General features: G+C 29.7%; 3 protein-coding genes across 3 annotated transcripts; 1 reads left to right on the forward strand and 2 right to left on the reverse strand.

The window, feature by feature from the left end:
• Positions 1–29,605: 29,605 nt before the first annotated feature.
• Positions 29,606–30,490, reverse strand: LOC132286794 (uncharacterized). The gene is made up of 3 exons (XM_059789184.1): positions 30,288–30,490; positions 30,057–30,191; positions 29,606–29,958 (listed from the first exon to the last, which is right to left on the reverse strand). The coding sequence occupies exons 1-3, from the start codon at positions 30,397–30,399 to the stop codon at positions 29,858–29,860; spliced, it is 348 nt and encodes a 115-aa protein (XP_059645167.1). The 5' UTR covers positions 30,400–30,490; the 3' UTR covers positions 29,606–29,857.
• Positions 30,491–33,219: 2,729 nt separating this feature from the next.
• On the forward strand, positions 33,220–36,659 carry LOC132294779 (MDIS1-interacting receptor like kinase 2-like). Its single transcript, XM_059792760.1, has 2 exons — positions 33,220–36,053; positions 36,144–36,659. Exons 1-2 carry the CDS (start codon positions 33,254–33,256, stop codon positions 36,449–36,451), a joined length of 3,108 nt encoding a protein of 1,035 aa, XP_059648743.1. The 5' UTR covers positions 33,220–33,253; the 3' UTR covers positions 36,452–36,659.
• A 1,991-nt stretch (positions 36,660–38,650) lies between these two features.
• LOC132294781 (protein SPIRAL1-like 1) lies at positions 38,651–44,977 on the reverse strand. Its single transcript, XM_059792762.1, has 3 exons — positions 44,859–44,977; positions 42,689–42,956; positions 38,651–38,986 (listed from the first exon to the last, which is right to left on the reverse strand). Exons 2-3 carry the CDS (start codon positions 42,920–42,922, stop codon positions 38,906–38,908), a joined length of 315 nt encoding a protein of 104 aa, XP_059648745.1. The 5' UTR covers positions 42,923–42,956; positions 44,859–44,977; the 3' UTR covers positions 38,651–38,905.
• Positions 44,978–68,379: the final 23,402 nt, after the last annotated feature.

A 68,379-nucleotide genomic window follows, 5' to 3' on the forward strand; every position in this document is an offset into this window, starting at 1 on the left:
CTTCTTGATTATAAAACAGAACTTTAGCATTAACTGCAAGTCTCAAACTGGTTAGATATATTAGAGAATGGTTTAGGTGTTGGCAATGGGTCACATGTTTTATCCAAAGAGGATCTTACAGTCATATTTGTTAGCTAAGATCATGCTTTTGCACATCCATAGGATTTCTATTAAATGATTATTTGAATTTTATTATTAATAAAACATCTATTTTTTTTATCCCTATTTAATTTCCCTAGATACTTTTATAAATTAGTATTATTGTTCCATATTACATACATGAAGTGGTATTTTTCATTAGGGAAATTATTTCTTATCCGCTGGAATTGAAATATTTCGTTGGATACAGACTGAACCATCGAGATATCCTCACACGAATGAGTTCCTTCTTAATGGAACAGAGAGCCAAAACTTATCAATGAAGTGATTTTATTCACAGTGATCTTATATTCACTGTTGAATTTATTTATTTTTTAATCTTTTCCAGAGAAATTTCTGGACCCTATATGTTTCCATCCTATATTAAACACTAACAACTTTGATTTTTTGATGTTGTTATTTATTTTTTATTTTAATTTTTGTTGGCAAAACATTATCCAATTTTTGTAACTCTGGATCTCTCTCTCTCTAAAATTGCATTTTTGTGCCATGTTTCTTCTTACCCGTACTCTGTGCTTTGCTTTTCTTTACAATATTGTTACCTGTACTTTTTGGAGCATTGTGATTAATATTCACCCATTTCCTACTAACATTAAAGTTAGTCTTGCTTAGCTGTTTTTGGCTAACAAAAGTGATCAAATAAATTCGTTAGAGCATATTAGCAGTGTGTTAAAAAAAAATAATAATAAAATAACCTTAGACCTACTTTCCATAGTGACCATCTTCGTTTTTCTTGTGTTGACCGCTTCTTCCTCCTCCAACTGTATGTAGCCTTGCGCCCTTGAATTAAGTGCCTCCATATTCGTTGATGACTTCTTTACCAAGGATATATGAAACTTAGTCCCTCTGATCATTGCCTGCTTGAATGTTTGGACAGCTGAAGCTGGGTGACAATCAACCACCATGCTTATCTTTAGGTTAAACCTTGTGAGGAAATTCTAGAGTTGTTCACCTTATTGTTGTCTCATCGTAAATAAACAGGATATATCCTTCTCGATCCGCCGATTGCCATGTATTGGCCTATAAGCAAGTTGAAGAGCTTTTGGAAGCTTTCCACCAATCCTTTCAGAAGGTACTTGAACCAATTGAGTGCTAGCTAGTAAGGCTCGCTAGGAAGACCTTACACATTAAGGCATTGTCCTCGGTGTCGAGAGCCATTTTGAGCTGGACATGCTACACATGCTCGGTCGAATCTTTAGTTTTGTCGAACGGCCAGCGTGAACGTCGGCACGTTGAACTTCTTTGGTTTCGGGGACCGGAGGATCTCCTCTGTAAAGGGGTATTCAACCATTCAAGCTGATGCCCGAGCGGCTTCGTGACTCATTGAAGGATCGACTTGTTTCCCAGTGGCCTTCTGAGTGTGAGTGCTTAGATCTAACTAGTACATTTCATCGAACATCTAGTTTGTAGTTGATTCCTTTAGTGCTGGAGAGCAAACCTCGACATGTTCCACCTTGTCCTCCGACCTACCCTTCTGCACCGCGTATCTACATGGACAGACCCTATTTGGTCCTTCTACTGGTTAATATTCTCTACCTCCACCCTCTCAACCTCCACTGGCGGACGAGGGAGTGGAGGCGCATCCCTCGTCCCAGTGTCTCAACGACTTGCATCAGCTCAGTGTTCTCTCATCGCAGGGTCTCGACGACTTGCATCAGCTCTTCGTACCTGGTTAGCTCATTCTCGTTCAGTTGATGCGAGCTTCCTTCTCTAATCAAGGTTCCCGATTAAAGATGTGTCATGGTTTCAATGTTGAAATCGATGGATTTACTCTTTCGTTTCCCGCAGGCGGCAACAGATGTAGATGCACGAAAATTACTTTCCTATTGACGAAAAGTTTTCTCTTACACCAAACACTGTACCTCTTTATCTTTCCTTCTCTTCTATTTATAGTACATTACATATTCCCTTAATTCTCTTTCTTGGCTTCCAAGTTAGAGATTAATGGGCTTAGTTTTCTTCTTGGGCCATCCTGTTTGGGGATCTGTTTTTACTTGGATATAATTGGACCTCGAGATTTTTGAATAATGTTTCCGAATAAGTGGGCTAATATTTTCTCTACCTTTCAATATGCTTCCAAGCAAATCAAGATTTTGAATAAATTTTCCCTTACGAGTTAGGTCGTTTGTTTGTGAGAAGTGTGTGTAAAGCTCTACCCTTTTAGATCTATATGATGCTAAAGGGTTTTTATTAGATCCCAAATCTAACCTCCGTGATGGGTTTCTAACGACGTTATATAAGAGGTTTTAACCAACCATGCAATTAGATTAACCGACTTCCCAAAAATATGGATAAGAGGTTTGTTCGCGGCACATAAAATTAATGGATTCTGTTATAACTTTTATGGTAAAAGGATTTGTGGATGGATGTAGTATGTTCTTGTCTGCTTTCTAAACTGAATCTAGCCTCCATGATGTCGCCTCTCTATGCATTCGAGGGCTGTGAGATTCTCGAACTTGGGTTTTGCTTATTTCCAACGACATGCATAATCATTATATATGTATGTATGTATGTACGTATGTATGTATGGCTTGTCCACAAATCCCACAATTTTATAGGATTGAGTGGACTGAAAAATCCACATCGCCTATCCAAGTTAGCCTTGACATAATAATTTTATGGGAACCAGATATGCAAGCCAAATTTGGGTGCAAACACTGAATTAGGAACCAAAAAAAAAAAAAAAAAGAGCTAATTTAGTCTAATGCCAATATAATTATGTAACAACAAATATCTATATAATCACCAATGAATTCAATCCATCCAGATGGTATAAACTATCCCTTTTAGAAAGTTTGAGTGTTAGAGCCTGGTTGAGGCCATTTACAGTGAGTTTGCTTCAAATTTTGAATATATATATATATAGGGTGAACTGCATTCAACCCCTTTTCAATTTGTGTTTAGCACTAAATTTCTTATTTTATTTTATTTTTTCAAAAAAATTCCCCTCAACTATTTGAGGGGTCTGACTTAGATAGACATTAGCTGAAATAGAGATGTTTATATATTGAGTTTTCTCATATATTTTTTAGACAAAAATATTCATGCACCTTTTTTACATATACTCCACGTAGATATCTATTATATTATATATAATCCATCATTGCAGCAGCACGTACTCTTCATCTTACTTAACTTTTTCTTTTACTCAGAATATGTACATATATATATATATATATATATATATACTAGGAAAAGGCACGTGCGATGCACGTGTTGAATATGTTTGTAAATAATGTGATAGAAATTTATAAAAAATAAAACAGCCAATTTCTGGTAGATTTTATAAAAATTATTTTATTTTTTTAATTTTATTTTCTTTTATTAAAAAAACTCATAATAAATAAATAAATAGGTAATATGTGTTAAAATTTTATAAAAACTCTTTTAAAAACTCTTTTTATATCAATTAATAAATATTTTTTTATATTAATAATTCTTGTCTAATTAGATTTCAATAAATAAATAAATAGGTAATTTGTGTTAGAGTTTTATAGAAACTCTTTTAAAACCTCTTTTTATATCAATTAATGAATAATTTTTTATATTAACAATAGTTACCTCATTAGATTTCCTTTTATTAAAAAACTCAAAATAAATAAATAAATATGTAATTTGTGGTAAAGCTTTTCTAGTCTAATTTGATTTTCTTTTATTAAAAAATTTATAATAAATAAATAAATAGGTAATTTGTGTTAGAGTTTAATAGAAACTCTTTTAAAAATTATTTTTATATCAATTAATAAATATTTTTATATTAATAATTCTTGTCTAATTAGATTTCTTTTTATTAAAAAAAACTCATAATAAATAGGTAAATATGTAATTTGTGTTAGAGTTTTACAGAAACTCTTTTAACACCCCTTTTTAGATCAATTAATAAATAATTTTTTATATTAATAATACTTGTCTAATTAGATTTCCTTTTATTAAAAACTCTTAATAAATATATAAATAGGTAATTTGTGTTAGAATTCTATAGAAACTCTTTAAATATTATATCTTTGTATAGTATGATAGAGTTTTATTGAAAATAAAATATGTAATTTGTGATAGAGTTTTATAGAAATTACTTTATTTTCTTTAAATATATCATTGTCTAATTAGATTTAATTTTATTAAGAAAATCATAATAAAAGTTAATTTGTGGTAGAGTTTTAGAAAAATTATTTTATTTTATATATCAATTAATAAATATTTTTTATATTAATAATTATTGTCTAATTAGATTTTTTATTATTAAAAAATTCATAATAATAAATAGATAAATAGGTTAATTTAACTTTTATTAGATAGATTTTAGAGTTTGATAGAGTTTTTTTTATATTTTATTTTATAAAAAATCTTTTCATATCTATTAATAAATATTTTTCGATATATAAATAGATACTTAAATACCGAAACTCTTTGCACATTTAATAATAATATTGATAAAAAATCTTTTTATATCAATTAATAAATATTTTTTATATAAATAAATAAATACTGAAACACTTTAGATTTTCTTTTATTATTATGAATTTTTTTAATAATAAACACTTTGGCAGAGCTTTTGTATTTTACTCTAAAAATTAGATTTTATTTTATTAAAAAATTTATAATAATAAATAGATAAATAGATTAATTTGAAATTTATTAGGTAGATTTTAGAGTTTTATAGAGTTTTTTTTTTATGAAAACTCTTTTCATATCATTTAATAAATATTTTTTATATCAATAAATAAATACGAAAACTTTAGATTTTCTTTTATTAAAAAATTCATAATAATAAATAGATAAATAGGTTAATTTTAATTTTATTAGGTAAATTTTAGAGTTTTACAGAGTTTTTTTTTTTTTTTTTATAAAAACTCTTTTCATATCATTTAATAACTATTTTTTATGTAAATAAATAAATAAATACTGAAATACTGAAACTCCTTACATGTTTAATAAAATTTGTTTATATAAATAAATAAATAAATGTTGAAACTATTTGACAGAGCTTCTATATTCTATATTTTATATAAATAAATAAATAGTGAAACTCTTTGGCAGAGCTTCTGTAATTCTGGGTCTATGCCCTTCTGAATTTCTCTCTTTATATCAATTAATAAATATTTTATAATAAATAAAAAAATAGGTAATTTGTGTTACAGTTTAATATAAACTCTTTTTATTTTAATAAATATTTTTCAGTTAATAAATATTTTTTTTTATTTTAATAATTCTAGTCTAATTAGATTTCTTTTTTTATTAAAAAAACTCATACTAAATAGATAAATAGGTAATTCCTGTTAGAGTTTTATAAAAACTCTTTGAAAACCTCTTTTTATATTAATTAATAAATAATTTTCTATATTCATAATATTTGCCTAATTAGATTTCATTTTATGAAAAACTCATAATAAAAGCTAATTTGTGATAGAGTTTTAAAAAAAAAATAGGTAATTTGTTATAAAGTTTTATAGAAATTTTTTTATTTTCTTTAAATATATCCGTGTCTAATTTTATTTTATTTTATTAAGAAAATCATAATAAATGCTAATTTGTGGTAGAGTTTTAGAAAAATTAATTTATTTGATATATCAATTAATAAATATTTTTTATATAAAGAATTATTGTCTAATTAGATTTTCTTTTATTAAAAAATTCATAATAATAAATGGATAAATAGATTAATTTGAATTTTATTTGGTAAATTTTAGAGTTAGATAATTTGTGATAGATTTTATAGAAAATTTTTATTTCCTTTAAATATATTATTGTTTAATTATATTTTTTATATAAAAAACTCATAATAAATAGATAAATAGGTAATGCGTGTTAGAGTTTTATAAAAAATATTTGTAAAACTCTATTTATATGAATTAATAAATATTTTTATATTTTAATAATTTTGTCAAATTAGATTATCTTTTATTAAAAAAAAACTACTAATAAAAGTAATTTTTGATAGAGTTTTAGGAAAATTATTTTATTTTTTATATCAATTCAAAAATATATTTATATTAATAATTCTTGCCTAATTATATTTTCTTTTATTAAAAAACTTATAATAAATAAATAAATAAGTCATTTGTGCTAGAGTTTAATATAAGCTCTTTTAAAAATTCTTTTTCTATCAATTAATAAATATTTTTTATTTTACTAATTCTTTTCTAATTAGATTTACCTTTATTAAAAGAACTCATAATAAATAGATAAATAGGTAATTTGTGTTAGAGTTTTATAGAAACTCTTTTGAACCTCTTTTTATATCAATTAATAAATAATTTTTTACATTAATAATACTTGTCTAATTAGATTTATTTTTATTAAAAAAACTCATAATAAATAGATAAATAGGTAATTTGTGTTGAATTTTTATAGAAACTCTTTAATATATCTATGTCTATTGTGATAGAGTTTATTGAAAATAAAATAAGTAATTTGTGATAGAATTTTATAGAAATTATTTTATTTTCTTTAAATATATCATTATCTAATTAGATTTAATTTTATTAAGAAACTCATAATAAAAGCTAATTTGTGGTAGAGTTTTAGAAAAATTATTTTATTTTACATATCAATTAATAAATATTATATTAGAAAAATTAATTATTATATTTTTTGAATTTTAGTATAATTTGAATTTTAATTAAACTCTTTATTGTGAATTAAACTCTTTTTATGAATAGGTTTTTATTAATGAGTGTAGTATAGTATGATTTGAATTATGAATTAAACTTTTTTTATATTTTGTGAATTAGAATTTTATTAAGTAATTACTATTATTATAATTTAGTAATTTATTACCGTCGAAGCATGTGGTAAGTTTCAGAGCTCTGGGGGTTCTCAAATTAGGAGAGGTTGTGTTGCATTTTGCTTTTCCTGCTTAGTTGGTTATTGCATAGTGGTTGGTCTCTGTCATTTGATGTATTAATTTTGCTTTCCAAGATACCATTTTTAGTGTGACTTATAGTAATAAACTCACGACTCATTTACATCAAGGATTTTATTAAATAAAAAATATGAAAATTGACAAATAATTTAATATATGGACCATTTGGTCAAGCACAATTGATTATAGATTGAATTTTCAACTAAAGCTATTCCGAAATGTTCAGATCAAATATGTTACTTAATTTAAATATGTTTGTTCTCAAGTGTGAAAGAATTATTTGGTCCATTTGGGTTTGGTTTAGGTTTTGAATCCCTTCCTGCTACAATCCTTTTAATTTGAATTTATTATATTTTGTGTGAATAGTAGTATACTACAAAATTTAGAACAATACTTGATCTTAGCCAAAAGGCCGAGAAGGTATGATTATTATTTCTTTAGGTCTATAGTTTTATAAAAAGTTTTCATGTAATTTTTTTTACTTAAAACCAATGTGGGACTTTGTAATTTGAATTAAACACTTTTTATATTTTGTTAATTTTAATTTTATTAGGTAATTTTGAGTTTTATAAAAATTTTATCGTATAATAATTAGTGAGAGCTTTTATTGTGAATTAAATTCTTTTATATTAATTTTGAGTTTTATAAAATTTTTATCAATTAATAAATAAATATTGAAACTCTTTGCACAAAGACCGAGAAAGTAGTACTACACTTGATCTTAGCCAAAAGACCAAGAAAGGTTAGCCAAAAGGCTGACCCAAAAAAATTTAATATTACACTTGATGTTAGCCAAAAGGCCGAGAATGTGTGATTATTATTTCTTTAACTCTATAGTTTTATAAGAGACTTTCATGTAATCCTTTTTACTTAAAACCAATGTGGGACTTTGTAATTTGAATTAAACTCTTTTTATATTTTGTTAATTTGAATTAATTTTAATTTTATTAGGTAATTTTGAGTTTTATAGAATTTATAACAATTAATAAATAAATACTTATTTTGTTAATTTGAATTAAATTTAATTTTATTAGGTAATTTTGAGTTTTATGGAATGTATATCGTGGGATATAATAATTAATAAGAGCTCTTTTTGTGAATTAAACTCTTTTATATTTTGTTAATTTGAATTAATTTGAATTTTATTAAGTCATTTTGAGTTTTATAGAATTTATATCAATTAATAAATAAATACTGAAACTCTTTGCACAAAAGCTGAGAAAGTAATACTACACTTGATCTTAGCCAAAAGACCAAAAAAGGTTAGTCAAAAGGTCGACCCAATAAAATTTAGTACTGCACTTGATCTTAGCCAAAAGGCCGAGAAGGTGTGATTATTATTTCCTTAACTCTATAATTTTCTAAGAGGTTTTCATGTAATCCTTTTTACTTAAAACTAATGTGGGACTTTGTAATTTGAATTAAACTTTTTTTATATTTTGTTAATTAGAATTAGTTTTAATTTTATTAAGTAATTTTGAGTTTTATAGAATTTTTATCGTGGGATATAATAATTAATGAGAGCTCTTTATTGTGAATTAAACTCTTTTATATTAATTTTGAGTTTTATAGAATTTATATCAATTAATAAATAAATACTGAAACTCTTTACACAAAGGCCGAGAAAATAGTACTACACTTGATCTTAGCCAAAAGACCAAGAAAGGTTAGCCAAAAGGCCAACCTAAAAAAATTTAGTACTACACTTGATCTTAGCCAAAAGGCTTATAATGTGTGATTATTATTTCTTTAACTCTATAGTTTTATAAGAGGCTTTCATGTAATCTTTCTTACTTCAAATCAATGTGGGACTTTGTAATTTGAATTAAACTCTTTTTATATTTTGTTAATTTGAATTAATTTTAATTTTATTAAGTAATTTTGAATTTTATAGAATTTATATCAATTAATAAATAAATACTGAAATACTGAAACTTTTATAAGAGGCTTTCATGTAATCTTTTTTACTTAAAACCAATGTGGGACTTTGTAATTTGAATTAAACCCTTTTTATATTTTGTTAATTTTAATTAATTTTAATTTTATAAGGTAATTTTGATTTTTATTGAATTTATATCAATTAATAAATAAATACTTATTTTATTAATTTTAATTTTATTATGTAATTTTGAGTTTTATAGAATTTATAACGTGGGATATAATAATTAATGAGAACTCTTTATTGTGAATTAAACTCTTTTATATTTTGTTAATTTGAATTAATTTGAATTTTATTAGGTAATTTTGTGTTTTATAGAATTTATATCAATTAATAAATAAATATTGAAACTGTGACGACCTTGAATTTTTTAACCTAGTGTATCCTGTGATGACCCGAAACGGATCCAAAATGCGGAAGCAAAAGAAGAAAGGGGACCTCTAGAGATGTACGTCATCCCTAAGGCACCAAAATGACTCCACATGAAGCCATGGAACTCAAATGAGCCAAGCAATAAAGCAAGAATGCTAAACCCGAAAAGAAATTAACCAAGGGCAAAATGATCATTTCACACTAAAATGTATGCCACCGTGCACACCATTGGAAATACAACAAAAAATCAACAGGGATAGACTCAAGAATCACTTGATTCGGAGTCCGAATGACAATGATATGAAGATAGAACAAAGCGGCGTCCTGAGACTAAGCGACACCGGGAACCTATCTCACTAAAACCATCATCACTCTCACTACAGTTGAAGTTTCAAGGTGTGGTTGGTACCATTGAAAAGCTGATTTCAAGCTCTTGAATTTAGGCTAAAAAATGACCTAATTTAGACCTCGGATGAGCAAGTTATGACCATTTGAAAACAGGTCATCGCTGCAGCCAAACTTAGTCGGCTGAATTGGGAACTTAGTCGGCTGAATTAGGCCGAGAGCACCAAAACTGACCAGAATGAGGTGCGAATCAATTCAGTCGGCTCTTTTAAGAACTAAGCCGGCTGAGTTGATGAAAGATTCGGCTCTTTTGGAACTTAGCCGGCTCTTTTGGACTGAGGGCATGCTGCAACAGCTTTTTGGAAGGAAAAAAAAAATAACAGAAACAGAAAAATGAAAGGAGATTTGGGATTTTCAAGGCCGAGACGACATCTTCTGGAAAAATGCCGTGAAGAAACTACCCCTAAAATCACATTTTCAATGTGATCGTCAAGACCGGAATTTATTCCCCAAAGAAAAACCCCAAAATGCCCTTAAACCCTAATATGCAAGAAAAATGTGAAATGAATCCAAAGAAGGCTCATTTCACCAAAGAAGGGACTTTTCTCGAAAACGATCATGCACGCAGACGTAACTTATCTATTAGGCCGTGCTACAATGATCTACTGCTTAAAAATACCGCCGATGCGAAAAATGACCTATCAAACCTCAAATGCTCGAAAAATGTCCTTTAAAGGTAAATGATGTGAGAATCGAACCTAAATGCAATCAAAAGGCCGTTTGGCCTTTGGCCACACTCCATGCATACCAAATAGGTCCTAGTGGATGTGCCGGAACACACTTTGCATCACCTGATTTGAAAATGAACCTTTAAAAGCTCGGATTTCACTATTTCAGCCCAAAACACAAAATATGAAATTAAAATGCAAAAATGAAAACTAAATGGTGTTTGGCCCTTGGCCACACCTTATACATGGTAAATGAATGACAAATAATGAATTTCATACATAATTCACACTCCGGTGCAAAATTGTATACTAAAACGCATGGTTTTCATAATATTCTCATTAAAGGCAATAATCCACATTTGTGAATATACATGAATTTCGAATGAAGTTCGGCCCTTGGCCTCATGTCATATACACGAAATAAGCATCAAAAAGTGTGCTTAGGCACACATTACAAGTTTGGAATCAAAGAATACAAGTTTTGATATATAAGGTTACAAAATGATATTTCATACTAACATTTGCATGAAATGAAAACTTGAAAACTACAAATCATCCATGAAGCAACAAGCATCACGAACCAAGTCTTCGTACCTGAAAAATGCCTCCACTACGTGGGTGAGTAACATAAAGCTACTCGTAGGAGATGAGCATATATCGACCTAGCATTTTACAATTATATCATGTTAAGGTGAAATATGTTAACGGGGCTCATGCCACCTAACGTCTATGTCAAAGTGAGACTCAGGGATCATCCTAAACTACTCATGCAATTGAAATGAACTACGGCATACAAGTATACATGCTCAAGTACACTAAACCGTATTAAAACATGATACACGACATTCAAGTACACATGCTCACAAGTATACTAAATCATGTTAAACAAAAAAAGCAATATCCAACATACATACACAAGTATTCGATATACATATAGAGTACTCATAAATCAAGAATACAAACACGAGTATACTAATCTAAAAAAATATGCACAAGACAAGTATACATGGTACAAGTATACTAGGTCAAACAAATACGCACAAGACAAGTATACATGGCACAAGTACACTAAAATGAAACATGGAGCAAATATATAGGTTCAAGTACACTAAATAAGATTCAAATACCCAAAATAAGCATCAATTCTCAAGCTACAAGTAATCCATGATTAACAACTCGAAATTAAATACAAAATCAAATAGTGGAAAGACTAGGATCCTTAGCTGCAGACTAAAGTTATTCCGGATTACTAGCCCGCAAGGTACTACCTAGTGCGTACGTGTATAAGTTATTCCGAGTAATTACGACCCATAAGGTACTACCTACTGCGCACTTCATATGACTTAGGAACTCACGAATCCGTACTAGGGCCAAACCCTAGCCATCACATGAACATGATCCTTACAAGCCTCCAAAAACAATAAGTTCAAAACTTATGCAAAATCAATAAGTTAAACCAAACTTACACATCTCAAATAATGTCTAGGAATCAATATACATGCACAAGTAAGGTTGAATCCACACAAGCCATGTATTAGAGTTCAAGTCTACAATGACATTCACAATGTCGAATCTTCAGTGTGTGATCCATTACACGCTATAACAATTTCATTTCAAAATTAAAATGTAATCTCATCCAAACGATCCCTAATTCAAATATGTTAAACAACATGATATGGTCACTACACAAACCAACTCAAAAACTAATTTGGATCGTTGAGACAACAAAATAGATTTTAACTGAAACATGTTAATTAAATCTCTAGATTTTCTAAAACAACCCCAAATTGCCCCAAATGGATATATACAAGTGAACAAGCCCAAGTCACTACCATTATCAAGTTAAAACTCAATCAAACTAGTGGAACCATTAATTAGATTTTTAATTAATTCATTTAATTCAAAATCTCTAGATTTCTAAACTTATCCAAATGCTCTCAATTTAACATAAGTTAGAGAACATGCCAATACCTATTTTAATCTCACATTACAAGTTGATTTCATGCTTATTTCAACTATGTGAATTAAACTTTCATAAAAGATAAATATTAAATAAGTTTTGCAATTCTTATTCAAATACTACATACTTAATATATGTTACTCAATATATCAAGGCTTAATTTCCTATCATGCCACAATTCAATTCTAAGCCACATACATCTATTAGAATTAAATCATATACAAGAAAATAATTAAATTAAATTCTAGGATTTATACAAAGCATGCATACAAGTTGTATAACTTCATAAAGCAATCAATACAACACATATATAATCCTAATACATCCCCTACCTCAATTTGAGATGAAAATCTCAAAGGCCACCAAAATGGAACCGCTCCGAATCCAACGAAACTCCTAAGTTTTGTCGGGGACAAGACGATCTACATGAACCTCCAAGAAGCCCCATCAAAATCACAACTTGACTTCAAATCCGAACTCAAAAAATAGCCAAAATGAAATTCCAATCGGTTGGAATTGAAGGCCTCACCAAGGGGAACAATAAACACTAAGGCTTCACCACTTTTCATTCAAGGGAGGAGGTTCAAAAGAGGTTTTCATATAATCTTTTTTACTTAAAACAAATGTGGGACTTTGTAATTTGAATTAAACTCTTTTTATATTTTGTTAATTTGAATTAATTTTAATTTTGTTAGGTAATTTTGAGTTTTATAGAATTTATATCAATTAATAAAGAAATACTGAAATACTTTGCACATTTAATAATAATATATATCGTGGAATATTATAATTAATGAGAGCTCTTTATTGTGAATTAAACTCTTTTATATTTTGTTAATTTGAATTTTATTCGATAATTTTGAGTTTTATAGAATTTATATCAATTAATAAATAAATACTGAAACTCTTTGCACAAAGGCCAAAAAAGTAGTACTACACTTAATCTTAGCCAAAAGACCAAGAAATGTTAGCCAAAAAGCCGACCCAAAAAAATTTAGTACTACACTTGATCTTAACCAAAAGGCCGAGAAGGTGTGATTATTATTTCTTTAGCTCTATAGTTTTATAAGAGGCTTTCATGTAATCATTTTTACTTAAAACCAATGTGGGACTTTGTAATTTGAATTTAATTTTTTTATATATTTTGTTAATTTTAATTTTATTAGGTAATTTTGAATCTTATAGAATTTATATCAATTAATAAATAAATACTGAAATACTGAAACACTAAAACACTTTGCACATTTAATAATAGTATAAATATATAATATCATTATATATTATATATACAATACCATTAAATATTATTTATACTATATTTGCATTTCTAGACAACCTTTAAACCCACATGAATTTGAATTTTTCCTAAAAATTTTCTTGCTAATTGTTTTTATTTGGGAATTATATTGTGCATTAATTGCTTTAATTTTTTTTTTTTTTTTATTGATTTTCATTTTATACAAAATTTTTAAATGGAGTCATGTCACTACAACAAATGAGTGCATTTGTGATGGAAATAAAATCACTAATATTGGATATTTTGTCACTAAAAAATTTATTTACAAAAATATTAGGTCACGGCACCGTCACCTTATACTGCATCGCGGGTTATATATTGTGACAATAAATTAGCAACCGTCACTAATACTTTTAATTGTGACGGAAATTTTATTGTCACAAAAGAAAAAAATTATTTTAGTGACATCTCTTTATTCCGTCACAATTGAAATATCCGTTTATGACAATTCTCTTTATGTGTCATAAATACTTTTATTTGTGAGAGTAAATTTTCTTTACTTATAATGTACTACTTGCGACACTATTCTACCATCACAATTGAAGTATTCATTTATAACATTTCTTTTTAAGTATCATAAATATGTTTATTTGTGATTTCTTTTTAAGTATCATAAATATGTTTATTTGTGACAGCAAAATTTTGTTACCTATATGGTTCAATTACCCACTGTCTTTTTTTTTTTATATCAAATAATGTAATTTTCTAATTGTTATTTCTTTTATGGATCTCAACCGTACTATATCATCATCATTCCACACCCACGTATATTTATTTCTAATTAATAGCTGAGGGGGCAAACAGTTCTATTTAATGAAAAAAAATAAAAAAAATTTGTTGTTTCAAGTTCTGAATTGTATTATTAATTCTGACATTTTATTCAACTGCTATCTTCTGAAATTTCAGAATAAACAAGCACTAAGATTGAAACTTGAAAAAGGAATCCAATTCATAGGGAGAAAGATTTTTCCATAGCCTTCGGAAAAGAAATCCAATTCGATAAATACTTGATACATCAAAGTAGTTTGCCCTAGTTATACGCAATTCATACAGTTTCGCATGCATATACATGTGTGTGTGTATATATATATATAGAGAAAGAAGACAACCTAAACAATTCAAGCAAAGGACTAGCCCGACAACGAATCAAATTCTCAAATTCAACCTCAAAGGTGAGTGACAACGAATCGGTTGGTCATCGGAGAGTGAGAAATTCATGATGTAAAATTGCGAAATAATTGCGAGGAATTGTGGAATGCTCTTTTATAGAAATCGATCGGCGAGTAGTTTGAGAGAGGCGGTGGAAAATGTGGAAGAGATTAATTGACTGACTGTGGTGGTATTCTGTACCGTCCGGCGATGGCGAGGAGAGAGAGGGCGTCCGTCCGACGATGCCGAGGAATGCAAAATTGGGTATTCTGAAGTAGTGAATGGTATGAGACTGAGTAGACCCAGTGAGCCGGTAGGAGAGTTAGTGAGCGAGTGAATTGTGACGAAATTCATTCCGTCAGCACTAAATAATTTTGTGTCGGAAATTAACTGTCACAATTTTATTTTTTTATTTTTATAAATAAAATTCTATTGTTATATCCAATTGTGCAAGAGGGAAAAAATATCCATGTATGAAACTAGATTAGAAAAATAAAATTTTATTAAAAAATTAAGCCATTCGTGACAGATAACTTGAAACTGTCACAAATAACTAATTATTGGTCACAATTAAATAGAAACTGTTACAAATAATTAGTTATATGTGGCATTTTTTTTTTTTAAGTTACAAATATTTTTTTTTTTTTCTGTCACAAATACCTTCATTTTGTAACAATTTTTTTTTCCGACACAAATATTTCTTCTTTGTGATAGTTTTTATCTTCTGTCATAAATATATATATACATTTTTTGGTGATAGAGTCAAAAAAAATCTGTCACAAATACTTATATTTGTTCATTTGTTGTAGTGCGAGTTATACCATTCCTCTAATTAATGCCTACATGTTTTTCCTTCTTTTTATTTCAAAATAGTGTTTTTCTTTCCTACGTGACTAATGTGTACCCGACGAAGGACGAGCATCGTGACATTTTAACTGATGCTTTTACATACATAACAGATTCTATTTTCTATTAAATAAAAAATTACTATCAAATTTTTTTTATTTTTTTATTCTTTTTATCTACTCATAAAACAGTCTAACAACTGTTAAAATATTACGTTAAAACACAATAGAATTGTCAATTTCTATCAACAACGTCATTTAGGTTATTTAATTAAAAAAGAAAAAGAAAAAGAAAAAGAAAATCAAGGCCATCCATAAACAGATTTCCAAACAGGCCTAGGGGTATTTTAATCAATTTCTAATTTTCTACTGCAGTTTCCTTTTAGCTAACGTTGAATTTGTTAAGTCACTCTCCTTGAATATTTAGGGGGGTTGGCAAAAATAAAGAACAACTGAGTCTACTGCAAAACCCAAATAGTAAAAGAAGATTTAATACAGTTCACCCATATATGTATACAATGCTTTAATTTTAAGTGAAGATGAAAAAGTAAATGTCCTATATAAAAAATATTCAATGTGAAAATGATACTTTTAATATTTCAAAAAGAGATGAGAATTATAATTGCATTTGGGGCCACTTCTTACAAAATTAGAATCTGGAAAAGAAAATTTAATTTGGAATAGATGAAGCTAACACATAAGCCTGTCACTTTTTTAAGATCTGAAATACCGAGTATTACAAAGATCGATCCACTAATATGCCACCACAAACATGTGAACCAGTTGCTTTGTTTGTCTCATAAATTTCTGCAATTCTCATCCAGCTCATAGGTTGTTGTAGCTTTTGGTACTGCTGGTCTCGATGGCATAGCAGATCCTCCGTTAATATAAACGTTTCTATACCGACTCCATAATACAATGTCCGTCAGCAAAACTCATACCAAAAAAAAAAACATGAATGAATATATATGAGAGAGACTACTTACGGTTGCAGGGTGTGGTTGGTACTTTGGGGCCCGATGGCAGCAGATTTGGCTTTACCAGGATTATTTTTACATGCACGTCGTGCTGCAAAATTCATAAAACAAAATGAATGACTCTATATATATGATCGAGATGTTGAGGGAGAGGAGAGAGAGAGATACTTACGTGGTGGCGGTAGAGATGAAACCATAACAATCCAAATCATGAACAAACAACATATGGTAGAAGAAGAGGTCGGAAAAGCTTTGCTTATCATTTTAATGTGTTTTTTCTAGTTATGTAGCTCCAACGAAGAACTGAACAGAGGGAATTAATTGTGGTATACTTCGTTTCAGAATGACATACATATATATATATATATATATATTTATATGAATGAACAATATTAGGGTATTGCCCTTTTTCTGCAAGTGAGCTAGCCTATCACAATAGAAAGACTTCGACTTAAAAAGTGGGTTTTACTTCATGACAAATGTTTTGTCCCACCACCAAGGTTCCTTACATTTTGGGGTGAGAGGTTGGAGCCTCCAAGTGCGTGAGTGAATTGCTTGACAACTGAAAAAATGAAAAGACAAAATTAAAAAAAGCAATTTGGACACGGCGAGGACACCAATTGGACACAAGTCTCATTAGAGACGCCTGGACAAAGCAAACACACTTTCAAAACACATGTTTTTTATTTTTAAATTATTTTTTATAGAAGAATGGGATGCAATTTAAAACATATTAGGGCTAATTAAAAAAAATAATATAAAATTTTAGAAAACAAATTACAAACATTTAACACTAAACACCAAATTACTGATATCATTCATAATTATGTGGATAAAATAAGTTTAAATTATTTAATTATATAACAATATATTATGTTATTAAATTATAACGTTTCCTACTGTATCTATGTCATATAGATATATTTTTCTGAATTCTTATTTTTTTCATATCGGTAGCGTATTGTATCTGTGTCTGAGATCTTAATAATATTAATTAACAATTCATTAATATTAATTATCACTAACTCTATGCATAAAAAGTTGAAAAGGAAATTTCCCAAGTACAGATTTTTATTGGATGAATATATAAAACAAAACCATGCACAATACACTGACACATCATTTATTAATAAATGGATCTTAGAGTTTTTTATGCAAATCACTTAAGATTACCGTCTCTTTTGCCTTGCACCGCCAATAGGCCCAATACCCAGACCAGTCCCTTTTGTTAGTTTTGCCGTTTTGGTACTATTGGTAGTGTAGCAGATCCCCGTGAGGAAAAGAGTTTGGACCTGCTCCAATATTTACTATTTTTGTCAGCAAAACTCATCCAACAAAATGAATACTATGTGAGAGTAAAGGTGGAGCCAAAAATTCATTTCGGATGGGACAACCAATTGCAATAATATAATAATAAATTGTGAACCAAAATAATAAATGGCAAAGCAGGGCCGTTTTGGAGTTTGATTTGTAAAAAATTTGTTGTACCATTAGAGGATAAATAAATGGGTTTTAAAAAAAATAAAAAAATTGGAGAAACTTTTTGTCTAGTGACCTAGAAAATGAAGGATCATTAATTTTAAATTTTTTTAAGGACTTTATGTGAATTTTTAAGGAGCTTAGGGGGCATAACTAATATTAATAAATTTTTTTACACCCCCGGATGGGGGGCAAAGACGGTCATCTTACCCATAGTCCTACCCATATAACAACTTTTAATACCATAACACATCAAAATTATTTATAAAAAATAAAAAAATAAAAAAAACACTTTTTTATTTCCAAGGCAAGACGAAGACCAAGACCGTGGCAATATGTACTCTTTTTTCTCTCCCAAGTGGGTGAGTGGAATAATAATGGACCACCACTTTTTTATTTCCAAGGCAAGACGAAGACCAAGACCGTGGCAATATGTACTCTTTTTTCTCTCCCAAGTGGGTGAGTGGAATAATAATGGACCACCACGTTCACTTCAAGTCAATGGTATTTATAGTTATAGCCAAAATATATATATATATATATATAGGCTCTAATCACACATCACTGACTTTAACATGCTACAATAATTTCCAAATCTGAACGAACGAACGAAAAAAAAAAAAAAAAAAAAAAAAAAAAAAAAAAGGGTGGGGCGGGGGGGGGGAAGAAACAATGTAGATAAGGATTGAATAAGGTGGAATTCATATCAGGTCTCAGGTTTGATTCATTTTAGGTATAAATAATTTTTTAAGAACTGTTTTTATTAGTCTAAGTTTTATCCGATCGGTATGGAGAGCGTCTTTTAGGTATGAATAATTTTTTAAGGAATACTTTTATAGGTATTCTAAGCTTTATCCGATTTGTGTGGAAACAACCTTATACATGTCCGTGCATTAGTCAAGATAAAACCCGGACATCCTGTTATCAAAATATATATATATATATATATATATATATATATATATATGTGGTGGGTTCATAGTTGTAAGCATTACCAAGACTAACCAATGCATATATAGAAAACAATGAAAGACCAATGCCACTGTATGGTGTGACTTGTGAGACACGAAGTGATTTGTATGCAACAGTGAGTGAATTTTTTGTGAAAGACAATTGAGGGACAATTGTGTGAAAATTGTGAATACCTTAATTGTTAAAGAGAATTTGTGCCTACACAAGAGAGAGATATAGAGGGGGAGGGAGCAAGTTGAGAGTTTCAGAGGGATTCTCCATTGTAATCCTTCATAGTTTCATAGAGGAATTTGTTCCGTGAACGTACGCCTAAGTTCTAGGTGAACTACGTATATTTGGTGTACTTGTGATTTTTTTCTTCTTTTGATTGTTAGCTTGTGATTATTCATCCGAAATCGTTATTTTTGGAATTATGTCACAGCGCAACTGGTATCAAAGCATCTGGTTGTTTGTTGTTTCCACAGCAATGCTTAGGGTAGATATTATAATGGCGGTGTGTTAAAGCGATAAATGGCATATATTGTGGTTAGGATAGAAATTACAATGGTGGGGGTAGAGGGGTGGTCCATCTAAGGTGAGCTATCAAATGGTAAAATGGGTGTGTAAAGGTATTTTCGTCAAAATAATTTGTTACTTGCATTGCACCTGACTATTTTAACTCGAGTAGAGTGATTTACAATTTTTGGTAAATTGAACATTACGCTAAAAAAACTAATAAAGGAGGTAATTTGCAACTTTTTGATAGTAAGGGAGGTTTTAGTGCAATTTGGCCTTACAACTGTTATCGATAAATTCCAAGTAATACTTGAATTCATGTTAATTATCCAAATCATTGTATTGTTCTTTTATCATTGTATAGATATTAATTATGTACTTTATTAAGTAAGTATATCATGTTGTAAATTTAATCTCTTATTGTTATTTTATTAAATATATAACGCTTTATAGATTGTTTGATAAATTGAGAATAACATAATATATATATATATATATCACCTTCTTTTGTGCCTAGCTTTTCAGTTTTTATATAAGACGGTTGACCCACTAAAAATTGGTACTAGCGGATTAGAAAATAATTGTAACGGGCATACCAGAATCTTTTATTAGGTTCTAAGAAATATAAAAGTCGTCGAACTTAGAATAAAATAAGTCATTGAAAGAAGAAAGACTGTTAACTTCTTAATGGATGCGAAAAAAGAATTTTCTAAAGAAAAGAATTGCAATGTAAATGAAATCATTTGAAAAATGAAATTGTTAATGAAACGAAATTAAAAACTGAAATTGCTTGGAAAGCAAGTACTTAGATGAATCTAAATAAATAAGAGAATGTAATTAACAAGAAACTAAAATAGCAATGTAAATTTTAAAACGCAGAAAAGGGAATTGCATGAATTAAAAAGACATTGTATTGAATGGAAAGTTGAATAATAACATTTGCTTATTTCTGAGCGTCTGAACACCTTGCTAATTCCTAGAATAATGCAAACAGATTACAAAGTTTTTCTCGAACTTAACCCAAAATGATAAAGTAATGCTTAAATAAAATCACGTGCCATGCTCCTGTGAATCTTATACCGACTTTAGACGTCATTCATTCTTTATAGAACTCTTTGGCATTGCCCGCGAGAAGATCGTCCAGGGCCTCCAATTTGAAAGAGTCAAATTTAGGATCATGGAGCAAATATAGAAGTATATGTCTTGTCGTTCAGTTATAATTTTTATAATTAAAAGATAATACATAATTTTTTTTTTCTTAATTGTTATTCACACATGTACATATTTTACTGAGATTCAAACCCTTACCTCTTTTTGAAAAGTAAAGGTTTGGTACCTCTAGCCATTGACATGTTAGTAAAGACAATACATACCTATATATCATGTAAAATTATGTCAGTAAATAAGTTTTTAAAAAAATAAATAAATAAATAAAATTTACGACAATAAATACACCGACTTATAAATTATAATATCAATTTATATATGTTATACAATAATTTGTTTCTATCTCCTTTTTTCAAAAAAAAAAAAAAAATTATATTTAAACTAATAAACTAATTTGTTTTATTATTATATCATTTTTGGGCTCATGTGCATGCTTGGTAGGCTCCATTTAGCCCACCAAATTATTTTTAGAATTATAAGTCATAAGGGAAACTTTACCAAGAAAAACAAAAAACAATTCAAGTATAATTTTATCAAAATATTAAGTTATTATTTTTCAAATGTTTGGATTGTAAATAGAGTATTATTGACTATCATAATTACGGAGAAACTTGATTGAAGAACTTTAATCGATAATTTTGCAGCTAAAAATGTGAGACGATCACATTTACTTTAATATGAAGTTGAACTTTATAAAGCACCAAGACCAGATTTTGTTGAGATTTTTTTTTTGTTGTGTTTTCAACATTAATATCCCATTTTAATGGGCGTCTCAAAATTTTAGGAACCTTATAAAGGGCCTCTCATTTAACAGTTCACCTAGGGCATCTCAAAATTTTAGGAATCTCAAGGCCTACCCTGCTCTACTCTTTGGAGATCAAATGTAACGAATGGGCGCTTATCCATTTACCTAAAAACATATTGGGTAGTGCTACAAACTCACCCATTTATACTCATTTATTTTTCCATCCAAGTCCGATGTGGGATAAGGTTTCCCTTATACTCTCCCACTTGAACTCATAACACCCTCGTTGCGGTCAGGTCACCTTACCTACCCAGGGTGACTCATCCGGACACCTTTTGAGTCGGGTGCTTAGCATGGTACCGGATCAAGGATTGGGTCTGACTCTAATAACAACGGTAACGGGTGGGCGTTTACCCATTAACCCAAAAGCTTAAATTATTGGATAGTACTACATACCTACCCATTTTTACCCATTAATTTTTCTATCTGGATCCGATGGTCCCCTTGCAACACCAAGCTACAGCATTTTTACCCCATGATTCTAATAAAGCCATATCACGTAAATAAATGCTTATCCTATCAATAAACATCGTCTAACCATGTTAGGCTTATTTGGGTTTGTGGTTTTGGAATTAGTTTCCTTTTTAGTTTGGGAGTTGTAATTGATATGACAATTCCTTATAATAACTTGTGTAATTCTTGTCCAAAAAAGATGGAAAAAAATTTCTCCAGTTACTCTCTCATTGGATTTTGGATTGGTCCACCGAGGGATAAAAAAGTTGACTTAAAGGTTGAGTCATATTTACCAAGCTTCCAATTTATACATACAACTTCCGTATATAATATATATATATATATATTGTATTATTTAAAGAATTTAACTTTACCTTTATGAATCCCAAAAAGAAATAAGAAACTCTTCTACCAAAAAATCAGCTTTCCATTGAAATGAAATGAAAACTTCCTCTCATCAAAATTAAGTCTGAAAGAACCAAAAAAGGGACCAAACATAAATCATGTAAAATATTGTGATGTGCTTGAATGTGTATGATTATTATTTCAATACATGTTTGTGTGATGATGTGATGACGATACTTGTGCTATATGTTTAACTCTCCACAACAATAACAAACAGACTTTTGAATGAGTTAGAGAGAGTTAATATCCTAACAAACCAATCACCATCCTAAACATATTCATGCTTAGACTTCAGAAAAAACTGAAAAATTCTCTCTTTTCTCCACTGCCCAGTTGCCTCCCACTTTGTCTTCTCTTTTCTCCCTACTCCCTTCTATGGGAGTGGGGAGGTGATGTTTCTCGCCTCCCACAGGCTAAATAAGCTCGGCATGTAATCGTAAGTACGATCTGTGGGTGGTTTTTATGCCGTTTTCATTTTTGTTTTGCTAGATCTGTTTCAGTTTGGCTTGTTTTTGGCCCGATTGAGTGGATCTGTGTTTCTTTCTTAGGCTAGATCTCAAGTCTCTGTTGGTTTTTTGTTGTCCCTTTGTTGTCCCGACTAGATCTCAGATCTATGTCGATTATTGTGGTTCCCCTTTGTGCGGGGTTGGGTGGTTTTTCCACCAGTCGAAGGCACCTTGTGAATAGAGCTTAGGAGCAGTTGTCTTGCTGATGGCTTGACCTTTGAGCTTTGGTACTTGTCTCATGTGGTGGCTTCCGTTGTTCTTCTCAGTAAATCTGGAGCCTGGTCTTGATTTTTCTTCTTTATGTTTCAGGTTTTGTTTGCCTTGCCTTTGGTGCATCTGTACTGTCCTTTGTGGATGTGTTATGTAGATGCCATATGGCTGTTCTCTTCTTGCCCCCAAAAAAAAAAAAAAAAAAAAAAAAAAAAAAAAAAAGAACATATATTCATGCTTTAAAGTTTTTCTTTTTTATTTACAATAATTATTTGTTGCTCTTTCCCCAAAAGCATAATGAACTTCTCTCATTTAGTTTGGCCTAAAATTTCTTTTGCCTTTATTCATAGTTTAATTTGTCATTTTTAGCCGTAAGTCGTTTACATCATCATTCCAATCCTATTAATTTAATTTTTGTTCTTTCAAAATTACACTTTACGGATGTGAGAATGCGGTGTGATAACGTAGTGGTAAGGCATGTGTTGCTTGTGGCCAAAGGTCCAAATTCGAAATCCATCACTTCATCAATAAATAAAACAAAAACAAAAACAATAATAACAACAACAACAACAACAACGTGGCACTTTACTATTTCCATTTAATGCTTTTATAACTTTTTTTTTTTCTTTTTTATAATTAAACCCTTTAATTAATATGTTTAAAACTTGTATGCGATGTTGGTTTATTATAGTGGTCCTAATAAAACAATAATAATGAAAAGGATTTGAAGCAAAATCATCCAAGCTGCTGGTTAAATATAACAATTCAAATTCCAATGGTCTGGCATAAATGAATTATTATATGAAATTTTTACTAAATAATGCTTATAAATAGTCTTTCACCATTCATGAAAACTCGCTAATATTGATCTATTTGGCATGCACTTTATTTTAAGCGTTTTGTTTTTAGTTAAAATAGAAATAGTGTTTTTGCTATAGGAGTGTTATGAAAATAATTGGAAACACGTTTGGGAATGATGTTTTGTTGTGAAAATGTCGGAAATAGAAACATGCAAAATATGATTTTGGGCCATGAACAATTGTCAAAATAAGAAAAAATATTCAGAAAGTGTTTTAACACTATATATAATAAAATAAGACCGCACTAAATATGTTTTTTTTTTTTTTTTTTTTTATCAAAATTGACACTGTAGCAGTCCAAAAATAAAAACACTCATACCAAACAGGGCTGATTAGAGATGGAATCAGCATGGGACACATAGATAGGCATGGCTTCTACATAAATTCCACATTTTTTGAGATTGAATGGACAACATCCACGTCCCCATGATATATTAATATTGGGTTCAAAGAATTTAATTGGTTCTAAAAATCTATTAAAATTCTTAATTTCTATCCTTATCTTACCTTTCTTTTTTTCATCCTTGTTGTCTTTCCTTTATCTTTATCACAATCGTATTTATTATTGAAAATATATTGAATATAAATTTAACTAATATAGATATGGCGGTGTTGCCGGGGTAGTAAAAGGCCCTAAAGTGTCCCACTGATCCTAAATAACTAACTCCATCAAAACTCACTATTATTCTCTTAACATATTTTATTATAGCATTTTATTCATTTTTCAATTAAAAAGCAAGAAGAATGATTTTTAGATAAACATTATTAATTATTATTTGATATTAATATATTAGAGTAGACTTATATATTTTTTACCTCAAATTATATTGAGCCCCCTCTGTTTGGAAGAGACATATATATGAAAAAATATAACTTTTCTACACTAGTCTTGGAACTTACAATGTAAATATTTTTATTCTGGAGGTGAAGTATCGAAATTAAAAAAAAAAAAAAAGAGAGATGAAATTGTTGCATTTTCCCTTCTTACAAAATTAGAATCCTGGAATCGAAAAATTAATTTGGGACGGATGAAGCAAAACAGAAGTGGTTACCTAATTCTTTTTTTAAAAAAAAATAAAATTAAATATTTCAAAAAATGATTTTTTCAGTAGAAGTTTTTATTTTATTTTATTTTAATATTTTTTTCCCCTGAAATATGTTACAAGAATGTTATTTACAAATATGAAATTTTACTCAATAGTGTGATCGGGTCATGAAAAGCCAGGTTCACAAACTCTCAAAGTAGAAAATATTCAAAAAAATCTAATAGACATTTATTCAAATGGTATAATCTCTCCACCCAACAATGAGGTTGAGAATATAAACAAATGTATGGCTTATTTCTGCAAGTGGGTGATCATTGTTCAAAGACTTTGTCCTAAAACCACTTTAAATCCACTTTAATTTAAAGGCTTTAATTTAAATCCACTTTAAAGGTGAAATCTCGTCCTTATTACACGGAGCACTGGGTACATATCGTGATGCACACGCATAAACACATATAGCTTACGAGGAGCACGGTGCACCCGACACATTGTATATTCTCTCTTATTCATGTGACTGACTTCAACATCCTACGAGAATTTTCAGTATTGAATGGAAAAAAAGGAGATGGGAAGTTTTAAAAAAGGGTGGAATAACAGAATATGGTTGGGTTCCTAGTTAGTTGTAAGCATCAACAGGACTGCCCAATGCATATTTAGCCAAAAATGAAAGTCCAATGCATACCAAACAAACAATGAAAGACTATTGCATATTAAGCCAAAAATGAAAGACCACACATATTAGCCAAAAATGAAAGACCAATGCATATTAGCCAAAAATGGAAGACCAACGCATACCAAGCCAAAAATGAAAGACCAACGCATATTAGCCAAAAATGAAAGACCAATGCCCATATCTACACGCCATAATGTTAAAGACCCGCGAGCCCCAAGTACATGCACCTTTCTAACTGCCTCAGTAAAACCCTGGGTTTACAGTGACAAAAACATTTACAATATATATGCTGTTTTGCTAAAGTTACTTTCAAGTCCTATGCTGTGGTCGGTTCAGAAATGAAGTTTAATAATTGTTAAAGGGTAAATTATACTCACACCCCCTAAAGTTTGTCCCATTGACAAACATATACAAGTTGATTCATTTTTTAATAGTGACACCCCTCCGGCAAAAGATAACAAAGATATCTCCAATTGTCTTCTCAACTTTGAATTGATATTATTCTCCTCTTACTTGTTAGTTTACTATTTGAACCATGAATTATCTTTTTTAACATTTACAAGTTATTTTATTGGATCAAACTAAGCTTTTGTACTCTTTGCTTCATTCTTTATCAACCAAACTATACATACATATATAGACTATACATACAAGATACATATATATAAATTCAGCGATTACACGTACCATTCTTAACAACTATATCTATATATACACACACACACATATATATTAGGATAAAATCTTTAAAGAAGTGAATAAACCCATTTAGTTTAATCTTCATCTCTCTCTATAATAGTAAAATTTGTTAGTCATTTTCAACCTCATTAGCATTTTATGGGATTCCAATCTCATTAGCATTTTATCGTCAAATAATATGATTTATTGTTCAAATTGGTAGCATGAAAAACACAATGACATGATTCGAAAGGAGAAATAACTTAATATATGGCAAAAGATGTATTAATTGGAAAGAATTTAAAAATAGCAGTTTAAGTATTACTGATTGTGCAACTCTTATTTATTAAATTTTTAAAAATTTATTGACAAGATACTTATTCAAGAATATATATATATATACACACACACACACTATCTAAAATACTTTAACTTGTTAAAATGGTATTATTTTCCTCATGCATTATTTAACTAATATTAACATAAATATTATAACAAGCATGCTTGCATATATGAATTAAATAGTAGCTAGTGCCAAAATCTTTTTTATATATATTGCAGATTCAATTATATTACTTTGAATATTTTTTTCATAATATTATTTAGCTGGCAAGCATATATATAAAAATTATATTATCACCATAGAATTAAATAACACATTTACTTTCTCCCTAAATATTAGGGACAAAATGGTATTTTACTTTATCTATTATTCTTTTATTAAAAAGATTTAAAAAGATGGGGGTAATTTAAATATTTTATAATATTTTTATGTGCAAAAGCTAATAAGGGGTATCATTGTTTAAAAAAGAACTAACTTGTATATGGCTGTCAATAGGACAAATTTCAGAGGATGTCCCTGCAATTTACCCAGTATTAAAATAACAAATGACATAAAGTTCAGAAGTAGTTTAATAGCCGTTACCCATATAACAAGTTTTAATGTCATAGAAAGTTAATTATTCAAAATGCTCTTTTCAATTTTATGGCAAGATCAAAGTGACCAAGACCGCATACTCATTACGGGACAAATGATCAAATAACGGCATCCATGGCTCTTTTTTTGTTTCTTGGGTGAGTGAGTGAGTTGAAAGATAATGGACGATTAAGTTGACTTCTATTTGGTTTAAATTTGTAAAGACGTGCCAAAATCTTTCGACTCAAAGTACTGGATAGTCAAACTATCCTTAACAGCAATCGAATTAAGAAATCGGTCCTCTGAAAATCAGTCGATTATTAGAAGGTAATAATGATCCATTCCTTCAGCTTCTTCGATGCCTTAATAAAGAAGACTTGAACAAAATAAGGGCTGGAATTGGAAGAATTTAACAGAGAAATTAGTTGTAATATACTATGTTTAAGTATATATATATATATATATATATATATATATATATATATATATATTACAAAGGGTAAAGTACAATAAACCACATGAACTATGTTCAAATTTATAAATAATCCCCTTGAAGTATATTTTGTGCATAATAATACTTCATGAACTATCACATTTTGTTGTAAAATACCCCAATGCCTAAGATATTTTTCAATAAATAACCATGATGTCCCTTGTTATTGAATTACACTTAACTATTTTTCTTATTGAAATCAATTATGAAAAAAATTCATACTAATTTGTTGACATATTCTCCATTAAATTTGCATAAATTTACCTTTAATTTTTAAAATGAAAATCTTAAATAGAAAATTTTATAACAATTTAAGTACATTCTTAATTTTTCATTAATATATTGCATGAAAAATAAGGTATTTTTATTTAAGTAGTTTATTAATTTTTCATTGATATATTGTATGAAAAAGGGTATTTCTTTACAGTATAAAATTTTTAATTGAGTATAATAAGTTTTATTATAAATAGTAAATGTTTAATAATAAGTTTGTCATTTTAAAAAATGGTAGTTACAAATCTATTTAGTTTTTTCTATTTTTATAGTTGATCCCCAAGTCCACACACCTTAACAGTAAAGTCATTCAAAACTTACAATTTAATTCTAAAGCAAGAAGGGAGGTACCCAGACTATTGGTCTTTCGACAATTACCATTGGACACTCGATACAAAAATGTGCAACAATGATGATTGTTCGGATAGTCGGTCCCGAGACCATATAGGATGGCAACGGAAACGGGTTTGTAGTTGGTATACAATTCTCTTTTTTATTTCGGTAGACAAAATACCGACTCCGCTTTGCGTATTCCTTTTAATTGCGAGGCAGGACGGGTTATGCCACTTTTATTAATTGTGTAGTAAAAAAAAAAAAAAAAATTGCTCAATGTGGTCAAATTAGACTGATAAATAAATTAACCAATACTTCAAATAAAGTAACGACGATTTTAAAAATATTAAATATATATCTTATATACATATATATATATATATATATATATTTTAAATATATATATATAATCGGGACGAGTCAAGACAGGTTCATTAATAAATCCGCCCCTGTCCCAATTCCCCTTCAACTTTTCAATTACTTTATCATATCCCAACCCAAACCTATTTAAAATTCTACCAAATGTGCCCCGTTAAGAACGGGACGAAACCCACAGAGAAAATTACCATCCCCAAAAATTTCTAAAATCAAAGAGACGAACACCATTTACTTCATAATGTTCGTAATTGATTAGTAGACCGGGTTAATCCCTATTTCCTAATATAAAACATTGAGTCCGCGGGTAGAGAGCCAGTAAAGAGCCAGCTTGTGTCTGGGGCAGTTGCGCCCTGAAATTTTTGCAACATCTCGATCTTATATATATATATATATATGATTAATATTGGATTCTTAATTCACTTTTTTATTTTTACCCATCCTGCTGCATGTTAATTGTGCTCCCTAAATTAATTTCTCACTCCATTATTGCTAGGAAACATGAACAGTTTTCTTAACGCTGTGGCGGCGGTATCCGACAGACGGATATGACCTGGACACACGTGTAAAACATGACTTAAAGTATCATAAAATTTGAATATTTTTATTCATTGGTTGGAGACAACATCTGGATACAGTAGAGCTAGCTACTCATTTGGAATACTTGTAGGACATGAAGGATTGGTATTTTTTTTTTTTTTTTTCAGAAATATTTTTACAAAGACTGGTGGAGGTAACATATAGTGGGTTTGCATGAACTTTTGAATATATATATATATATATATACACACACACACAATCCTTTTTAAGTGAAGATGAAAAAGAATGTCCCATACAGAAAATGTTACTCTAAATATTTCAAAACGATATAACAATTACAATTGCATTTCCGGCCCCTTCTTAAAAGATATAACAATTATATATTTCAAAAAGATATAACAATTACAATTTAGTTTTGGACAGATGAAGCAACACATAAGTCCCTCACTTTCTTAAGATCTGATCTATATATATATATATATATATATATATATATATATATATATCACTCCTGGTGGAAGTACTATATAGTGGCTTTGCTTGTTTCAGTTTCGTCCGGCTCTGCAACGCCTATACGGTTTACAATTTCTATCGCCTGAAGGCATGCAAGAAGCGTACTTCCCATGACCACAGTCGAATACTGTTGCTGCAAAACTCATACAATAAAAATTATAAAATGAATCAACATGAGAGAATAGAGGAGAAGAGAGGAGAAGATGAGAGAGTGAGAGAGAGAGCACTTACCCGCATTGTTTGCTTCATCAGTGACAGATTTGGGAGTGGTAGGTTTGGGAGTGGTAGGTACACGTGGTCCAATTGGCAGAGCAGATTTGGCGTGAGCTTTCCCATTTTTACCTGCACCAATTTTACTACGTCCGTCTGCAAAAATTCATGTATAACAAAATGAATGAATATATATATATATATATATATATGTATGTATGTATGTATATGAAAGAGAGAGAGAGTACTTACGGTTGCCATAGAATACAGATGAAACCATGAGAATCCAAATTATGAACAAGCAGCATCTGATAGAAGAAGCTTTTTTTTTTTCATAATTGATAGAAGAAGCTTTGCTTATCATTTTAATTTGCTTTTCTAGTTATGTGGTTCAAAACAAGAACTCGATCAACAGAGGAAGAGGAATTAGTTGTAGTGTACTATGTTTGAGATTTATAACGTATGTGAACAACGTATTGCTTATTTCTGCAAGGGGGCTTTCACTATAGAAAGACTTTGACTTAAAACGTAGGTTTTACTTCACCACAAATGTTTTGTCCCACCACTTTTTGGTACAATTTCACCATCCAAATTTCATAAAATCTGACACGAAGTGTCTTGGAAAAAACCGAATTTGTTTGCACTCTAAAATAATATTTTGAATTAATTTTAAGACACACTATATGAGATTTGGACAAAATTTATAGGGAGCATTTTTTATCACTCGTATTACTTTTTTTATCAGGTGGGTTTGATTTGAGATTGGAATTTAGTTCACGCGGCCACGCATCCTCCCAATTTCAATGATTCTGCAACCACTATTTGATCTCATTTTTGTTTAATTGAAGCTCTCATCACAACTTCTGCATACTACGAAATTTCCATAACTTAATTGAAAACAAAATTTAAAAATAAAAATAAAATAAAATTTGGAAGTGTAGAAAATGGTGGAATGTGGGAAAGTTGATGGTTGGTTGTAAGCATTATCAAAAAAAAATAAATAAATAAAATAAAATAAAGGACCTATGCCCAAGTCTACACTAATGTTGAATTCCAATGCCCAAGTCTACAGCATAATGTTAAAGACCCAACACCCGAGTCTACACGCATTATGTTAAAGCCCAATGCCCAAGTCTACGAGAAATTCTTCATTGCATCCGGAATATTATGTCATCAATCACTCATACATAACCACCTATTTGACAGTAGCTTCTGTTTGTGTTTTTGCTTTAACCCAAAGCAGAAGCAAAATTTCTATTTTAAACTGTGTTCAATACTGTTTGGTAGCCAGTTTGGTAACATATATTTGTTGCAAGTATTTTGAAAACAAAAACATGAAGTCGTGTTTAGTAAAAAAATGTTGCAAATTTAAAAAATTAAATGGCTAGTTAAAAATAACTTTTTATTTTTATAAACAATGCTTTCGGAACAGCGTGGAAACAACCAAAAGCATCAATTTTTTTATTCCGATTTTGGCTTCTTTTTTCATATGCGCTTCTGTATTATTCAAATCGCAACAAAGGTACTAAACACACTTCGTGCTTTTGCTTTGCTACAATATACTAACAAAATCAAAAAACACGAAATAGAAGTGATTGCAAACGGACCCTAAGCATGTAACTATTTCGACAGCTCATATCACGATTTGTCTGTTTAATTATGGAGTGATATTATATCAAACATTACTCTTGGAGCGTTAAAGTTTTTCTCCAAGTCTACACGACCTGATATTAACATTAGCGTCAACAAATACCATAAAAGCAGCCAAGAAACTACCATAATGTTTGAATTCCAATACCCAAGTCTACAGCATAATGTTAAAGACCAATACCTAAGTCTACAGCATAATGTTAAAGACCAATACCTAAGTCTACACGCATTATTTTTTTAAAAAACATAATGGACCACTAAGTTGACTTCAAGTCAATGGCACGTAGTTATAGCCAAAATATATACTCCGTTCTTTGGAAAGCTCTAATTATATCACTAACTTCAGTATGCTACAAGAATTTTTATATCAGACTGAAATAAATAAAAAATAAAATAAAATTTAAATAAAGAAATAAAGAGTTGTAATACAAAGTCTTAAAGTGTGACACATTCGACTAATTTTATATGAATAAAATATAATGTTATAAAGTATCTGACTTTTGAACTACTTATAAATATTTAAATTAAAAAAAGAAAAGAACAGAACAGAACAGAACAAAACAAAAGGAAACAAAATGGAAGTGTAAAAAGTGGCGGGCGTACATAATTAGTTGTAAGGGTCACCAGGACAAACCAATGCATATCTAGCCGAAAATGAAGACCAATGCCCATATTTACACGGCATAATGTTAATACCCAAGTCTATATATGCCACAATGTTAAAGACCAATGTCCAAGTCTACACGCCTAAAATTTAATGCTTTTGTCACCAAATTCACAACCATAAAGCAATCAAAATAATACCCAAATCCCAACTTCACGCACCTTTCTAATTTCCTTCAGCAAAACCTGAATTAAAACTATAAAAAAAAATGCTATTTTTCTAAAGTCACTTCCATCAAATTACATCAGATCAAACCCATGGTTAAGAAACAAAGTTTTCATAATTGTTAAAATAAAAAATCAGATATATTTCAGAACTAGTTTGCTTTTTTAATGGCATAAAAAAGTAGAGTTATTCAACACGCAATTTCTTTTTAGTTCTAAAGCAAGAAGGAAGAGACCACACCATTTACTCGATCTATAAGGGACAAAGACCAAGACCTTGGCGTGGATAGACTCCTTTTTTAGCTTCTGAGTGAGCAATAATGGACCACCAAGTTGACTTCAAGTCAATGTTAAGTATTTATATTCAAAATATACAGTAGAGTAGAGATACTTGCACCAAATTAACTAACCAAATATTTATAATTGGTTATTCGTACACAATACAAATAAGTGGAGAAGTCTCAAAAATGAAGACCAATGCCCATATTTACACGGCAAAATGTTAATACCCAAGTCCAATGCCCATATTTACACTTGAAGGGACAAAGACAAATACCTCTGCTTCTTTTGGCTCTTTTTTTCTCCCCTGAGTGAGCGAGCCCAAAGATAATGGACCACCAACTTGACTTCAATTCAATGGTATTGTAGTAATTATAGCCAAAATAGTATGGGACCTGTACAATAAAATGTATATAAATAAGAGCTTTAAACCAGAATTGCAACACATCAAAACATAAACCATGGGGTCTCCAACCTTAGAGAAGTTCAACTCATTTGTTTCCTTGGTCTTGTTTCTTGTGTTGTTGTCTTCGCCCAATTCAGCTTCTGCTTCTGTTCAAGAAGCTAAAGCTCTCCTCAAATGGAAAGCCAGCCTTCAACACCAAAACAATTCTGTGCTAAATTCATGGATTTTTCCATCTAATTATAATGCCACGGTTTCTTCAAGCCATCCAAAAACAAGTGCCATCCCATGCACTTGGTCCGGAGTTTCTTGCAGTATTCATGGAAGTGTCCATAGACTGAACCTCACAAATTCAAGTGTTGAAGGTACGCTCTATGATTTTCCATTTTCGTCCCTCCCTAATCTTGCATATATTGATCTCAGCATGAATGTTCTTTCTGGTACCATCCCACCTCAAGTTGGTAAACTCTCAAAACTCATCTATTTTGATTTGGCCATCAATCAGTTTTCCGGAATAATCCCACCACAAATCGGAAATCTGAAAAATCTTCAAGTCCTCCACCTGTTCCATAATCAGTTAAATGGCTCAATTCCTAAAGAAATAGGCAATCTCAAGTCCCTTTATGAGCTTGCTTTGTACACAAACAATCTTGAGGGTCCCATTCCTGCTTCTTTGGGCAGTTTGAGCAACTTGGCTAATTTGTATCTCTATGAAAACAAGCTCTCCGGTTCCATTCCTTCAGAAATAGGAAATCTCTTCAATCTTGTCGAGCTTGACATGGATACCAACCTTCTCACAGGTCCCATTCCTTCCACTTTCGAGAACTTGAAGAAGCTAACTTCGTTGTACCTATTCCAAAATCAGCTCTCTCATCCGATTCCCCCAGAGATAGGAAACATGAAATCGCTTGAGAGTCTGATCCTTTATACAAACAATCTTTCCGGCTCAGTCCCAGCATCCTTAGGTGATTTAAGCTCCCTGACAGAACTATTTCTCTTTGAAAATAAACTCTCTGGCCCCATTCCTAAAGAATTGGGGAAGTTAAAGTCTCTCAAAGACTTAGAACTGAGTGTGAATCGATTCAATGGTTCGATTCCTACTTCATTTGGAAATTTGAGCAACTTGGTGTTTTTGTTCCTCCGTGACAACCAACTCTCCGGTCCCATTCCACAAGAAATTGGGAATCTAGAGAAGTTGGTCGTACTAGAAATGGATGAGAATCACTTTTCTGGCTATTTGCCTTTAAATATTTGCCAGAGCGGAAAACTGGAAAATTTCACGGTAAACAATAACCAGCTTACCGGTCCAATCCCCAAAAGCTTGAGAAACTGTTCCAGCTTATTCAGAATGCGCCTTGATGGAAACAAGCTCACTGGAGATGTGTCAAAAGTTTTTGGTGTCTATCCAAATCTTCATTTCCTAGATTTTAGTAACAACAGTTTTTTCGGTGAAATCTCTTTTAGTTGGGGTCAGTACCCACAATTAACTTACCTAAGGATGGCAAGGAACAATATCACTGGACGAATACCACCAGAGTTCGGAAATTTATCTCAACTTCATCTAATTGATCTTTCTTCAAATCAATTAGTTGGGGATATTCCAAAGGAACTAGGGAAGTTGGATTTGATAATCCTTGATTTGAAAGATAATCAACTTTCTGGTGGTATACCTAGAGAACTCGGATCACTAGCTCACCTGTTGTATCTTGACCTGTCCATAAACAGATTGAGTGGGTCAATACCAGGAAGTCTAGGAAATTGTTTGCAGGTGCATTACTTGAACTTGAGCTACAACCGTTTTAGCCAAAAAATTCCACTTGAGATGTACAAGTTAGCTCAACTGTCCGAGCTAGATTTGAGCCATAATTTTCTCATGGGAGAAATATCATCTCAAATTGAAAATTTGCAGAGTTTGGAGGTGCTAAATCTCTCCCACAATAACCTCTCTGGTTTCCTTCCAGAGGCTTTTGAAGAAATGCATGGGTTAATGTATGTTGACATATCCTACAATGGGTTTCGAGGTCCCATTCCCGGCAACAATGCCTTTAGAAATGCTACCATAGAGGCATTACAAGGGAATGACGGTTTGTGTGGCAATGTTACAGGATTGAAACCCTGCAAAAATGCCCAACACATTGTGAAAGAAAGCCACAAACTCATACTAGATCTTGTCGGAGCACTTTTACTTCTCGGTGCATTCATTGGACTCCTACTCATGTTTGAAAGAAGAAAAAGTAGAGCACCAATCGAACAGGGCGACTTGCAGGATGAAAACAATCTGTTTTCAATTTCTAATTTTGATGGTCGAGCAATGTGTGATGAAATTTTAAAAGCCACCAACGATTTTGATGCCTCGTATGGCATTGGGAAAGGAGGATGTGGAACTGTCTACAAAGCAAAATTACGACAAGACAATATAGTGGCTGTGAAGAAACTTCACCCATTATCTGAGACAGCAGATCGTCAAGGGTTTTTGAACGAGGTAAGGGCATTAACAGAAGTACGACATACGAACATTGTGAAGCTTTATGGTTTTTGTTCACATGCTCAACACTCATTTTTGGTTTATGAGTACTTTGAAAAGGGTAGCTTGACCTCGATATTGAGTAGAGATGCAGAGGCTGATAAGTTGGACTGGCCCAAAAGGGTGAATATCATTAAGGGGGTGGCTCATGCTGTGTCTTACATGCACCATGATTGCTCACCACCAATTGTTCATAGGGACCTATCAAGCAACAATATTTTGTTGGACATCGAGTATGAGGCACATGTTTCAGATTTTGGCACTGCTAAGCTTTTGAAGCTAGACTCCTCAAATTGGAGCACGCTTGCAGGCACTTATGGATATGTTGCACCAGGTAAATGTAGCTTCGTGTTATTCTAACTAATGTGATATATATAGTACTGTAGATCAGTTGTACATGATCATATTTTACTTTTCTTTGCAGAGCTTGCTTTCACAATGAAGGTAACTGAGAAGTGCGATGTGTATAGCTTTGGGGTATTGACACTGGAAGTGATGAAAGGAAAGCATCCAGGCAATTTCATCACCTCGCTATCATCTTCATCTCTGGATCAGAAAATAATGTTGAAAGATGTGTTGGACGAACGCCTTTCACTTCCCTCAAGCGAACGTCAAGAAGTGTTAATGTCAATTATAAACATGGCCATTGCATGTTTAAATGTCAATCCACAATCTAGGCCGACCATGCACAATGTCTCTCGGCTGTTGTCAACCCTAACAACACCTCCCTAGAACCATCCAGCTCAATTACAGAGTGTGGAAGGACAGTTACTTATAGTATCGAAATGTTTGCTCAACATATTTTGTCGTCTTTTGTGCATTTTAGTGTGTGTTTTTTTTCATATTCAGTATATAGATGAACTTCATATCAATATATTGTCAGCATGTTTGTTCAACATTGTCCTCAATATACATAAATAAGTTTGGACGTTGGTACTAAGTGATTAACTATTGTTTTGACCCAAGATTAAATTGTGAAAATTGTGGTTCAAACATCTTATCCCATCTTATCATTACAAAATACTACAATGTTGTCACACTTGAGCTATTTTAATTTAAGAATTGATTAAACTAACCTAGCTATTTCTATAAGTCCCAAAGTATAAATTTTCAAAAAGTAAAGTCATGAAAAGTAAATTAGAAGGACAAAAAATTGTAGCCTAGTGACACTTTCTCACCTTCCAATACCTATGGGCCAGGTCAGGCTCAACCTATTCATTCATTAAAACCATCCAGCAACCATCAGGCCCAATCTAAAGAAAAGACCAGACCCAGTGAATACCGAAAAAAAAAAAAAAAATAGGAACGGATCCCCAAACGGGCCAGCCCACAAAAGAAAGAAGCCCATCAACCCCCATTTTGAAAGCCAGGAAAGGAATTTAGGGTAACACGTAATGTACTACAAATAAGAAGGAAGAAAAAGGAAGGAGACAGAGTGTTTTGTGTAAGAGAAAAACTTTCCATCAATAGAAGGAGAATTTTCTTACATCTACACACTCTTTTGGGTCCACATTTCCACAGGTGCAGTCTCAACTACATAACACTTCACCCAAAGAGATTTCACCTACTCAACCCCATCTTTGGTATGACAACCCTCCTCTAGTTAATATATTTCCAGATAAGACTACAGTAAATCAGTTGTTTATTCCACCACCCATACCACAATTTCACAGAATACGCCACAGCCAGCTCTCCAACAACTGAGACACCAACTGCTCCACAGTTTCTTCCTCCAAAAGAATCTCCTAATTTTGGGGGCAATTATATAAGATGAAGGAACCCAAATACTCTATCCCAAACCCACACCATGTGGTGTCTAGGGGACAAGGGATCAGCCCAACTAGTTATTCTTGATCACGGCCAACATGCAGAATTTTGCCTAAGCACAAGGAGAGTTGGCCGACCTAAGTACTGGAAAAGGAAATCAGTCCACGGTCGAACATATTAGCCAATTTACAGAACAATATGGGGAGGCTAGTGCAAACCCTTGGTTAAAAATGAGATTATTTCCAAATTTGTTAAAAATGAGATTATTTACTTGGTATATAAATCTTCAAGCCATCTCAGTCCATTCTTGGCAATAGTTGGAAGTGAAGTTTCACATTCAATTTTATCGGTCAAAATCACAAGTATCAATTGCCGATTTATCCAGGTTGAGTCAACTTCCTAGGGAATCTGTTGAAACCTTCATTTCCAGATTCAAAAGAGCATGGCACAAATGCCATGTCTGATGTCTCTATTCCAAAAACTGAGAATGTGAAGTTAACTCTTAATGGCCTTGAATTGGAACTACGGAAGAAGTTTGAAGGAATAGAGTTCAAAACTTCTTTGGATTGGCCTGTAGAGTTGCAAGGTATGAAGTCACACATTCCATAGCACCATCTTCTCTATCTTTCTCTCACACCAAATCGGCAACCCATCACGCCCTTTCTCGCTCACCAAATCCCTAAAATATAGCCATCCCTGCCCCCTCACATCAATCCCACACCAACTTTTACAACTTTCATCACCCTCTCTATAAGGACAAAATGGATAATCATTTCCTTCTAAATCCTCCCAATTATGGAAATGTATCAAAATTACTATTTTAAGCATCAACAATCAACAAATCCCTTCCATTCCTTTTCTATCTTTTGTCATTTTTAAACCAAACACAAAATAAGTATATCCTGTTTCATTTACCACTCTTTAGATATAGATATATTTTTTCCTCAGCATCAACCTATCAGAGAATCCCCAGCCAACCACAATTCCCAAACAATCACACTGATCCAGAACTGTACTGATATTTTAAGCTGACGGCACTCTTTAAACAAAAAAAATATATATATACTGAAAATAGTAACAGCAAACAACCATGCCCATGGAATAGAAAGGGAAAAATAGAAAGATAATAATAGGCAACAATCTCCAGGACAAAAAAATGAACAATTGATAGAAAAAGACATTCATTAGAAATGCAACTCCTTTTAGCTGTAACTGCTTTTATGTCACTGAGGTTTATGTTTAATGTTTATGCCATCTAACATTGAATATCAGCTGAATAATCCCACCTATGACCACTTCAACTTAATGCTACATCACATGATTAAGCAAGTTTTAATTGTTCATAAAAGCATACCTCTTCCAAAAAAGTAACACGGAATTGATAAACAATTCGATCATTACGAAAATATGAAGCCATATTCAGTTCCCACCACCACCAAAGAGGTAGCCCAGAGAAGACCCACCACCAGGGACAGCATGGACCTTAGTTGAGGGGCGATCCTGCAACCAAACAAGCATCAATCATGTTTAAACATTTATCATTGAGTCTTGGTGAAGAACAACACTAGAAGAACATGCAAAAAACCGGACACAGATTTTGATCATAAGATGCACCAGACAAAAATAATTTCTGAACTTGAATCAAAACACAATCTTCGCATCAACTCTGCTGCTGGTAATTTCTTATCCGCCATGCTGATATCAGCTACATGGTATTTTGTATCTATTTTCATATATGCATGAAACTGTCATCTTAATTAATGTTGAATATCATGGAGAATGCATGCATGAGAGAACTAATTCAATCATTACAAAAATATATATATTGTAATGAATGTGATCATTGTAATTTTTACCCCTCATCATTGACAAAAACAAAGAAGTGAGACATACATATATGAGTATTTGTAGATAATAAAGAAAAAGAGTATATTCACCCCGTCTTTTGCATTAGAGCCTGCCTAGTAATGAGGATTGTTTGAAGCCATAGAGCAAGCAAATAGAACAAGAGACAACGGGATCGAGGATATGAGTACATTTTTTGTTCAACCTAGCTAGCTTCTATATGAAATTGGAGGATAGATTAGCAGATTGTAAATTTATGCTGGATGGAAAAGTAGTGTGTATTATGGTTAATGCACATATAAAGGATAGATTAGCAGCTTGTATATATGTGCACAATGTACTCCCATTGTTTGTCTTGTGTGTGTGTGTATATATATATATAAAACTAATTACACACCATCTAATATATGTGCATTAACCATAACACACACTCCTTTTCCATCCAGCATATACGTACAAGCTGCTAATCTATCCTCCAATTTCATATAGAAGCTAGCTAGGTTGAACAATAAAACATACTCAAATCCTCGATCCCATTGTCTCTTGTTCTATCTGCTTGCTCTATGGCTTCAAACAATTCTAATTAAGAGGCAGACACTAATGCAAAAGACGGGCTGAATATACTATTCCTCTTTATTGTGTACAAATACTCATAAATGTATGTCTCAACCCAGGGGCGGAGGTAGCATGCGCCCAGGGGGGACAGCTGCCCCCCCTGCCCATGCTGCCCCACTAGTATATATATATATATATATATATATATATATATATACATACATTTGTAAAAATTGGCACAATGCCCCCCCTAAAATTAATAAAATGGCTCTTCTACCCTTGAATCCACTAAATTTTATTTTATTTTATGCGTATAATTTTTAAATATTTATAAAACACCCTCATAAAATTTATTAATTATCTCCATAAAATTATCTATTTCTAAAAATATCTTTAATTCTTTATTCATTTTCCTTCTTATTCTTCAAATTTCTTTTTATCATCTTCAAAACTTTTGCATTCTCTTTCTACAATTAAAACCTATCATTTCCTTGAAAATTCTATCATATTTTTTTTCTTTTATTTCATTTTCTTCTTAAAAAATTCTTTTTCTTCTTAAAAATTTCTTTTCCTTGCACTAATGCATAATTTATGTGCAATAACTTTCTTTTTTCTTTTTTCTCTTCTTATTCATTTTTTATTCACGTATTCTAATACACTGTTATTACACTATCATATTTTCGGTCTACTTGAAAAAAAAATTATTTTATCAATACTAACATGCCCCCCCCCCCCCTGAACCAAATTCCTGGCTCCGCCCGTCTCAATCTGTTCCTCTTCAGCCATATGCATGAATTTGATATTGAAATCGCACTACACTGAGAATGTAAATGGACTTCATCAATGCTTCCATTAATTTTGACTTATCCGATAACAGAAATAAAATCCGCAACCTCGGAACTAGAGGCTGAAGCCACTGGGAAAGCAGTTAGAAGATACAGCCCACATGTGGGAAGAGAGTGTTTTTAAATCCCCAAAACACTTAGAACAACAGGTGTAGTTAGGGGTGAAGTTACTGCCACACCCCTATATGAAATAACATTCCTCAAATGCACCAAACTCGGATAAGCTTCTGCTTGCTATAGGATATTCAAATTAAAACCATCAATTTTGATTCAAATTTCTATATGGGCAGAATTGCAATTACACTAGAATTATAATTTCATTTTTGAACTTCTAACTTGTCCTTCCATTGTCAATTTCATCCAGATAAATCTTCAATTTAGTTGTTCTTTCTTTGAAGCCCATGTGCATTATCTAGTGTATGTCTCGCCTACCCAGTGTGTTCTAACATTTGACATCAAATTCTACAAAGTGGCTGCTCTCAATCTTGAACCTGAGACAGCAAATAATTTTTATCACTTGTTTTGATGTGTACCATATTTTTTAACAACCTTTGGAATGCTCTCTATGCCAAGATGGTCATAAGTCGTAACGTTAATGTGCCGAACACTTCTAAGAAAACTAACAGACACCCTAAGAAGCACGGACACGGATACGACACGACACGGACACGGCAAATCCAAAAAAATTAGGACACGGACACGGTAGGGACACGGTGAATAGTATATAATATATATATATATATATATATGATGTAGTACTTTAAAAATTACTGAGTGTTACTATTTTTCATCAACCTCATAATGAAAAAAATACACAAATCATAACTCATCTACTGTAATAGTGTAATGATTGTCCTTAAATATCTATTTGTTTTGTCTAAAATTGCATATTAACCTTACAAGTTTAAAATTATTATGTACTGACCACATAAGTGAGTAAAAGTTGTTAAATAACTTCACATACTTATACTTTAACCCAATTTTCTTTAAAAAATTATCTTTTAGACCCCCGAAAATAAGACACGCGTGTCGGATGCATGTTTGCCGAGTGTCCATGTCATGTCCGAGCCGTGCCGGAAAATAAAAAATAAAAAAAATAAAAAAAAAAAATTCCAAACAGGTTTTTTGGTGTGTCCAACGCGTGTCGAACACGGATTCTTCGCCCATTTTGGCGTGTCCATACTTCCTAGCAGACACCTCTGTCAGATACTTGGAAAACAGTGGCCTGTAGAAGCCCTTCTTGGGCGTTTCCACATGCATAACACCATATGTTAATCAGTCCAGTCCCCAAAAATTAAAGTAAAGGTGGCACAAAATACACGATTCTCAACCAATTGGCTCAATAAATTGTCAGAGACTTGTAAGAGAAAGTTAAATCAAAGAAATAAAACGTGGCTAAGTAGCCTAAGTGTGGGGGAAATGTTAAAAAGCTTTGGTTATTTTACAACCAAATGCTTCTTTGAAAATGTGTACAATGATTGATTTACCACCAATAAACTAGACATACCAAACAAGTCCAGTTTCTACAGAAAATTCCATTTCAGGCCTAGCAGAGTTTGAAGCTTTTTAACAAATGAAATCCCTTTCTTAGCCCTTCCATATTCCAAGTGTATGAATTTAGTTCACCACTCTGGAATGACTTCATGCATAATGGTTCAATAAAATAAATAAAAAGAAAGAAAGAAATGATAGGTTCATATTGGTTACCCAGCCATACTTTTTCTAGTTCTTCCCAAAGAAGAAATGGAATTACACAAAAGATATGGGAGAAATAAGCACATATCTGATGCTGCAAGCCTAATATTTCTGATTCACATACATGACATGTAAAAGGATTAGTGAACCTAATTGAAACACTATACACAGGAATGACTAAAACCTTACTTGATTGGCATTAGAAATAGAAACTTTTGTTTTATGTTGCTAAAAAAAATAATAATCACTATTTGGAACATACCGTGATGAAACTGCCGTTGTTCTGGCCATCTGCCCGGAAGTAGTTGTTTGCGGGGTTACTATGTATGCCTGCAGGAATCTGTTTGTTAATGTCAACTGGTTGAGAAATGGCAGTAGGCTGCTCTTCGTTTGGAGCAGCTTGGGCATTACTTGGGGCCGGTTTTGCAGCCTCTCCACTCCCAAACAAGTAACCTAGCGAACTCTGTCCCCCACCACTGCTGACTCCACGACCCATGTCCAACTTCTTCGTCAACAATCTTTTGTCCAAACTGCCCACAAGTCAAAGAAAAATATGCAGGCAAGTGAGCATCAAAAGGACATGAAGAAATGAAATAGGGAGAGTTATTATGATGGAAGAAGTCCATCTAGATGCCGTCTAATGTGGTGTTTGTATGCCAGATAAACATGAAGAAGCATGATCTGTCATACAAAGAAGTCCATAGAGATGCCTTCAGATTTTACTTGAATAGACTTTTAAATTATAAAAATAGCATAGCGGCTTCCTTGCTAGCACAAGTTAAGCCATTCTGAAAACTTGGTAGGAAAATATTAGACATAAAATAAAAGTTACATCTGTCATACAGAGCTGTGATGGCATGTTGACTCCGAGACTTCTAGCACCTTGTATTTCTGCAATTTAAACCTTACTTGTTCAACAAAAGGCACCAACTTTCCAACACAAAGCAAGATCCACCTCCAAGCCTAAACAAGGACCAAAATAACTATAGCATACAAAAGATGTGAGGTATACACTCCTCAAATTATAGCCTATCTCCAAGCATAATCATGGTCCAGAGCAACTACCTAAAGTTTTGTCTCTAAGACTAACAAAAATGGCTTGAGTCATAAATATGAAGGCCAAAATATAAATTCTAACTTGATACTCTTTAATTACTTTGACTTTTTTTCTTCTTGCAACAATTTATTTCCTTCCATTTCAAAACTTTTTAGGGACAGTTCCAAGCTTAAGTTACTGTCAAACTTAAGTTTTCTTAAATGGGTGCTAAAGTTGGTGGAGCCGTTGACTACAATGTGCTGTTTGCAGATATTGATTTTAATCAAATTCCAACATTTCAATAACAATGAAAACCCCCCAACATATAGTCTTATATCTGTAGTGGCATTCTATAGTTCGAAAAAAAAAAAAAAAAAAAAGTTAAAATAAATAAATAAATGTTAGAGATCTAATATTAGACCTCCTTAACCATTGTGCGTAAAAACAGCTTACATGAACTACCTAGATCACCTAAAAACTAATTATCTCACTTAATGTACCTACATGAAAAAATCTTGGGATAATCAAATGACTTTGCTTGGACAATCACCTGGATGAGCCTTGTCCATGGTGGGTGATGAACCAATAAATGCATGCCTATAAGTGCTCTTAAGACTAACACACTAACAACAACAACAACAACAACAACAAAAAAAAAAAAAAAAAAAATCAAAATTTTGAATAAAAATTGCAAGCACTGATACAAGAAGAACAATATCATATCATTGTCTACCAAACACAAAAGCTATTTAAAAGTATGTTACTATTTTTAGAGGGAAGTGAGCAAGAGTGCATGAGAAAATAGCTTTCTTAGGCTCAATCGTAACAACGTGATTATGGGAAAATAGGAATCGCATCTAATAATAAAGATTATGATTAAGAATGCGAAAATAGGAATCACATCTAATAATAAAAATAAAAACAAATAAACAAAATGATAAGAAATATATTTTAGGATTAATCCATATTAAGACTGTTTTGTCAACACAAGTCGCACAAGATCACAATGAAGTGAAGCAATTCCCAGCTGCAGTAATTAGTAGTATATAACAGAACCATTTTCGTCATCCAAATGTGAATGCATAAAATTAAATGTGTTTCTTATTTTTTTCTTATTTTCTATCCATCTATAGTTTGGATGGTGACACATAAAAACCATATAGATTGCATCAAAATCAGAAAAATGTAATTCGGTCTCGATCTATAGCAATTTTTTTTTTATTTTAGTTTAATTTTCTCTTAAAACGGTGAGGATGTGTTGAAAAAAAGTGTGAATTCAGCAACGGTCGAAGAATGGTAAAGGTGAGAAATTAACTGCTCAGTACGATGATTGAAACAGTAAATGTTAGATGCGAGTGACTAGATAAAGATGATTTAAGGGTTAGGGTTTCTATACCTTCGTTCTTCAGATCGGAACTGGTGGAGAAGAGTGCTACTGTTGTGGAGTTGGAGCTTAAAGGAGGGCTTGTTTCTCTCTATTGCAAAAGGGCAACCGTCAGGTGAATTTCACTTGCACTTCTTCATGTTTAAGCTAAATTTTACATTCAAATACCTTTTAAAAATAACTATCACTTAAATTTATTTTTATTTTTATACTAAATACTCAGTTAATTAAACAACAGACAACTTTGCTCCTAAATTTTTATTTCTATTTATTTCAAAATATTATGTTACTTAAATAACCATTATACCCCACACCCCAACTACCACCCACATCCATCACTGTCACCTTGACCACCATGGCCGCCACAAGCAGTCCTCCCATCTCTCTCTAACCTCCTGCTGCCGTTGTCGCCGCCGCCGCCGCCAGTCCTCCCAACTCTCTCTAACCTCCTACCACCACCCACAATCGGCACCTCCACCACTGCTCACCCACCATACAAAAACAACCATCTTCACCCCTTCACCGCAGCAACTCACCTCTCATAATCACCGGAATCATCAACATCACCTGCCCTATTAGGTCGCCCTCAATGACCACCCACAATCGGCACCTCCACCACTGCTCACCCTGTTGGGATTTATATGCCCTGGCATAGCAAATTCCTGTTTGGATTAATTGACATATGTTCCTGACGTTTCTGAAATATTTATGTTTTATACAATTGGTGAATTCAATGTATTATATTTCGATTCACTATGAAATTGATAGTGTCCATATAATTACAAGAAATATTTATATATATGTATGTGATGGCAATCAATGCATGATATATAAATAGTAATTATAAATTGTTCATAGTCGGTAATTATGGATGGACTCATAATTAATTAAGACTTGAACTGGATCCGCGTTAGGTTGAGATAGATTGCGAGAGCCGTCGTATGCAATTACTCCCTATCACCGTCATGGCATTTGACTCTTAAGCATGAGAAAAGTATAGACTCTTTTATTAATTAATAATTACTTTGATTTGTTCGGCGGATTCTTCGGGATCCTTAGACCGACACTTCGGGTAGTTATGTAATTAATAGTTAGAGGGTTATATTTTCAATATTTGCATCATTGCTACTTGTATTTATTTTGTATTGATTATGGTTGATCACAAAGTAAATTCGAAGGCCTTCGTATGATTTTAGACAAAATGATTTATTATATATTTATTTATTAAATTATTATTTTTGTCAAACAAATGTTTTATTGTGATCGAGCCAGAAATAATCAGAGGTACCAAAATAGATATATTAATTAAGTAGTTGGATTGATGGCTTTATTTATCCGATAACTAATTATGCATAGAGGGGTCAAAGTGCAATATTGACTTAGAGGTTATTTATTATTTAATTGGAGTTCAACTAATTTCTTTTAGTGGAGTAGAAATTAATTTATGAATTAATTGAATTGGGTCCATGGACCGGACCAATTATTAATTCATTGTAGCCAATAAAATAATAGGCCCAATGGATTCTCACTCATAGCCCAACTTGATATTAGAATCATATTAGATTTGAGACATGTGAATTAGAGATTGAGAAGGATTAGTTGTTTCCTTTTCTTTACCTTTATGTTGCCTATAAATATACATGGTCTATGTATATTTTAGGGGTGATTTTTAGTAGAAGGAAAAAAGGAATAAATATTTTTTCTCTCTAGGAAATTAGGGTTTATGTTCTCATCTAATGGAGGCTCCCACAAGCCTAGTTTTCCAAGGTCATTCATGGAGGCTTATGAGTGATTCCTAAAGGCAAGACCATTACCAAGAAGATGGAGATAGAGATCTATGGAAAAGGTGTCTAGCAAAAGGGATCTACAATAAGTAAGAACATTCACTTTAGAGGAGAGATCTAAGGTTTACTCAAACCTTGATGTAAGTATTCAATCTTTTAATTGAATGGTACATCATGTTTTATTTTTGCATAAAACTTGTCTCTATGTAATGAATCAAGATCTATGAATTAAAATCCCTCGAAAAGTTTTTAAAACTAGCACGTTTCCCAACAGTGGTATCAGAGCATGGTTTGATTCATTACTAGAGATCATGATTTTATGAAAGTTCATCATTCATGGATCCAATTTTGATATGCATATATTTATTTATTGATGTATGTTGATGTATGAATTAATATATTGATATATATTGATACATGATGATGTATGTATAATTGTGAATGGATGATGATATGTGTTTTAGGCCATGGATGAAGCTTATAGGAATATTGAATGTAATTTTATTTTTGGATGAATGTAATTAAGGCTTTGATTTAGCCGTTTGAAAGTTCAATGATATAATTTAATTTTTTCCATTGTATTTCAAATTGTAAATATTTTTAAAGCCATGTAATCTTCGTCAAAGGATGCTATGAAGCTTCAAGAAGGTCCAAAAGGGTTAAATTATGCTTCAGTAATTTTTTGGAATTTTTCCGAATTTTTTGGAATTTTTCTGAAATTTTTTGAGGCTTAATTTAATTTTCTGGGAGTTTTTCTGATTTTCTGAAATTTTTCGGCGTTTTTCCGGTGGCCGGAGCATCGCCGGCGGCGAGAAGAGGCGTCGGAGAAGGCTGGGATCAGATGTGGTGCAGGTGGGGTGAGCCTGGCGCGTGAGGAACACGCGCCAGGAGGAGACATATGCTGGCGCGTGCATTGCACGCGCCAGCCAAGGTGGTATGGCCTCCACGCGCGTGCAGGCGCGTGGGGGCGCGTCCCACGCGCCCCACGCGCGTGCCAGCGCGTGGGGGCGCGTGCCTTCACCTGCAGCATGCCCCAGGCGCGTGTAAGCGTGTGTGGGGCCATCCAGGCGCGTTCCAAGCGGTGTTTTGCTTCTCCCGGTGCGTACCAGCCTTATGTGGGTGTTTGCAAGCCGATGGATGATCCTCGCGCAATACTTAGAGTGGTTAAATGTTAAAAGCTGATTCCATTGGCCATTTTATTTGCTTTATCTGTTATTTGTTTATTTATGCGATGTATGAAATGTATGGAATATATAATTGTTAATTAATTATTATTCATGCATTGGATCCATGATATTTATTTAAATGGCTTGATTTATATTAATTAAGTTATGAAAATTAATTGGATCTGATTACTAATTAATTTGAGGGCACTTATTGGGAAACGCAAAATTATTTTTTGTAAATTATTTTTAAAGTGTGCTTCAAATTAAATATTAGTGAATCGTTTAAAGTCCAAATATTTTCTAAATTTAATTGGATTAAAATCAAGACGTTTTGCATGCATTATATCATGTAAATGAATAAAATGAAAACCCTAATTATGGATGATTAAAAATTGAGTGGGAGCGGGGATTTTTATATATTGCCCCATGGCCTTTGTTATTAACACCATTGTAATTAGATCTTCAAAAATAAGGCCCCACGCATGATTTGAAGAGTCTTAATATTACAAGAATGGTTATCTCATGAAAATAATAATAATAAATGTTCATTGTAATTAGATCTTTAAAAATAAGGCCCCACGCATGATTTAAAGAGTCTAGATTATAATGACAAGATATTTAATGTTTTATTTTTCATTAGAGCATTAATAACGTTATACACTCAATCTAAAATCAATAGTGTTAACTCCCCAACGGAGTGGTCTATACTAGGTGATTTTAGAAAGGCTAAACATAATCGGGAATCATTTCATATAGATAGACAAGGCATTGTCTTAAGAGATATGGAAATGATGGGATTTGCCCGCCAATAGGAATAATAAACTTCGCTAACCGAATAAGTTATTGGCGTATTGGTTATTCGATTTTTCATGCAGTGGTTAAGGGACCCACATACTATTTTAATGGAAGTGCTCACCTAATAGTAAATGAATCTCAACAATAGTAATAATGAACTCCTCCAACAGGATAAGTTATTGACATATTGATTGGTTGATTTATTATGCTACAGAGTTGAGGGACCCGCATTAATTAAAAGGGATTGTTCACCAATAATGATAATGATCTCTTGTTCGATTGAGATTTATTATATTATGTGGTTAACAAACTCATTTTAATTTTAAATATGCATGACAGAATTAATAATTCACCTTGCATGTTGTATGAATGCATTTATATTCAGATGAATTATGTTTAATCCATTTTATCTGCTTGCTTACATATTCTATGATATTGGACCTTATTTATAATGACTGGAAAATGAACTTAGATATTTTATTCACAACGTAAGGGTACAAAATGTGTTTATTACTCCTATACCTATCTCTTTTACTTTGAGATACCAAATTTGACATTAATGCTTTTAATAAATTAGATAAGGCAAATGATATGACTTGGTGCAATATTCTAGAGTTTAGCTCGAATATACTCCAAAGCTAACATTTGTATTATTTTATTTTCTTCAAGTATCATATTAAATGTCAATGAGATATTTTGGTGAGATTAGATAGAGCATATGCCTAAGTACTGTGTCAAATTTAAATACCATCAAGATAGCCTCATGAACTCCAGTTTGAAATCAAATTTTGGAAAATGATTGTTTATTATTTAAAATTAGCTGGAGATCAATAGGGCTGACTTGGGTGGTAAGTTTCAAGTTGAATGATTATTGTCTTGTTACCAAACTCGTTCGATTCTGTTATAGTGAACTAAATAAGGAATCAGTTTGAGTTCACACTCGCTGATATTCTTATAGAATTGGTAACATATGAAGGGATAATCAAGAGTATGGGCATTCCTATCAATCTAACCTAGTCTATACCATCTTCTTCTAGGCCCAAGTGGACGGGCAAAGCAAAGAAGAAGGATGATAATAGGACTAGGCTAGCACAAAACATAGGTATCTAAAAGGTTAAAGGGAATAAGGCAGTGTATGTTGAGGGCGAATGAAACTGTTTCTTTTGCCGTTAACTAAGACACTAAAGGACAAACTGTCTAAGCAATGACGTGGCATAGGAAAATATATATTTAATCATTGAGCCATGTTATGTGGTTGTATCTATTGATTCCTGATGGATAGAATCTGGAGCCACTAAACATGTTTGCAATTTATTGTAAGGATTTCAGGAATCCAGAAGCCTTGATGATATGGATATATATTTATCTTTTGACCTGATGCCAAGGTTGTAGTTAAGTCAGTGGGAGTATTACATCTGAAATTAGAGAGTATGAGGATATTAGTATTAGAGAACTATCTTTATGCACAGAAGTGAAACGCAATCTCATTCTTATTTCACTTTTGGCTTATAAAAACTAGATCGTTATTTTGTAAAACTGGTTTTATAAAATTGAATAGATATGCGATTGCTTCTGGTGCATTGAAAGATGGTTAATATACTATAATCACAAGCTCTTAAGATTTGCAGGATGTAGAAACTAATGTTGCATCTTCTAGATTGAATGTTAAGAGAAAATTTGTTATTCCTGACTCATTGTATTTTTGGTGTCTATTTTTGGGTTGTAATCAATCAAAATGAGATTTAAAGATTGGTTAAAGAAGGTTTATTACCTAGTGAGGCAGAGGAGCCTAAACCAAACTTATGAATCTTGTTTTGAAGGATAGATAACTCTAAGGGCTTAATCAGCCAAATGAAATAGACATAAAGAACAATTGGAGTCGGTACACACGTACACGTGTAGTCTTATGAACATCCAATCAAGATTACTCACGTTTTGGATAAATTTACCTGTTGCGACACAAGTCTTATACTTTTGGTATATTCCGAGAGGGTCAAGACTGATGTGGAGCACAGATTAGGTAAACTTATCAAGACACTTCGATCTGATCGAGTATTTGAGTATTTCTTGGGATAGTGCAAAGACTATATGGTCAATGAGGGTGTTGTGTACCAGTTTTCCGCAATTGACGCTAAATTAATTTAGGTGTCAAATAGGAATAACAGAATTCCACTTAACATGGTTAGATCTATGATCAGTAATGCCACATTATCTCTTTCATTTAAGAGTTTAGCGTTAATGACATCGATGCGCATTATGAACTGCATTCCATCTTAGTCTGTCTCAAGGATACCGTTGAGCTGTGTTTTTGACTAAATATTAGTTTGAATCATATGCACATATGGGGTAGTCTTGCACATGTGCGTTTGATATGGACAAGTAAGTTGGAATCAGATCATAGGCATGCTAGATTTGATAGCTACTCTAAATGTCACTAGGATGGATTATTTTATGATCTCAAAGATAAAAGTTGATTGTTTTCACTCACTGTTTATCTATAGGAGAATCATATTATGAATCACATACCTAGTAGCATAATGTTAGAGAATTTGGTATGAGTACCAGATGTACCACATGTGAACACACTTATTATAGAGATTGAGAATAATATATGAATTCCCTATTGATGCGTTAGCATCATCTACTACACAGATTCTTGCATCGATACATTGATGTAGTGGGAGGATTATCATCCAATTCGACAGAATCATGTTTTTAGGTGAGACCATTATGGACATCCCTGTTAAACATGAGTTGGACCCAGTAAGCTACACGGAAGCGTGAACCGATGTGGATACAGATCGTTTTGGTGAGTTACTATGAAATCAGAGTTGGAATCTATGTATTCTAATAAATTCTGGGATCTTGTAGAACTTTCTAGTAGGGTGATTCCTATGGAAGGCAAGTTAATCTACAAAAAGATACCAGAAGATTTCTTAGTGAATAAATCATGAGTGTACAAGGGAATGTCATTATTTTTCTTAATTCTATATATTGATGACATCCTACTCATTTATAATGACGTGGAAGTTTTGTCATCAATTAAAAGGTAGTTGTTCAATTACTTTTAAATGAAGGATTTTCAAGATGTAAGCTATATTCCTAGGATCAAGTTTTTGCAAGATCAGGTTAAAAGGAAAATAGGCTTATCTTAATAATCCTACATTGATAAAGTTTTGACCAGGTTTGGTATGCATAACTCAAAGAATGAGTTCTTGCTTTATTGATATGGATCGCTCTCTCTAGTAAGTAGTTTTTCAAGACTAGCAGAGGAGTTTGAGCAAATGAGACTGGAACAATATGTTTCAGCATATGAGAGTCTCGTATATGCCATGGTCTATACCAAACAGGACATCCGCTACATAGTAGGGATAGTCAGTAGAGATCAGTCCAATACTGGACTTGACAACTGGTCTATTGTAAAAAATATCATTAAGTACCTAAGGAGAATCAATGATATCATACTCATTTATGGATGTGATGATATGGTCCTAGTCAGGTATGCTAGTTCTGATTTTCAATCAGAAGTAGATACTATGAGGTTCATGACTTAGTGTATGTTCACTTAATGGAAGGGAAATCAGTTGGTAGATTGTCAAGCAGATTTCAACTGTTGACTCAAACCTGCAGGTGGAATATATTGCAGCCTTAAAGGTGGCAATATAAGCCTATTGGTTTGATCTCACTGATTTAGAGGTTGTGGAGCATACTAGCCTGCCTATCGAGCTATATTGCGACAATAGTGCAGAAGTAGTCCAAACCAATGACCCAAGGTTCCATAGATGAACAAAATACACTGATAGGAAGTATCATGTTCTACATGATATTATCCGGCAAGAAAATGTACTTATAGCTAGAACATTGCATTGGAACACAACTTTGTTGATCCATTATCAAAGGTGTCATTGATCAATAATTTTGATCATCATCTGGATAACATTGGAGTTAGGTGCAATTTGAATTGGCTATGAGGGCAAGTGGGAGCTGTTGGGATTTATATGCCCTGGCATAGCAAATTCCTGTTTGGATTAATTGACATATGTTCCTGACGTTTCTGAAATATTTATGTTTTATACAATTGGTGAATTCAATGTATTATATTTCGATTCACTATGAAATTGATAGTGTCCATATAATTACAAGAAATATTTATATATATGTATGTGATGGCAATCAATGCATGATATATAAATAGTAATTATAAATTGTTCATAGTCGGTAATTATGGATGGACTCATAATTAATTAAGACTTGTACTGGATCCGCGTTAGGTTGAGATAGATTGCGAGAGCCGTCGTATGCAATTACTCCCTATCACCGTCATGGCATTTGACTCTTAAGCATGAGAAAAGTATAGACTCTTTTATTAATTAATAATTACTTTGATTTGTTCGGCGGATTCTTCGGGATCCTTAGACCGACACTTCGGGTAGTTATGTAATTAATAGTTAGAGGGTTATATTTTCAATATTTGCATCATTGCTACTTGTATTTATTTTGTATTGATTATGGTTGATCACAAAGTAAATTCGAAGGCCTTCGTATGATTTTAGACAAAATGATTTATTATATATTTATTTATTAAATTATTATTTTTGTCAAACAAATGTTTTATTGTGATCGAGTCAGAAATAATCAGAGGTACCAAAATAGATATATTAATTAAGTAGTCGGATTGATGGCTTTATTTATCCGATAACTAATTATGCATAGAGGGGTCAAAGTGCAATATTGACTTAGAGGTTATTTATTATTTAATTGGAGTTCAATTAATTTCTTTTAGTGGAGTAGAAATTAATTTATGAATTAATTGAATTGGATCCATGGACCGGGCCAATTATTAATTCATTGTAGCCAATAAAATAATAGGCCCAATGGATTCTCACTCATAGCCCAACTTTATATTGGAATCATATTAGATTTGAGACATGTGAATTAGAGATTGAGAAGGATTAGTTGTTTCCTTTTCTTTACCTTTATGTTGCCTATAAATATACATGGTCTATGTATATTTTAGGGGTGATTTTTAGTAGAAGGAAAAAAGGAATAAATATTTTTTCTCTCTAGGAAATTAGGGTTTATGTTCTCATCTAATGGAGGCTCCCACAAGCCTAGTTTTCCAAGGTCATTCATGGAGGCTTATGAGTGATTCCTAAAGGCAAGACCATTACCAAGAAGATGGAGATAGAGATTTATGGAAAAGGTGTCTAGCAAAAGGGATCTACAATAAGTGAGAACATTCACTTTAGAGGAGAGATCTAAGGTTTACTCAAACCTTGATGTAAGTATTCAATCTTTTAATTGAATGGTACATCATGTTTTATTTTTGCATAAAACTTGTCTCTATGTAATGAATCAAGATCTATGAATTAAAATCCCTCGAAAAGTTTTTAAAACTAGCACGTTTCCCAACACACCCACCATACAAAAACAGCCATCTTCACCCATTCACTGCAGCAACTCACCTCTCATAATCACCGGAATCATCAACATCACCTGGCCTATTAGGTCGCCCTCAATGACCACCACTTACCGGTTCAGCAATCTCGCCGGCGATGGTGTTGGCAACCTCTATTTCCACCGCTCCTTTGTCTCTTCGAATTTGGGCCGACGAAGCTTACCCGACAACGCGATTTGGCCGAAAACTCCAAGATCAAACAAAAGCAATCACTAATTCGAAGCGGCAATCGTTCGCGCTCAAGTACTAGCTTCCCAACGAAGACCTTGATTCTTTAATCTCTGTCACCACAGACGAAGGCCTTGAAAACATGATTGAAGAATTCAAGCATGCAACTCTCTACCTTACACGTGAACAGTCTCTTAAAATTTCTCTTCATCAAGAGAATGAAGTATAAGAGACAATTTCTCTACTTAATGACATTGCGGCCTTCAAATTGGTCGAAAGTTCGAAACTGCAAAAAGTACAAATAAAAAAAAATAAAAAAAAAAACTGACAGATTCATATAAACAAATCAGACAAACACACCTCACCAGAAATCACTAAATTCCAAACAGATGCATCAAACAATTGACTTCTAAGTCCTAATTGCTTTAACCTTGTAAACATCAAAAGAATAAGACAACTTCTCCTGGAATCCATATATCCCGCCCGTGTGTGTGTGTGTATATATATATGTCTATATATATGTATATATAATTTGTAAATTTATAAAATTGTTAGGGATATTTTAGTCTTTTAATATAATTTTATGCTAAAGTGTTGTTTTGACAAAATTAAAGGATATTTAAGTCATTTTACATTGTGTTATAACTGTGCAAATAGCGGTTGGGGTGTGAGTGAAAAACGGAGTAAACGTTTGTAATATAAGTGATAGTTATTTTCAAAAAAATGTTTCAAGCTGATATTTGACCAAACATGATATGGTGTTAAAAAAAAAAAAAAAACAAAACAAAACAAAAAAACCAATGTTGTGTACAAATAATGTACAGAATAATTAACTTTAAGATTCTGGTCCATTGCAAGTGCAGTTTTCGCTTAGAAGAATTACATTTTGCTCCTTTTTTTATATATATTGCAAAAACAGTTTTCAGTTAGAAGAATTATATTTTGTTCCTAAAAAAAAAAAACCAGATAAATCACACTCTCATTGTCACACACCATTTGTCCATTTAGAGACAAATTTTATTTTTTTATTATTATAAATAATGTACAGAATAGTTAATTACAGAATCTGGTCCATTGCCAAAAAAAAAAAAAAATCAGCTTTTGCTTAGAAGAATTACTTTTTGTTTCTATTTTTTTTTTTTGTTTTTAAGAGATAAATCACATTCACATTGTCACACTATTTGTCCATTTAGAGACAAAATTTTCTTCTTTTTTTTTATTATTATTACAAATAAGCACACACTACTTCGACGCTTAAATTTTGGACCTTTTATTTTCGAAAGTGAATAAATATTGTAGCCTCCGGTTGAATTTACTTAAAGACTCGACTCGAAAAATGAGGTAGATGCCACTTAATTAAAATATATATATAAATATATTGATTTGTTATTTTTGTGACAATTGTGTTATTCTTAACGAAATGGTGAATAGAGTCTAAAGATCGAAATGATAATTGTGCGATGCATGACACTCCCTCCCTCATAAATGTATCACAGTTAAATATTTTCTCCCTAATTAACTAATCATTTTAGTGAGATAATAGTTATACACTAAGTCACATAAAGCGAATTCGAGAGCTAGAGCACAAAAAGGACAAAATTAAGTCACAAATTTTGATAATTTGAGCGAGAGCACGCGTGGAGCGATAGCGCAAAAAGGACAAAATTAAGTCACAAATAGTGAGAATTTGAGCGAGAGCACGCGCGGAGCGTGAAAGTCGGAATGCTTTCAAAGTGCGAAAATAACACCCGTTGAGAAGAATTTTGTGACTTAGATTATACTCTCTTTAATAAAGAAAATGTAAAAATATATTTTTTATAGTAAATGAGGGTGAAATTATAACTTAAATAGAGTGGCTTGAGAAATACTCATGGTGCAAACTTTAAACTATAAAAATTTTATTCAAACTAAAAATTTAACTTCACATTCATGCTCTTGAGTTCATCGAGTCAACAAAATATTGACCTTCTCCAAGATTCCCCTGATTATACTCAAATGAAACTTTTTAGATAATCTTGGAGTGTTTAAATAAACTATTGCACTCTTAGGATGAATAATTTAATTGTTTGACCAAACGATCTGCGACTTTCTTCGAAGTGAACCACTTTGATGATCCTTAATAATTTATTTTAATGTATTCAGTGGTGACAAATGATTCGGTCGAGCAATTGAGCTTGGCGTACTATTAGATTATAGGGTAAAGTATAGTCACAACCCCTGAAGTTTGGCAAAAGGACGCCCAGAGGAAACTTACCTATTTTTTGGACAAAGACACTCCCTGAAGGTTCAAAAATGAACAAAGTCACCCCTTTACCTGAAAAAATGACCAAATTTTCTTTTGACTTTTTAGGAGACTTTTTTAACTTTACAATTTAATAAATTTAACCAATCTACCCTCATGAACAATTTATGCATAAAAAAAATATATTTTATATTGTTCACTTCTTCTTCTTCTTCTTCTTCTTCTTCATTTTTTTTTTTTATTTACTTTATAAATGTCCCAACTTCTTAAAAATGTAGATGTCTAAAATAATTTTTTGATCCAATATATATATTTCAAATAAATTATATTTTGTTATTACTTCTTTTCTTTTTCTTTTTATTTTTAAATTAAGATGCTTAATTATTTTATCTAAAAAAATTAAACCAATCTATTTTCCTTCAAAATAAAAAATATGGTACCAGTATAACTTTATACATCTTAAATTATATATCAAATATTATGCATTTCCCAATATAAAAGAAAATAGGTACCAGTATAACTTTATGCATGCCTTTGTTTTTTTTTTTTTCCCTTTGTCTTATTATTATTATTTTTTCCCTTTGTTTTTTTCCCCCCCTTTTATGTTGGAAAATGCATAATATTTAATATATAATTTAAGATGCATAAAGTTATACTGGTACCATATTTTTTATTTTTAAGGAAAATAGATCGGTTTAATTTTTTTAGATGAAAGAATTAAGCATCTTAATTTTAAAATAAAAAGAAAAAGAAAAGAAGTAATAACAAAATATAATTTATTTGAAATATATGTATTAGATCAAAAAATCATTTTAGACATCTACATTTTTAAGAAGTTGGGACATTTATAAAGTAAATAACAAAAAAAAAAAAAAAAAAAAGGTGAACAAAATAAAGTTTTTTTTTTTTTTACTTTTTTTTATGCATAAATTGTTCATGAGGGTAGATTGGTCCAAATTATTAAATAATAAAGTTAAAAAAGTCTTTTAAACGGTTAAAGGGTAATTTAGTCAATTTCTCATGTAAAGGGGTGTCTTTGTCCATTTTTAAACTTTTAGGGGATGTCTTTATCCAAAAAACATATAATTTTTCTCTGAGTGTCCTTTTGCCAAATCCCAGGTGGTGTGGCTGTATTTTACCCTAGATTATAATAGTGTTGTCCAAGTATTAAAGACCAACACCCAAGTCTACATGCCTAAATTAATAATAGAAGAAGAGGTCAAAGAAGCTTTCCTTATCATTTGAATATGTTTTGTTTTATGGCTCCAACGAAGAACTGAACAGAGGAGGTTGTGATAGTAATATATACTATGTTTAAGCATGATATATATGAATAATGTATGGCTTATTTTTCTTGCTAATGAAAAAAATGTATGGCTTATTTCTACTATTCTATGTCTATATCTATACTACTATTAAATGTGCAAAATGTTTCAGTGTTTCAGTATTTCAGTATTTATTTATTAATTGATATAAATTCTATAAAATTCAAAATTACCCAATAAAATTAAAATTAATTCAAATTAACAAAATATAAAAAAAAAAGTTTAATTCAAATTACAAAGTCCCACATTGGTTTTAAGTAAAAATGATTACATGAAAGCCTCTTATAAAATTATAGAGCTAAAGAAATAATAATCACACATTCTTGGCCTTTTAGTTAAGATCAAGTGTAGTACTAAATTTTTTTGGATTGGCCTTTTGGCTAACCTTTCTTGGTCTTTTGGCTATGATCAAGTGTAGTATTATTTTCTCTGCCTTTGTGCAAAGAGTTTTAGTATTTATTTATTAATTGATATAAATTCTATAAAACTCAAAATTACCTAATAAAATTCAAATTAACAAAATATCAAAGAGTTTAATTCACAATAAAGAGCTCTCATTAATTATTATATCCCACTATATAAATTCTATATCTATATTATTATTAAATGTGCAAAGTGTTTCAGTATTTATTTATTAATTGATATAAATTCTATAAAACTCAAAATTATCTAATAAAATTAAAATTAATTTCAAATTAACAAAATAAAAAAAGAATTTAATTCAAATTACAAAGTCCCACGTTAGTTTTAAGTAAAAAGGATTTTACATGAAAGTCTCTTATAAAACTATAGAATCTAAAGAAATAATAATCACACCTTCTCGGCCTTTTAGCTAAGATCCAGTGTAGTACTAAATTTTTTTGGGTTGGCCTTTTGGCTAATCTTTCTTGGTCTTTTGGCTAAGATCAAGTATAGTACTACTTTCTCGGCCTTTGTGCAAAGAGTTTCAGTATTTATTTATTAATTGATATAAATTCTATAAAACTCATAATTACCTAATAAAATTCAAATTAATTCAAACTAACAAAATAAGTATTTATTTATTAATTGATATAAATTCTACAAAACTCAAAATTACCTAATAAAATTAAAATAATTTCAAATTAACAAAATATAAAAAAAGTTTAATTCAAAATACAAAGTTCCACATTGGTTTTAAGTAAAAATGATTACATGAAAGCCTCTTATAAAAGTTTCAGTGTTTCAGTATTTCAGTATTTATTTATTAATTGATATAAATTCTATAAAACTTAAAATTACCTAATAAAATTAAAATTAATTAAATTAATAAATTTTAAAAAGAGTTTAATTAAAATTACAAAGTTCCACATTGGTTTTAAATAAAAATGATTACATAAAAGCCTTTTATAAAACTATAGAGTTAAAGAAATAATAATCACACCTTCTCGGCCTTTTGGCTAAAATCAAGTGTAGTACTAAATTTTTTTGAGTCGGCCTTTTGACTAACCTTTCTTGGTCTTTTGGTTAAAATCAAGTGTAGTACTACTTTCTCGGCCTTTGTACAAAGAGTTTCAGTATTTATTTATTAATTGATATAAATTCTATAAAACTCAAAATTACCTAATAAAATTCAAATTAACAAAATATAAAAGAGTTTAATTCACAATAAAGACCTTCTATAAAACTCAAAATTACCTAATAAAATTAAAAATAATTCAAATTAACAAAATATAAAAAGAGTTTAATTCAAATTACAAAGTCCCACATTGGTTTTAAGTAAAAAAAATTACATGAAAGCCTCTTATAAAACTATAGAGCTAAAGAAATAATAATCACACCTTCTCGACCTTTTGGCTAAGATCAAATATAGTACTAAATTTTTTTGGGTCGGCCTTTTGGCTAACCTTTCTTGATCTTTTGGCTAAGATCAAGTGTAGTACTACTTTCTCGGCCTTTGTGTAAAGAGTTTCAGTATTTATTTATTAATTAATATAAATTCTATAAAACTCAAAATTAGTATAAAAGAGTTTAATTCACAATAAAGAGCTCTCATTAATTATTATATCCCGCGATAAAAATTCTATAAAACTCAAAATTACCTAATAAATTAAAATTAATTAAAATTAACAAAATATAAAAAGAGTTTAATTCAAATTACAAAGTCCCACGTTGGTTTTAAGTAAAAATGATTACATGAAAGTCTTTTATAAAACTATAGAGTTAAAGAAATAATAATCACACATTCTCAACCTTTTGGCTAAGATCAAGTGTAGTACTAAATTTTGCAGTATATTACTACTCATACAAAATATAATAAATTCAAATTATACTATACTACTCACACAAAATATAATAACAGTAATTTCCTAATAAAATTCAAATTAACAAATTATATTATACTACACTCATTAATTATTATATCATACAATTGCAGCAGGAAGGGATTCGAAACCTAAACCAAACCCAAATGGACCAAATAATTCTTTCCACACTTGAGAACAAACATATTTAAATTAAGTACCATATTTGATCTGAACATTTCGAAATAGCTTTAGAGTTACAGTTGAAAATTCAATCTATAGTCAATTGTGCTTGACCGAATGGTCCATATATTAAATTATTTGTCAATTTTCATATTTTTTATTCAATAAAATTCTTGATGTAAATGAGTCGTGAGTTTATTGCTATAAGCCATACTAAAAATGATATCTTAGAAAGCAAAATTAATACATCAAACGAGAGAGACCAACCAATATGCAATAACCAACCAAGTAAGAAAACCAAAATACAACACAACCTCTTTTAATTTGAGAACCCCCAAAGCTCTTAAACTCACCACATGCTTCCACAGTAATAAATTACTAAATTATAATAACAGTAATTACTTAATAAAATTCTAATTAACAAAATATAAAAAGAGTTTAATTCACAATTCAAATTATACTATACTATTTTCATTAATAAAAACCTATTCATAAAAAGAGTTTAATTCACAATAAAGATTTTAATTATTATATCTCACAATGAATAAAGAGTTTAATTAAAATTCAAATTATACTAAAATTCAAAACATATAATAATTAATTTTTTTAATATAATATTTATTAATTGCTAGGTAAAATAAAATAATTTTTCTAAAACTCTACCCCAAATTAGCTTTTATTATTAGTTTCTTAATAAAATTAAATTTAATTAGACAAGGATGTATTTAAAGAAAATAAAATAATTTCTATAAAACTGTATCACAAATTACCTATTTTATTTTCAATAAAACTCTATCACACTAAACGAAGATATATTTAAAGAGTTTCGATAAAACTTCAACACAAATTACCTATTTATCTATTTATTGTGAGTTTTTTTAATAAAAGGAAATCAAACTAGACAAGTATTATTAATGCAAAAAATAATTTATTAATTGATATAAAAAGAGGTTCAAAAAAATTTCTATAAAACTCTAACACAAATTACCTATTTATCTATTTATTATGAGTTTTTTTTTAATAAAAGTAAATCTAATTAGAGAAGAATTATTAAAAGAAAAAATATTTATTAATTGATAAAAAATAATTTTTAAAAGAGTTTATATTAAACTCTAACACAAATGACTTATTTATTTATTTATTATAAGTTTTTTAATAAAAGAATATCTAATTAGGAAAGAATTATTAATATAAAAAATATTTTTTGATTGATATAAAAAATAAAATAATTTTCCTAAAACTCTATCACAAATTATCTTTTATTGTTAGTTTTTTAATAAAAGTTAATTTAATTTGACAAAATTATTAAAATATAAAAAATATTTATTAATTCATATAAAAAGAGATTTAAAAATATTTTTTATAAAACTCTAACATGTATTACCTATTTATCTATTTATTAAGAGTTTTTTAATAAAAAATATAATTAAACAATAATATATTTAAAGGAAATAAAAAATTTCTATAAAATCTATCACAAATTATCTAACTCTAAAATTTACCTAATAAAATTCAAATTAATCTATTTATCTATTTATTATTATGAAATTTTTAATAAAAGAAAATCTAATTAGACAATAATTATTTATATAAAAAATATTTATTAATTGAAATATAAAATAAATTAATTTTTCTAAAACTCTACCACAAATTAGCTTTTATTATGATTTTCTTAATAAAATAAAATTAAATTAGACACGGATATATTTAAAGAAAATATAACAATTTCTATAAAACTCTATCACAAATTACCTATTTTTTTAAAAAAAACTCTTCCACAAATTAGCTTTTATTTTGAGTTTTTCAGAAAATGAAATCTAATTAGACAAATATTATGAATATAGAAAATTATTTATTAATTAATATATAAAGTGGTTTTCAAAGAGTTTTTATAAAACTTTAACACAAATTACTTATTTATCTATTTATTATGAGTTTTTTTAATAAAAAGAAATCTAATTAGACTAAAATTATTAAAATAAAAAATATTTATTAATTGATATAAAATGAGTTTTTAAAAGAGTTTATATTAAACTCTAACACAAATTAACTATTTATTTATTTATTATACAATATTTATTAATTGATATAAAGAGAGAAATTCAGAGGGGTTTAGACCCAGAATTACAGAAGCTCCGCCAAAGAGTTTTAATATTTATTTATTTATATAAAAAATACAAAATATAGAAGTTCTGCCAAATAGTTTCAATATTTATTTATTTATATAAACAAATCTATATCTATACTATTATTAATGTGCAAAGTGTTTCAGTATTTTAATATTTATTTATTTATATAAAAAAAAATTATTAATTGATATAAAAATAGTTTCTATAAACCTCTAAAAATTACCTAATAAAATCAATCACATTCTATATAGAACTCTTATTTTTAGTTATTTTTTTTATGGATAATTATAATTTCTATAAAACTCTAAAAATTACCTAATAAAATCAATCACATCCTATATAAACTCTTATTTTTAGTTATTTTTATGAATAATTATCACAATACAACGGGCCCGGCCCATTTATGATTATGTCATTATTAGAAAAGGACACATGTGATCATCCTATTCATCCAAGAAGTCTATAAATAGAGGCATGAAGGAAGGGGAAAGGGGTACAGAAATTGAGAATTCTAAAAATCCATAATTCCAGAGTAAAATACAGAAGCTTTGCCAAAGAGTTTCAGTATTTATTTATTTATATAAAAAAATATTTATTAATTGATGTAAAGAGAGTTGAATTTGAGAGTAAAATACAAAAACTCTGTCAATGAGTTTCTATCTATACTATTATTAGATGCGTAAAGAGTTTCAGTATTTATTTATTTATATAAAAAAATATTTATTAAATGATATGAAAAGAGTTTTTACAAAAAAAAAAAAAAAACACTAAAATATACATAATAAAATTTAAATTAACCTATTTATCTATTTATTATTATCCATTTTTTAATAAAATAAAATCAAATTAGACAAGATTTATTAATATAAAAAATATTTATTAATTGATATATAAAATAAAATAATTTTTATAAAACTCTACCACAAATTACCTTTTATGATGAGTATCTTAATAAAATTAAATCTAATTAGACAAGTATATATTTAAAGAAAATAAAATAATTTCTATAAAACTCTATTACAAATTACCTATTTTATTATCAATAAAACTCTATCAAGAAAGATATATTTAAAGAATTTCTATAAAACTCTAACACAAATTACTTATTTATCAATTTATTATGAGTTTTTTTTAATAAAAGGAAACCTAATTAAACAAGTATTATTAATATAAAAAATTATTTATTAATTGATACAAAAAGAGGTTTTAAAAGAGTTTTTTAAAAACTCTAACACAAATTACCCATTTATCTATTTATTATGAGTTTTTTAATAAAAATAAATTTAATTAGACAAGAATTATTAAAATAAAAAATATTTATTAATTGATATAAAAAAAAAAGTTTTTAAAAGAGTTTATATTAAACTCTAACACAAATTACCTATTTATTTATTTATTATAAGTTTTTTAATAAAAGAAAATCTAATTTACCTAATAAAATCAATCACATTTTATATAAAACTCTTATTTTTAGTTATTTTTTATGGATAATTATAATTTCTATAAAACTCTAAAAATCACCTAATAAAATCAATCACATTCTATATAAAACTCTTATTTTTAATTATTTGTTCTGGATAATTATCATAATATAACCGGTCCAGCCCAGTGATGATTATGTCATTATCATAAAATGACACATGTCATCATCCTATTCATCCAAGAAGCCTATAAATAGAGCCATGGAGGAAGGATGATAGAGTACAGAAATTGAGAATTTTAAAAATCTAGGATTCCAGAGTAAAATACAGAAACTCTGCCAAAGATTTTCAGTATTTATTTATTAATTGGTATAAAAAGAGTTGAATTCTAGAGTAAAATACAAAAGTTCTGTCAAAGAGTTTCAATATGTATTTATTTATTTATATAGATATTTTTTAATTGATATGAAAAGAGTTTTTATCTATACTATTATTAGATGTGTAAAGAGTTTCAGTATTTATTTATTTATATAAAAAAATATTTATTAAACGATATGATAAAATACTAAAATCTAAATAATAAAAATTAAATTAACCTGTTTATTTATTTATTATTATCAATTTTCTAATAAAAGAAAATCTAATTAGACAAGAATTATTAATAAAAAAAATATTTATTAATTGATATATAAAATAAAATAATTTTTATAAAACTCTACTACGAGTTTCTTAATAAAATTAAAATTAATTAGACAAGTATATATTTAAAGAAAATAAAATAATTTATATAAAACTCTATTACAAATTATCTATTTTATTTTTAATAAAACTCAATTAACAGAGTTTCTATAAAACTATAACACAAATTACCTATTTATCTATTTATTATGAGTTTTTTAATAAAAAGAAACCTAATTAGACAAGTATTATTAATATAAAAAATTAACTGATACAAAAAGAGTTTTTAAAAAACTCTAACACAAATTGCATATTTATTTATTTTTTTTGAGTTTTTTTTTTAATAAAACTAAATCTAATTAGAGAAGAATTATTAAAGTAAAAAATATTTATTAATTGATATAAAAAGAGTTTTTAAAAGAGTTTATATTAAACTTTAATACAAATTACCTATTTATTTGTTATAATTTTTTTAATAAAATAAAATCTAATTAGACAAGAATTATTAGTATAAAAAATAATTTTAATTGATATAAAAAATAAAATAATTTTTCTAAAACTCGACCACAAATTACCTTTTATTATTAGTTTTTTTTAATAAAAGCTAATCTAATTAGATAAGAATTATTAATATATAAAAATATTTATTAATTCATATAAAAAGAATTTAAAAATATTTTCTATATATTACATATTACAATTTTTTAATAAAAGAAAATCTAATTTTCAGAGTAAAATATAGAAGCTCTACCAAAGTGTTTCCGTATTTATTTATATATATATATAAAATATTTATTAATTGATATAAAAAAAGTTTTTATCTATACTACTATTAAATGTGCAAAGAGTTTCAGTATTTAAGAATCTATTTATATAAATATATATTTATTAATTGATAAGAAAAAAGGTTTTTATAGTAATAAAAAAAAAAAAAAAAGCTGTATCAAACTTGAAAATCTATCTCATAAAATTTAAATTAACATATTTATCTATTTATTATTATGAATTTTTAAATAAATGAAAATCGAATTAGACAAGAATTATTAATACAAAAAATATTTATTAATTGATATATAAAATAAAATAATTTTTCTAAAACTTTACCACAAATTAACTTTTATTATGAGTTTCTTAACAAAATTAAATTTAATTAGACAAGGATATATTTAAAGAAAATAAAATATTAAATATGCAAAGAGTTTCAGTATTTCAATATTTATTTATTTATATTAAATATTTATTAATTGATATGAAACGAGTTTTTATATAAAAATAATAATAATAATAATAATAATAACTCTATAAAACTCTAAAATCACCTAATAAAATTTAAATTAACCTTTTTATCTATTTATTATTATGAATTTTTTTAATAAAAGTAAATCTAAAGTTTCAATATTTATTTATTTATTTAAAAAATATTTATTAACTGTGGAAAGAGTTTCAGAATTTTCCTATTTATGTATTTATATAAAAAATATTTATTAATTGATATGAAAAGAGTTTTTATAAAAAAAAAAAAAAACTCTATAAAACTATAAAATATACCTAATAAAATTCAAATTAACCTATTTATTATTATTAATTTTTTAATAAAATAAAATCTAATTTTCATAATAAAATACAGAAGTTCTGCCAAGATGTTTCAGTATTTATTTATTTATATAAAAAAATATTTATTAATTGATATAAAAAAAGTTTTTATTTATAGTATTATTACATGTGCAAAGAGTTTCAGTATTTAATTATCTATTTATATATATATAAAAAGTATTTATTAATTGATATGTAAAGAGTTTTTATTAAAAAAAGTCTATCAGACTCTAAAATCTATTTAATAAAAATTAAGTTTACCTATTTATCTATTTATTATTATGAAATTTTTAATAAAAGAAAATCTAATTAGACAAGAATTCTTCATATAAAAAATATTTATTAATTGATATATAAAATAAAATAATTTTTCTAAAACTCTACCACAAATTAACTTTTATTATGAGTTTCTTAATAAAATTAAATCTAATTAGACTAGGATATATTTAGAGAAAATAAAATGATTTTTATAAAACTCTATCACAAATCACATATTTTATTTTCAATAAAACTTTATCACACTAGACAAAGATATAATATTTAAAGAGTTTCTATCAAATTTTAACACAAATTTCCTTTTTATATATTTATTAAGAGTTTCTTAACAAAAGGAAATATAATTAGACAAGTATTATTAACATAAAAATTTTTTTATTAATTGATCTGAAAAGAGGTTTTAAAGGAGTTTCTATAAAATCTAACACAAATTACCTATTTATCTATTTATTATGAGTTTTTTTAATAAAAGAAAATCTAATTAGACAAGTATTATTAAGATAAAATATTATTTATTAATTAATATAAAAAGAGGTTTGAAAAGAGTTTTTATAAAACTCTAACACAAATTACCTATTTATTTATTTATTATGAGTTTTTTTAATAAAAGAAAATCTAATTAGAGAAGAATTATAAATATAAAAAATTATTTATTAATTAATATAAAAGTGTGTTTTAAAGAGTTTCTATTAAACTGTGACACAAATTACCTATTTATTTATTTATTATAAATAGATTTGCAGAAAATAAAATAATTTCTATAAAACTGTATCACAAATTATCTATTTTGTTTTATTTAAAATTCACATATAACTTGTTTTTATCTATTTATTATGAGTTTTTTAATGAAGGAAATCTGATTAGAGAACGATATATTTAAAGAAAATAAAATATTTTTTTAAAAGAGTTTATATAAAACTCTAATATAAATTACCTATTTATGTATTTATAATGAGTTTTTTTAATAAAATATAATATAACTAGACAAGAATTATTAATATAAAAAATATTTAATAATTGATATAAAAAATAAAAGAATTTTTCTAAAACTCTACCACACATTATATTTTATTATGAGTTTTTTAACCAAAAAAAAAAAATCTAATTCGAAAAAGGCTATATATATTTAAAGAAAATAAATAATTTATGTAAAATTCTACCGCAAATTACCTATTTTGTTTGCAATGAAAATCTATCACATTAGAGAAGGATATATTTAAAGAGTTTTTTATAAAATTTTAACAGAAATTACCAAAACTTTAGCACAAATTAACTATTTTATTTTCTTTAAAACTCTATCACGTATAACATGTATTTATCTATTTATTTTGAGTTTTCTAATAAAAGAAAATCTAATTAAATAAAGATATATTTAAAGAAAATAAAACAATTTCTATAACTCTATCACATTAGAGAAGGATATATTTAAAGAAAATATATAATAATTTAATAATACATATAAATAAAATATAAATGTTAAAGAATTTGAACATTTCAGTATTTACTTTTTAATATAAAAAATATTTATTAATTAATATAAAAATAGAACTCTATCACATATAAGTATATAACCTTGTATTTATACAAAATATCCATTCGGCCTACCTTCTCTCCCAAAATATTCAGATTTTGATTTGTTTGCAAATAGAAGCAGCCTTTATTCTCTCCAAAAATTTTCATTCTTTGATTTGTTTCCAAATAGAAGCATCATTTCTTTTCTCCCAAAATATTCATATTTTGATTTGTTTCCAAATAGAAGCAGGACTCTATTTCTCCTTACCTGTGTTTCCAGAATCCAAATAGAAGTATGACTCTATTTCTTTGTATAGTAGGTCATTTTTGTTCAAATTTAAAGTGGAACACCGGAGCAAAGAGGCACAAGGTACAATTTCTAATTTTTCAGATTTTATTTGCGAGGAAATCCTCTAATTTCTATAAGAAATGAATGGCAGAAGAACAAAAATAATTACTAAAAAGAAAGGGACATAAGTGAAAGAAACCCATAAATATTAAATTAATACTGTATTTTAATTAATAGCTATTTAATGCGTAAA

The sequence above is a fragment of the Cornus florida genome, unplaced genomic scaffold (assembly GCF_030987335.1).
Source record: "Cornus florida cultivar Cherokee Brave unplaced genomic scaffold, ASM3098733v1 CherokeeBrave_3.0.0_Hap2_Chr02, whole genome shotgun sequence".
Taxonomy (NCBI): Eukaryota; Viridiplantae; Streptophyta; class Magnoliopsida; order Cornales; family Cornaceae; genus Cornus; species Cornus florida.

Coding starts and splice junctions, on each gene's coding strand:
- LOC132286794 (XM_059789184.1), bottom strand. CDS start 30,399: ATGATAAGCAAAGCTTCTTCTATCAATTATGAAAAAAAAAAAGCTTCT. Junction 30,192..30,287: donor ATCTGTATTCTATGGCAACC/GTAAGTACTCTC, acceptor GAATTTTTGCAG/ACGGACGTAGTAAAATTGGT. Junction 29,959..30,056: donor TGATGAAGCAAACAATGCGG/GTAAGTGCTCTC, acceptor TGAGTTTTGCAG/CAACAGTATTCGACTGTGGT.
- LOC132294779 (XM_059792760.1), top strand. CDS start 33,254: ATGGGGTCTCCAACCTTAGAGAAGTTCAACTCATTTGTTTCCTTGGTC. Junction 36,054..36,143: donor TTATGGATATGTTGCACCAG/GTAAATGTAGCT, acceptor TTTTCTTTGCAG/AGCTTGCTTTCACAATGAAG.
- LOC132294781 (XM_059792762.1), bottom strand. CDS start 42,922: ATGGGTCGTGGAGTCAGCAGTGGTGGGGGACAGAGTTCGCTAGGTTAC. Junction 38,987..42,688: donor ACAACGGCAGTTTCATCACG/GTATGTTCCAAA, acceptor GTTTGGTTGCAG/GATCGCCCCTCAACTAAGGT.